At 41.9% G+C, this 72,089-nt stretch overlaps 1 protein-coding gene across 1 annotated transcript; it reads right to left on the reverse strand.

Moving 5' to 3' along the window:
• Window positions 1-2,523: 2,523 nt before the first annotated feature.
• On the reverse strand, window positions 2,524-35,396 carry LOC137280704 (uncharacterized). The gene is made up of 12 exons (XM_067811923.1): window positions 35,300-35,396; window positions 33,888-33,946; window positions 32,025-32,417; window positions 29,993-30,337; window positions 25,931-25,986; window positions 24,154-24,250; window positions 23,872-23,937; window positions 23,523-23,570; window positions 22,680-22,735; window positions 22,172-22,280; window positions 3,372-3,425; window positions 2,524-3,094 (listed from the first exon to the last, which is right to left on the reverse strand). The coding sequence occupies exons 2-12, from the start codon at window positions 33,943-33,945 to the stop codon at window positions 2,667-2,669; spliced, it is 1,710 nt and encodes a 569-aa protein (XP_067668024.1). The 5' UTR covers window position 33,946; window positions 35,300-35,396; the 3' UTR covers window positions 2,524-2,666.
• Window positions 35,397-72,089: the final 36,693 nt, after the last annotated feature.

The following is a 72,089-nucleotide window of genomic DNA, read 5'->3' on the forward strand; positions in this document are numbered from 1 at the left end:
GACGCCATCTTTGTACTAATAGTGTTTACGACCTCCTAAAGTATTTACGACAGGTCAATCGGGGTCCTAAAATTTGGGCTATTTACGACAATGTGTAAATTTATGAGGTCCTTGTGAAACGGGGTGAAAAAGTAAGAGGTGGTCCACGACCTGCTTTAACAGGTCGGACCGGTAAGAGGGCTTTGTGAAACGGGCCCCTGAAGACTATGGACGCGTCTTATTGTAAGTGCAATCCAGTGGAACGACAATGTCTTACGCAACGATCGCAGAAGCTGTGTGAGTGTATGGAACCGTTTCATACACTCGCAAAACCCCCTGCGACTGAGATCGAGCGAGTGCTAGTGAGGGAGATCGTGTCGGCGAGTATGCTGAGCTTCACAAGATCAAACGACGATATCAGTGCGAGTGTGTTTGAGTGAATGCGACCAAGAGCCATACACCTGTCGCAGTGAGGTCGCAAGCTCGATGTAACTTTGGTATCAATGTGGATAGGAACTCTCATCTGGAACTTAGGCTACGGAATTTCACCTGTTAAGAGTAAGTTGAGGAAATATGATTAGAGTTACCTGCCCTTTCTTGATGCTAGGTTCCGTGGTAAGACTATGGGATTTATTCCACAGTTTTCTGAAAGGTCGCAGTGTGATATAAATGATCTTATTGTGTGTGGAACTGTGTGATAGGTATATAAGCGATGGATGGTGTGGTGTACGGGGGACTGCTACGTTGGATTTACGCTCATGCGTCTACAGGTGAAGTCCAGGAATGCCAAGACTTTAGTGAGTTTACATTTTAGATGTGTGACCCAGTATGTTAGATTTGTATTCCAGTTGTGTTGTATTAGAAATCTGTACTGTCATTCATTGTGCATAAAGCTTTGGAAGTCCTTTACCTTCAAGTATGCTCTGTTGGCAGTACAACCGTACCCATGAATTTCACTTTACACCAAAATGCCAGTCGAAAAAAGTGCAATTAAGATTGCGGATCTACAGGGTCTACAAAAGACGTTTCTCGTAAATAAGTGTCTACAGGGGAACAGCTACCATTACAAAAAACACCTGGGCCCGATTGCTGCTAAAAAACGTTGGGTAAGGTCATAATACTATCTAAATATAAAGCTTTGCAACCTAGCGAGCTTACAAGAGTCAAATTGGCTTGCTATGCGCCTGGTCAACTCTCAACTGTTCAGGCTAACAACGTAAAAAAAAAGTAAAAAAAAAAAAACAAAAAAAAAAACAAAACAAAAAAAAACAACGGTCAGACGCTCTCAGACATGCAGCCAGAATGCAGAAAGACAACACGCATGCGCTTATCTCACGTAAATACTAATGACGACAGAGACGAAGTAGACTTTCAATGCATCTTTAGTCCATGTAAACATTTGGAAATAACACTTGTAGAAAACACAAAGAATACAATGTTGCAATTGGGAACCGATGACATGTGTCAACCAAGTCAGCGAGCCTGACCTCCCGATCCCGTTAGTCGCCTCTTACGACAAGCAGTCGCCTTTTATGGCAAGCATGGGTTGCTGAAGACCAATTCTACCCCGGACCTTCACGGGTATCAATTGCACAGAATGATGTTGATGATGTCAGTCACTACATTGTCTGGTCCAGACACGATTATTTACAGTCCACCAACGTATAGCTGAAATATTGCTGTGTGCGGTGTTAAACAACAAACAAGCAAGCCAGCACCACGCACACACAATTCTCACACAACGTTTCAGACCTTAAAAGAATGTTCGTCAGAGAAATTCCACAGGTAGTATATTTGTAAATATAACTTTTACCGTGAAACAAAACCCCGAAAATATATTTTTTAACTGATTTAAGTTGTTGGATAAATGCTGCCTTATCAGTTATTTCAGTATTTAGGTTCACGTTTTGCATGTGAGACTCATGATTCCTTCAGACCTTTGATGTCATGTTGTTTTCAGACTTTAGGAAACGCAAAGTGAGTTTAGTTTTGCGCGGGCCTTATTGATATCCCAACAGTACCACGGCCTTCAACATCGTTGATAGGCATCACACATCGTATCCATGGGAATCGAACCCAGGCCTTCGGCGTGATGTAACCACTAGGATACCCTACCGCCCCCCTTGACCATACAACAAGGAACTGCGGGTGACTGTGTTGCTCTGTACAGGTGCTACAGTAACCTGGCACTAAGCCAGCAGTGTGCAGCAATGTAACACTAGGCACAGACAGCAGCTGGCCACTTCGGTGCTTTGACCACAATACCGTGACGTCATCAGCAGTGTGACGTTTTGGTGTACATTTGGTGTCGAGCCAGCTGGCGAACCTCGGCTCTGTCTGAGGTCACAGAGTGCAGCGAGATGTAAACAAACATTTTGTTGTTTTCTGTTTCACGATTAATGAGGAAATTATGACACATAATTAAAACAGAACTACATTAGGAGATGCAGGGTTCATATACCAACGACATATCATCAATATTCACAGTCAACAATATCCTTACCTGATTCTGTAAAGTTCCATAAACAACAAAATGTCTGAAAATGTTCTCAAAACGTTTTATTTGTCCTCAAACACAACAAATATTCTCACCGAAATACTGAACTATAAACAACGCGACGACGTGAACGGCATACACCACGTCAGCGTCAGTAGCGACATGGCCCCCATCATTGTCTACATCAACACTACATAACACAACACTGTATACCACGTGACACTAGGAGATCGGACAGTTGACGATGTCCCCAGTCTCTTGCCACGTCGGTTGCTGTCTGCCCGTCGCTATTCCTGGCGTTGACGTCCACCCCGTCCAGAGACAGGACAAACACCACCGTCTCCCTGTCTCCTCCCACACAGGCCACGTGAAGGATGTTGTTACAGTACACGTCCACCAGTGACACATCAGCACCTCGACTCACAAGCAGCTCCACCACATCTCTGTGTCCCCCACGTGCTGCCCACATCACCGGCGTCATCCCGCCTCCAACTCTACTGTTGACGTCAGTCCGACCTGTGTCTAGGATCCGCTTCACCTCTACCAGTTTCCCCTCGAAGCAGGCATTACGGAGGTCGGTGACAGTCCGGGCGTCTCTACTTGCGGGAGTCGGTGTTGCTGTAACACAAAGTAAACTCTGCATACAGGTAGGACATCTTTATCTTACAGCTACATTGCTCACATCTTACACTGATGATACAAAGCTCTTGATATATAATCCATACATGTAGCATGGCTGACGACATACTGTGAGGGAATGACAAGAACTAGTTCATACTTTAACACGTTAGATACTTACATCATTACAATGTTAACTGACAGTTCTAACACAGTCGTGTGAGTATGTGGAGAGTTGTCACCCCACTACAACACACGTGACATTGTCTCCACCCACCTCGTGTATCAGGTCTTGAGGGAGTCAGTGACTTCCGTGCGTCCTTGCTCGTGGCTGTGGAGGCAAACATGAGGGTTAAAATAAACACCAGATTCATTACATTATATTACATTACATTGATTGCATTGTTTCTTAATTGCATTTATCATCGATGATGTTAGATTACAAATATATAACATATATATATCAATGAGGAGAGTGCATAAAATCAATTTCTATAAAGGGGTAACTTTAAAATCCCTGCAGTTCTCCAGTAGATGACACGGGTGTTGTGTTTAGGAAGGACAAAGGTCTCTGACAGATCTGAGAACCTGACACCATGAACACACAGTCCCAGTGAGTGAGTTAATATTTAACGTCACATCGGCAATATCTCAGCCATATCGTGACGAGAACATTCAACAATGAAAAAGGACAGATATGCATTATAAAAACCCGTAAACGAAGGACAGTAATACAACTAGAATATCACAATTTCAATTAAAACTAGCATGGAAAGTTAAAACTATTAGCACTATTTAGACAATGCAATATAAAAACAGACTATAGATCGACAACAACATAAGGTAGATCACCACACTAGGAACCGTGGGGACTTACAGTACCTTTGCTACCTACATGGACCCTAGTTGGATTTACACCATCCCTTCAGCTGCTGACGATTGTACGAAAAGTTAGCCGAAATTAAAATCACATGAATACTACGATTAAAATCCTGGTAGACTTAAATTTACCATGAATGTTTGTGGACTTACGTACCCACTCAGGAGGACAATAATTTTACAATACTTCAACCCCCTTTGACGGTACAGCCACCAACAATTCAAAATAACAATCATTAAAATACATCTATTTACACAACATAATATTCCAATTCCACCAAAAAATCAATTTCTTTTAAATAACCAATAATTAAATGACAACTAACAGTGGTAAAAAGGTCCTTGATACTTTTGACAGTGAAAAATGCATCCCTTGTGATGGAGAATTCAACACAGTCAAGCAGAATATGCTTGACCGTGACTCTCTCATCACAAGGGATACAAAACGGAGGATCCTCACCTTTGGAAAGGTGCGCATGAGTATATCTAGTATGGCCAATACGACATCTGCGTAAAATAACCTCTTCAGATCTGGACTGACAACCCAAGTAGGTGTAACCAATATACGATTTTATTTCATGTAATTTATTTATACCTACTTGGGTGTCCCACTTCTTCTGCATCAGATCACGGATGTAAGTTGTAATGCTAGCTTTATAATCAGAGTATGGAATAAGAAGTGGTGTCACAGATTTGTTGAGTGCTGCCTTGGCAGCAAGATCGGCCATTGCGTTACCGGAAATGCCTACGTGGCTGGGAAACCAACAAAAGACGATGTCGTATTGGCCAGTGGCAAGATTATTACACAGTCCAATAATTTCAATGAAAAGTGGATGTTTAGAAGAAATATATTTAATAGTCTGAAGGCAAGAAAGTCGGAATAAATTGTATATTGTGTACGTTTGGGGTGTCTGTGAATATATTTAAGAGCTGTTAATATGGCGTTAGCTTCTGCTGTAAAAATAGAACTGTTATCTGGTAATCGAGAAGATATTGTTCTGGATCGAATGACAGTGGCACAAGCCACTACACCACCGTCCTTGGACCCATCTGTAAATAAGGATTTATAATTGCTATATTTATGTTTCAATTGATTATATTCTTGTTTATACTGTAATTCATTCGTTTCTGATTTCTTAAATGTGGTCAATGTTAGGTCCACTTGGGGCCTAAATGTCGTTAATGTCAAATTGTGGCCTAATGGTCAACTTGTGGCCTAACTAACTGCCAAGGAGAAGAAAGAAGACGGGAAGGAGCTATTTTTTTCCAACTCAATGCTGGCAGCAGAAATAAGTGGTTTTATTCTTACACCAAGAGGCGGAACAAGAGAAGATTTCTTATTGTATAAATCCTCGTACAGAGGATTGAAAACACAGTTATATGCAGGGTTTGACTCATTTGAACATAGTTTTGTTACATACTGTAAAACTAATTTTATACGTCGCTGCTCAATAGACAGTTCATCAGCCTCGACATACAGGCTGTCAACGGGTGAAGTTCTGAAGGAGCCAAGACAAAGTCTTAGACCCTGATGATGGACTGAATCCAATAGCCTCAAGTTGCTTTTGCAGGCTCCACCATAGACGATGGAGCCATAATCAAGTTTAGAACGGACGAGAGATCGATATAGACGGAGAAGGGTACCTTGATCCCCTCCCCATTTAGAATTTCAAACCACTTTCAACAAGTCAAGTGCTTTCAGGCATTTAGTTTTAAGTGACTTAGTATGTGGTAAAAACGTTTAAGTGTGAGTCAAAAATGAGACCCAAGAACTTAGCTTCCTTTACAACTTTAATTGGCGTGCCATCTAGAGATAGTTCAGGGTTTTTATGTGGTTTATATTTACGACAAAAATGTATACAGTTAGTTTTTTATTTAGAAAATGTAAAGGCGTTTTCAAGACACCATTTATTAATCTTTTTTAAACACAACTGTAGTTGCCGTTCAATAGTATGCCTATTTTTACCACGACAAGAAATATTAAAATCATCCACAAATAACGATCCATCAATTGAATCGTTTAAAACTTTTGATGAACTGTCTATCTTTATACTAAAAAGTGTGATTGACAAAACACTGCCTTGTGGAACACTCTGATCCTGATTGTAATGATCAGACAGGGTAGAACCCACCCGGACTTGAAATTGTCTGTTATTTAAAAATTTGGCTATGAATTCAGGCAAACGACCTTGCAAACCGAAATAATGTATATCTCCCAGAATGCCATACTTCCAGGTTGTGTCATATGCCTTCTCAAGTTCCAAAAAAGATAGACACAGCATGTTGTTTATTAATCAGCGCGTTTTTCACAAATGATTCTAAACGCACTAAGTGGTCGACAGTTCTGTTTTTCCGGAAACCACATCGTATATCTGTGATAAGGTTATTTGTTTCCAAGTACCAAACAAGTCGATTATTTGTCATGCGTTCCATGGTTTTGCAAACACAGCTAGTTAATGAAATCGGACGATAATTGCATGGATCCGTATGATCACGTCCAGGTTTAGGTATTGGTACTACTATAGCATCCAGCCATGAAGAAGGAAATTTCCCGGAAGTCCAAATGTCATCAAAAATTGATAAGAGCGTCTCTAAACAGGATTCTGGTAAGTGTTTCAGTAGTTGATAATGTATGTTATCAGCTCCAGTAGCAGTGTCATGAGCTTGATCAAGAGCAGTATGGAGTTCATGAATAGAAAACGTTTCATTATAATCTTCCCCATTATCAGAATTGAAATTAATAGTTTTCTTTTCTTGTTGTTTTTGATATTGCTGAAATTTAGGTACATAGTTAGAAGAGGAAGAATGTTTATTAAGAGTTTCGCCCAGTTTATTCGCAATATCTGATTTATCAGTAAGTAATTGATCTCCATGTTTAAGATGATGGACACTAGATTTAGTACCTTTACCTTTAATTTTCTGGACCAAGTTCCATACCTTGGACATGGGTGAAGGAGAATTTATTTTGGATACATAATTTTGCCAAGATTGGCATTTGTTCTGTTTAAAAGTACGCCGTGCTTTAGCTTTGAAAATTTTAAATTTATTTAAATTATGCACCATAGGATGGCGACGGAAATAATGTTCTGCTTTTTTCCTAACCTTCCTAACTTGTTTGCACTCATCGTTGAACCATGGTTTTCTTATGTGTGGAACTGCAGAGGACTTTGGTATACACTCATCAGCTATGGAATTCAGTTCATCAGAAAAGCATTGAAGGGAACGTCAAGAAAACGTTCAGGTTTAAGTTATTCAGCACACAGTGTTTCATACAAAGCCCAGTTAGCCTTTTAAAATTTCGTCTTGATGATGGAGGAACATCAGATTGTGTTAGAGCTTTTAATATAGTAGGAAAATGGTCACTTCCACAGAGGTCATCGTGGACTGACCATTCGAATTCATTTAGTAGTTCTGAATTTGTCAATGACAAGTCAAGAGCAGAATAGGTCCCTGTACCAGGGTGTACATATGTGTTGGAACCATCATTATAAATACATAAATCATTGTTAGAACAAAAGTCCTCCAACAATTTGCCTTTCGTGGTTGTAGTTACACTACCCCAGAGTGGGTTGTGTCCATGTAAATCTCCCATTATAATACAGGGCTTCGAGAGTTGGTCATATAGAGCTTGAAGATCACTTTTGGCAAACGTCGAAGATATGCGAACGTGAAATATAGAGCGACCAAAGTGTAAACGCTACATGTAAAGTAATTCTCACAGCAGCAGCCTGCATATTAGTATTTAGTGAAACAGGGCTTTGAATAACGTTTTGTCTGACTAGAACGGATGACACACCAGTGGCTCTATCACCCGGAGGTGAAAAAGAATGATATGCATTAAAATGACGAAGGTCAAATGTATCTGTTTGTTTTAAATATGTCTCTTGGAGACACATCGCTGAAGGTGTAAAATCCTGGACTAATAGCTGTAATTCATGTAAATTAGTCCTCAGTCCTCTACAGTTCCACTGTACAATATTAGTGGAATAAACTATCTTTTGGGGGGATTTATTGGGGATCTACCCCGCACTCTTTTGGAGGGCGACAAGCTATGTGCCATAGAATGGGCGTTTTCAGAAACGTCCATGTCCTCAAGACACCCGTATTTATTGAACAATTGAATTTTGTTCTGTGACCCTTTAGGAGCTCTGCCACTTTGTTGTTTTGGAGCATCAGGCTTTGACTTCGGTTTACCTTTTCCAGCTTGCTGACTATCAGCTGTCGACTGAGACTTTGAGTGTGACTGAGATGATAATTTGTTATCAGAAGAAGACTTTGAAGTACTGGGAAGTGATTCTTCGGTCTGTGATGATATAGCAGGGTACAAAAGCTGTGGAGAATCGCAATTTACCCAAGTCAAAGTAGTTTGGCACCCTGTGGTTGATGTTGTTTTAGAACTAGATCCCGATGATGTTTTTGTTATTGTAGTATAACTTTCTGAAAGTTCAGATCTCTTTACCAGTTTTTTGGCCTCCGAAAAAGAGATATTTTGGGTAAATTTTATTTTATTGATCTCCATTTGCTCTTTCCAAATAGGACACTGTTTAGAAAATGAAGAATGGTTGCCTGAGCAATTGGTGCATTTTTTATAATCACTGTCACAATCTTCTGTTGTGTGTGTCTTCTCACCACAGTGAGCACACACAACAGACAAGTATTTACACAAGTGCAAGTATTTACACCGTGCCCATATTTCTGGCATTTAAAACACCTGAGCGGTTTGGGAATGTACGTATCAACTGGAATGTTACAGTAGCCTGCCTTCACTGATTTGGGTGCATTTGGAGATGAAAAAGTAAACAGGTACGTATTCGTTTTGATGGTTTCATTGTTTCTGCGCGTTGAAAAGCGTTTGACATAGAGCACACCTTGATCCTTCATTTCAGATCCTATATCAAGTTCCGACATATCATCCAACAATCGATCACCATCTCTCGCAATACCTTTACTTGTATTCAAGGTCTTGTGAGCAGAGACCGTGACCGGAATGCCCACGAAATATTTCATGTTCATCAGGTTCGTTGCTTGTTGTTTTTTCCCACATTCAACTAGCAGGGCACCCGAACGCAAGCGTCTAATGTTTTTCACCTCCCCTGCAATACCCTGAATACCCTTGGACACAGCAAAGGGGTTCAGTTTTAACGGTGTCTTGTCAGGTGTCTCAATCACAATGAAACGTGGCCAATATTCAATCGATGCAGATGGTCTCAGGTCAGTATCAACAGGGTCAATATCAAGTGGACGTTTTGTTTTTTTCAGTGGTATTTCGTAGGCCATGGTTAAGGTAATAGGGTTCATCATCCGAGCTCCCCACCCACCACGGAGTATCACAAGGACAATGCTAAAGTAAGCGGGCCTCCAGCTTGCAGCACCAAGGATACCCGGATGATATACTCCAGCAGAAGAATTAAAAGATTAATAATTGTACCAGATTGGCCCATGAGCCACCGCCTTCTGGCATAGGACTCTAGGCAAAATACAGAACAACATATTTCAAATTCAAAAATGTTTTAGATTATAAAGCCAAGTCCAAATTTACAACAATTCCAAATGGTATATGTGCATTGACAAATATAATAATACCCCATGCACAGGGCTTGGCATGACCAGCCGATTGGTCGAACCGGGCCCATTCCACCACCCGTCTAGGCGACGTCAGGGCCAAAGTGGTGTATTGAGCAACAGGAACACGGTTGCAATCTCCTATTGCCCTCAACCACCAGGATCCCTTCCTCCGCCGACACAGGGCCACAACCCACGGCAAACGGGTTGGTGGACCAAATATTCCCCTGGGTCCACTACGGGAGTGTCGGCGAGCTCTTGGCGTTACCCAGCACCCATGACGAGGAGGTTGCTCGCGACGGGTGCCGGTAGATTTAGAATTCTTTTGGAATTGAAAGTGAGGGTTGCAGAGTAAGGGCAAACATATCCCTGTGGCATCTAGGGGGTTAAGCGTGGGATAGCATGATGCTGTGTACCCCACCCCTCCTCAACCCAACCCCCTCAAAGAACAACTTTATAGGTAGATGATAGTTGTCTACCTCAACCCTCCTCAAAACACACACGCCACAGAGAACAGCTTTACAGGTACATATAAAGCTGTGTACCTCACGACTCCTCAACCCAGCACCACAAAGAACAGCCTTATAGGTAGATGATAGTTGTCTACCTCAACCCTCCTCAAAACACACACAACACAGAGAACAGTTCTATAGGTACGTATAAAGCTGTGTAACTCACCACTCCTCACCCCATCCCAGCCCCCACACAGAACAGCTTTGTGGGTAAATGATACTGTACATACCTCACACCAACCCCCACATAGAACAACACTACATATACGTTAAACAAGTTTTTCTCTGGATAATAAAGAATGATCTCGTTTTATGTTATCTTATCTTATAACTTTATTATGGTCTGTCACGAGTTACCTCCCCTTCTCGGTAAAAAGGTTATGATCACTGCTACACCATATACACGCATTTTTCCTGAATGTGTGTTTACACAAGGTACACATATAGTTTGTGTATACATGTAACTGTCGGGCATTGGTCAAACTATTGCACTAGTCTGGTGGTAGAGAAAACGTTAAGGTAGTTAATCTGAGAAGGTGTTATCTCTCTCACTGTTAACGCCCAGAGAAATACGCCTACTTCGACCGGAAAATAGTGGAATCTGGACCAGACAATCGAATGATCAAAAGCATGAGCTTTGATCTCCGCAAATAGGTTAATGATGATATGTATCAACTAAGTCAGCGGGCCTCACATTCCAATCACGTCAGTTGCCCCGAACGATATAGATGGGTTACTGAATATCATTTCTAATCCGGATCTTTAACTTACACCTGAAAGTTTTATTGACGTTTCCGATGCTGTTAAATGCTTTTCTGATGAACTGAATTCCATAGCTGATGAGTGTATACCAAAGTCCTCTGTAGTTCCACACATAAGAAAACCATGGTTCAACGATGAGTGCAAACAAGCTAGGAAGGCAAGGAAAAAAGCAGAACATTATTTCCGTCGCCATCCTATGGTGCATAATTTAAATAAATTTAAGATTTTAAATGCTAAAGCATGGCGTACTTTTAAACAGAACAAATGCCAATCTTGGCAAAATTATGTATCCAAAATTAATTCTCGGACACCTATGTCCAAGGTATGGACCATGGTCCAGAAAATCAAAGGTAAAGGTACTAAATCTAGTGTCCATCATCTTAAACATGGAGATCAATTGCTTACTGATAAATCAGATATTGCTAATAAACTGGGTGAAACCCTTGCTAAACATTCTTCCTCTACAAATTATGTACCAAAATTCCAGCAATACCTAAAACAACAAGAAAAGAAAACTATTAATTTCAATTCTGATAATGGGGAAGATTATAATGAAACGTTTTCTATTCATGAACTCCATACTGCACTTGATCAAGCTCATGATACTGCTACAGGAGCTGATAACATACATTATCAACTCCTGAAACATTTACCAGAATCCTGTCTGGAAACTCTCCTAAATATTTTTGATGGTATTTGGACATCGGGTAACTTTCCTCCTTCATGGCGTGACGCCATAGTAGTACCAATAGCTAAACCTGGACGTGATCATACGGATCCATCCAATTATCGTCCGATTTCATTAACTAGTTGTGTTTGCAAGACCATGGAACGCATGATAAATAATCGACTAGTTTGGTACTTGGAAACAAATAACCTTATAACTGATATACAGTGTGGTTTCCGCAAAAACAGAAGTACTGTTGATCACTTAGTGCGTTTAGAATCATTTGTTAAAAATGCACTAATTAATAAACAACATGCTGTGTCTATCTTTTTTGATCTAGAAAAAGCATATGACACAACCTGGACATATGGTATTTTAAGAGATTTACATGACTTCGGTTTGCGAGGCCGTTTACCTCAATTTATAGCCAACTTTTTAAATGATAGACAGTTTCAAGTCCGCGTGGGTTCTACCCTGTCTGATCATTACAATCAGGATCAGGGTGTTCCACACAGGCAGTATTTTGTCTGTTACACTTTTTAGCATAAAGATAAATAGTTTATCAAAACTTTTAAACGATTCAATTGATGGATCGTTATTTGTGGATGATTTTAATAATTCTTGTCGTGGTAAAAATATGCATACTATTGAACGGCAACTACAGTTGTGTTTAAACAAAATAAATAAATGGTGTCTTGAAAACGGCTTTAAATTTTCTAAATCCAAAACTAATTGTATACATTTCTGCAGAAAATATAAACCACATAAGGACCCTGAACTATCTCTAGATGACACTCCCATCAAAGTTGTAAAGGAAGCCAAGTTCTTTGGACTAATCTTTGACTCCCACTTAACATTTCTACCTCATATTAAGTCCCTTAAAACTAAATGCCTGAAGGCTCTTGACTTGTTGAAAGTTATTTCCAAATCAAAGTGGGGAGGGGATCAAGCAACCCTCTTACATCTATATCGATCACTCGTGCGTTCGAAACTCGATTATGGCTCCATCGTATATGGTGGAGCCTGCAAAAGCAACCTTAAACTTATTGATTCTGTCCACCATGAAGGCTTAAGACTTTGTCTTGGGTCTTTCAGAACTTCACCTATTGATAGTCTGTACGTTGAGGCCGATGAACCATCTCTTACTCAACGTCGTATAAAATTGTCTTTACAATACATTACTAAATTATATTCTAATGAATCTAACCCTGCCTTTAACTGTGTGTTCAATCCCCTTTATGAGGATTTGTATAACAAAAAAATCTTCTCTTGTTCCACCTCTTGGGCACAGAATTAAACCATTTATTTCTTCTGCTGGCATTGAGCTGGAAAGTATATCGCCTTTCCGTCTTCTTTCTTCTCCTCCTTGGCAATTGGTTAGGCCAAATGGCGAAATGGCAATTGGCCAAATGGCAATTGCTTGTGCCACTGTCATTGGATCCAGAACAATATCTTCTAGATTACCAGATAATAGTTCTATTTTTACAGCAGAAGCTAACGCCATATTAACAGCTCTTAAATATATTCAAAGACACCCTAAACGTAAACAATATATAATCTATTCCGATTCTCTTTCTTGCCTTCAGGCTATTAAAAACATTTCTTGCAAACATCCACTTTTAATTGAAATTATTGAATTGTATAATGATCTTGCAACTGGCCAATACGACATCGTCTTCTGTTGGTTACCCAGCCATGTAGGGATCTCTGGTAACACATTGGCTGACCTTGCTGCTAAGGCAGCACTCAACAAATCTGTGACAGCATTGCTTATTCCTTACAGTGATTACAAAGCGAGCATTAGATCTTATATCCGTGATCTGATGCAGAATAAGTGGGACACCCAAGTGGGTATAAATAAGTTACATGAGATGAAACTTTACATTGGTTATACCCACTTGGGTTGTCAGTCCAGATTTGAAGAGGCTATTTTACGACGATGTCGTATTGGCCATACTAAATATACTCAGTCATATCTTTTAAAAGGTGAGGATCCTCCATTTTGTATCCCTTGTGATGAGAGAGTCACGGTCAAGCATATTCTGCTTGACTGTGTTGAATTCTCCATCACAAGGGATAAATATTTCAATGTCAAAACTGTAAAGGATCTTTTTACAAACATTAATTCTCATTTAATTAAAGGTTTCTTAAAAGAAATTGATTTTTTGATTAAATTTTGAATAACATGTTCTGTAAATAGATGTATTTTAATTCTTGGTTGTTTACATTTGTAACTAGAATTGTTAGTGGCTGTACCCTCAAAGGGGGTTGAAGTATTGTAAAATTATTGTCCTCCTGAGAGGGTACGTAAGTCCACAAACAGTGAAAGTAAATTCTAAATTTCCAGGTTTTTAATCGTAGAATAAATGTCTTTTTATTGTATGGCTAGATTTCACAAATTGCTGACGGCTGAGGGAATGATGTAAATTCAGCTAGGGTCCATGCAGGTAGCAAAAGTACTGTAAGTCCCCATTGTCCCTAGTATGGTGATCTACCTTCAGTTGTTAGCAACCTATAGCCCATTTTTACATTGTATTGTCCTGTATAGATAAATTGTTTTAGGTATAGTTACTAGTTTTATATTATAATCTGTGATATCCTAGTTGTTTTACTGTCCTTCGCTGACAGATTTTATAATAGACATATATTTCATTTTAGTATTGAATGTTCTCGTCACGATATGGCTGAGATATTGCCGATGTGACGTTAAATATTAACTCACTCACTCACTCTAAATCTACCACGGATACAAATACACCTCACACTTTTGAATTTTGCGGAAAGTTCCTTGTTTCTTGATACCATCTACTAATATCTCAGACAAAGCTAAAGTGCTTAAAATTACATTTTCAAATAGGCTTCATCGTAAATGTAAAATTTTACACAACATGAAATCGAGATTCACAGCGTTGTTTGCTGCATTTTTTAAGATTTGAAAATCGGATAATTACTGAGTCAGCAGAACTTCAAATATAGCATATTAATGATCTCTGATATCGGCTATACATAATACCACTAATAATAATTCTGAAACGTTACCGACGAATCTACAATCATTTGGGATGTTTCGAAAATACGCCGAAGAGCGTTTTCCGCCATGTTAGAAAGGGTTTACAAAATTACATTTCGCGAAGGACGGTATTGAGACGCCTATTTCATCACGTATATTACATATTCAGCTGCGACAAATGCATCATTCAATTCCCAATATCCATAAATTTTAGAATACAAGTTACAACTTGTCTTTGTCACCAAAAACAACTGTCAAGATAAAACGAAATGATATACACTGGGTTTGAAAACGAAAGATTGCCCTTGTTTCAAATGTAAACCAAAAAATCCGATTTTACACTTTAACATTTTCAGACTTTTTTGACATCCAGCCGTCTATTCATTGCCTTGAATATCTCAGTACCTTTAAAATATGCCTGGGAAGAGTATCGTAGCAAGATATAGTAGATTAAATGTAGATATAACTACAATTCAACTAAATTGTCAAAGTTTCCGAGCAGCGTGACGTCATGACAGACACAAAACCACGCAGAATGATAACGGCAGATCTTTATAACATTACACAAATTGTCAGAATCATTCTGATTACTTGCATCTCATAGTTATCCACAAACGATCCTTGTATCAAAGGAAAAGTGCTCGCAAAATCCTGTTTACCCTTGCTAGCAAAGCCGCCATTTTGTCAGAAATCGGTCAGCGGTCGTGATGTCAACATTGTTGTACATACTGGGCAATTTCTTTGAGGTGAAGGTCGGTGGAACCATGATGTAAACAATATATTTTTGCGTATCATTCCAGTATTGCTTTTATGAAACTACTTTCAGTATCTACATTTACCCTTGTTCAGTATCATTGCACAGCTGTATATATATGTATTACATACGTTGTTATTATTTGAACGTTTTGGATTGTTTGAATAATATCTATATAGGAAATTCACAAATTTAGAGACGTAAACCGTATTTAGACTTTTCACACAGCTGTTAGAAAATCATAGGTAGCCATGAGTGCAACGTGTACTTCAGTTCTTATCATGTACAATGTTCAATAATACATTGAAACTAATGTTCATTATCATACGAATCGGACAATGAACAGCGATTTATTTCGACCTTATAAGTAAAAGTGATAACATTAATAGAAATTGTTTATACAGTTTTATGAAGTGTATCTATGCACATATTTTGATGAATTGTCTTGTTCATTGAAATAGTTTGTGTGTGTCGGTCAGAAACTTTTTTTTATGAGTCACTATCACGGTTTTAGATAATATAATTCATTAATATTCGATTAAAACAATTGTGATGGTAGTATATCAAACTCTAAAGATATTCATATATATTTTTTATATTTTTTAAAAAATACATACTCGATGTCCGATATTATTTTGGACAAATCATCTACATCCATATTCTAAGAGTTCCATACAAAAACCTATTATTTTCTGCACCTTTCAATGCTTAGTTATGAACAGATATAGCTACATAATCATAAACAAAGAATAGCCTGGTGTTGTGAATTATTATTTTATATTTACGTACAGTTGATGCCAAACAGGTGCGATGCCATCTAATTTTTGACATAGTAAGGATTTTGTTTAAATGGTAAAAGTCGCTTATTTCTTATATTTCTCAAAAGAGTGCTAAACTATGACATAGAATCCGAGATGTTTATGCAAGTAATCGAAATTAAGTGCGATTTATATTTATCAGCAAACCCCTTGTCGTCATTTTCCGACAAGCCATGACGTCATCTAAGATGCTGCATTATTTACAGTAACGTCATTACATTGAAAATGTAGGTAGTACTCTGGACCATCCAGATCGCTATTACCTGCCTTCTCATGTAGTACATTGTCATCTTTTCTTACAAACTCTGAAACTTCCATGACGTATCAGGTCATATTGGGGAACTTTGTATTGGAATAGTTTCGTTCACCGGGAACAAAACATAAGAAACATATAGGGTCCGTATCAACGACAAATCCTCTCCAAGCGAACTAAGTTACACTGACCTAGTGTTAAGCACAGTGGAGTTATGCCCCCTTATCTCTATACGTGCATGACCTCTCTGTTGACGTTTGACGTCACAGAAGAAAACCCACTTTTGACATTTATTGCAGGTCATTTTAATGTTGAGGGTATTACGCTATGCATTTGCTCATGAATCCATTTTAAATACACTTTTGTTGTTCGGGCATCAGGCTGTATTTTATTTGCTAATACTTTCCGTAAGAAGACAAAATAATGGTGAAATGTGGAGGAATTGACTTTTTTTTGGCGCGTAACAAAGTCTTGATAAACCTTTAACATAGTCTATTTATCAACCTGCTGAGGTAGTTGCCCAAACATTTATACCAACGGAACGGATTGCTCTCCCTCGATTTTGACAACCTGTTGCCTTCCACTGAGATACGACTGAAACAAACTGTTCAAAGCGGATCCTAAGAGCATGTGATTCTTTTGGGTGATTCTATAACGTTCCCAGTTTCACTGACACTGGGGGGTTCAAGTAAGGTTAGTGGATGACAGTCTGGAGGTGAATGACACCAGCACGAAAGAGGGCCATGGACTGTGGGGAGGTTGTCCGCTATTGCCTCAGTTTTGTTGATGACGTAAGAAGAAAATGAATCAACTAGGGTCTTCGTATTGTCATGTTTTGGCAGTGGTGAACTTTTCTGCTTGCCAAGAAGTGTCCTCATAAAGCTGTTGAATTTTCTTGGGTTCTGAGACATGCCACCTATCTTGGATCTTGGAGTAACTCACCCCTCCCTTACACAGTATCGTGTACTTAAAAACCTGTTATGTGTGCGGAGGGGAGAGGTACACAGCATCATGTACCTATAAAGCTGGTCTGTGTAACGGGTGGGGTGAGGTGGGGAAGGTACGTAGAATCTTGTACCCATGGAGCTGTGAGGGTGGGGAGGGGAGCGGTACACAGGATTATGTATCCACTACGCTGTGTACTGTGTGAGAAGGGTGAGGTACAGAGCCCATCCCCATCACCTCATCACCTAGGTTTGCTGTGTGGGGGATGGGGAGAAGAGGGGTAAGGTACACTGTATTATGTACCAAAGCTGTTCCAAGTGGGAGAGAAGGTTGAGTTACACAGTATTTATGTTACTGTAAAGCTGGCCTGTGTGGTGATTGCGTTATTAGGGGTAGGTACTCAGTATCATGTACGTATAAAACTGTTCCAAGTGGGAGAGAAGATTGAGGTACACAGTATTTATGTTCCTGTAAAGCTGTTCTATGTGGGGATTGGGGTCGGGAGGGGTGACGTACACAGCATCATGTACTCAGAAAGCTGTTCTGTGTGTGGGGATAGGGTGAGAAGGGTGAGGTACACAGTACCATGTAGTTATAATGCTGTTCTGTGTGGGGATAGGGTTAGAAGGGTGAGGTACACATTATCATGCAGTTATAATGCTGTTCTGTGTGGGGATAGGGTTAGAAGGGTGAGGTACACAGTATCATGTAGTTATAATGCTGTTCTATGTGGGGGGCTAGGGTGAGAAGGGTGAGGTTTCACAGTATCTTGTACCTATTCAGCTGGTCTGTTGGGGGTGTGGGATGAGGAGATAAGGTACACAGTATGTTGTACCTGTAAAGCTGGTTTGTGTGTTCACATTATGATTCCATGACGTAAAACGCATATACATGGTAGCTGATAACTCTAGTCCTGACTTGAGTCGGTCTGTGAGGAGTCAAATATTCCTGGGATTGACAGGTCCTCTCAATCATTTATATAAAGTCTTTGTATACACGTGTACGTGAGTTGTGTGTGGGGGTGGGGGGGGGGAACATTGTAATCTGAACGGCTCAAGGGAAGTAACTCTTGGAAGGGTACTCTACCGCCAAACTAAAACAAGTTGGGATTACCCACGAACCTCCACCAGTTTACCTCTCAGAAAAACTGTAGGGTGACCTAAACCGTTTTATTGGTCCGACCTCGCCCCTTTTGTATCCACAAAGATTTGCCCCACGCTCTGTAATAATGATATGCCAAAATAGGACAAATCAGGAGGAATGAGCATTCGGATTGATATACTTTATGAGAACAATCCTGAGTACAACGAACACTCAACGACTCGGTGGAAGGGATAATGTTTCTCGCCAACGGTCTAATTACGAAACCAAGCTGCAAATTGTCAGCACCTGCTCCTTCGACCGTGACGAACACGGGGACTGCATGGGCTTCTGTCCACATTAGCAGAATTTCTTCACCCAAAACTGTGAGGATGACCATCATATGCCATTATTTTAAAATATCTTGTTATTACTTGTCTGTTCGTATTAAAACATCCAAGCAGTGTAGGTTATCTCTGATCCTGGATGACATAGTGACTGATCCAATTTGATCCTGCTTTTGTGTTTTTTACCTCGTAATTTAATCATGTCATGTCATGTAAAAACACGTCTACAGACACTTATCTAGCATGCCATTTGCTTCATGTACGTCCGATAGACCGCAATGCTTTTTATATAGATAGTTTTGAAGGTTGGCCCGGTTGTCATAGCAAAAATCATATGTAAATTTTGGTAGCTACGCCCCTATGATAATAAAAACCCACAATTGATTTTTATTTTTAAAAAAAGACTGATTACACCTATTTACTCAAGTACACAGCAAATGCCTATATGTATTTCTTATGTAACAACGAAGTTCTGTGGGTATCCTCAAAACAGTTTCGCCTCAAAAGAGTTTTCAGACTGCATGCGACACAGGGCTTACATATTCCTTACTGTAAGCCGCGTTTGATGGTATAAACCTACAGTTGTTATTTGTCATCATTCACTTGATGGTGAGTTAATGAATTTATAACTGGCATGATTAGTGGTAACACCACTAAGATTACAGGACAAAGGTTCCCATTTGGCATTCTTCCAGTCCGGAGTAAATACGCAACATTATGAAATGAGGTCTGATGAGGCAAATGTATTGTATGTTATGTCACATGTGCGTAAGTGACGCAAGAGGGTTTATCAACTGAGTTACGAAAACATCGATCAAAGGACTAACCGATAACACAGTGGTTGGTTAATTACTTCCATAGCGGATTTGTCAAAAGGCAGTGTTTTACTTGAGTGGATTTACTAATCTATACTGACTACACCCTGTCGTAAAGTGCGAGTGTAAAAACAACATCCTTCCTTCAAAGAATGAACAACCACTACCTTGATTGAGTGATTCCTCATTATTGGCTATAATGGCCGACATCATACAATTCATAGGATGAGGCTATAGTTTGAAACATTCCGAAATGATGTGCACTTTTTCGCATATTAGACTGTTGAAAGTCACAAGACATACAACATGATTATTTACCAGTTGCGGATGAATGGAATATCGTTCTTTTATGTGGATGTTGATGGATACATTCCTGAAAGAGGTAACACCCTGACATCGGTGCAATAACTTTAGTCTGTTTTAAATTGAATATTTGCATTTCGTTTTTATTTATTTGTTGTAGCATTCAGCAGAATCTGTATTACAGGAAAAATGCACTAGGTTGCGAACAGGATGTGTGTATATACATACAAATTTCTATATACATACAAATGTGTAAAGTTGTTATAGGGTTAAAAGACAAACATAAATACATGCACTGACTTCTATATTTTTCAAGCCTAACATTTTTTGGGTGTTTATTTTCTTATCACTGGCAGATGATAAAACTTCAAAGTGTTTCCTTTGTTATCATAATAACGACTTCATGTTTGTTGATCAATCTATACCTAAACTATCAATTGCGCATATGAGTGGCGCTGTAGTGATCGCGAACCAGTCATGAACTCTGGGATATCATCCGGGTACTTTTGGCAGAAAAACAATAACACAAGAAACAACCAGTCGAAGGAAACTGCTCCGCATCAGTGCCCCATTAACACTGGCGTCGTCGGCCCGATTGTAGATGTTCAGGAGTGACAGTGGTGCACCCAGGGACAAGGGACAAGGATGGACAATAACTCTTCATAGATGGAACGGACAAAGGTCTGGGCATCGTTGAACCATACTAATCAAGTGTAACCCTACCAGACATTTTTGTTACACACAAGTTTCGGCCTTGAGCTTACTACACATTTAAGACTACATTACTATAGTTGAGACACTTGTATTGTGCAAGTGATACTGAACCTGACTGAATCCGAATGAAATGCTTGTCACATTCTGTATTACAATGTGCGTTTTGTCAGTGATAAATACGAAGAGATGAAAATAACTGTGCTGTGAGCAAGCTAACCCAAATGTGTCTTGGGTTACTTTCTTGCACGTAATAATCTAACCTTGCCTGCCATGCATTTGCTTTCTGTCTAGTACAGTTTGTTTACAATGTTGATCACACCCGCCGGTCATTAGACAGATGTCGACACTAACTACTTCACAGTCAGTGTTTACCTCTCCCCAACATTTCCGTCACTGTTTGTCAAACTAACAGGCATGTCGGAAGAAGAAGTTGCTCACCTTGTTGCAACATTCAAGCAGCTTAAAGTAAAACTCAATACTGCTTCCCAAGAAATGGTGCTGATGTGTTTCAGCACCCGTGACTTTAACTGTTTCTGGCAATGTTTCATTTCACTCAAACTCAGCAAATACAGACTAAGCTTCAATGCATACTCCAACAAGTCGTTCAAAGTGTCCATTTAATATAAATGACCCCACAACGTATAAGTTTGGATATGGCTATCAATGTTTAGGGTGTTTCCATAATTTCTTTTTGTTTTTAGTGTATGCATTGCTGCAAGTTGTTAAACTGTTTATTTCTACAAACCTAATCAATTTTATTCATACACATTTGACTTAACGTCTTCTGACGGTTTGGGGACAATTCATTTTGTTTCAGAGTAGATGTTAAGCGCCACCAGAGTATATATGACATCAAGGTTACATGTAAGTTCAGACAAATAGTTGACATTGAATACATATATTATCATGGCAGAACTCTCCAAGAAATCGTCTTTTGATTTCTCTATTTTCAGACTTCTTTTAGCGGACATGAAGCAAAATTTCAAATGTCTATTCGCGGAAATAATCTCTTTTGCGCTCCGTACAGGTTATACAGGAATGTACATCTGTAAATATAAGTGGAACTGCTGGTGACAACCATGTCATGATCATCAACAAGTCATCATGAAAATCTTTGTTTGAAACAGGTCAAACATTTAAAAGCCGAGTTTGACTAATGCTTAATGCTCATAACTTAATCACAAATAAAGATGTCGTTCGTTTTTGAAGAACTTCTGAAGTTCGGTTTGGTGCTGGTCCTGGAATAACACGAGTTGGTCACAAAAGGTAGAGGTCCTTTCGTATTCTAGCTGCAGATGCAGTACATATGTTCATGATAGGGTTGACTTGCATCTTCCATTGTAGGTATCAATGCTAGGGAATGCTCTCGGTCCTGTGTGATGCTGCTGTGTATGTTTGTGGATTGTGAGTCAGACATACCTTCACAGTGAGAGTGACTCTCTCAGCTGTTTGTTCGGAGCGGTGCCAGTGGTAGTGATGCAACAGAGAAGGAATGTGCTGCTTTCTGTTCATGTTAAATTTCTGTTAAAGTTGGCACTTATTTTCGAGGGTCTCCTGGCCGCTGTTCTTAGGTACAGGGGAATTGACTCCCATCTGTTCTACATTTCTGATTAGGAAACTAATATTTATGGTACTGATTTTGAATACAAGGGTTACCTTTCTGGTGTGGGATCTCAAGTCTGTGCATCCTCTCTGTGGTGGCCTTTAATTCCTGCCTCACGTCAGCAAATTGTCTTTCGAGATCAGTGACGGTTCCAGACGTGTGCTGCAAGACATGGTTAGATGTGAATGAATGAGTAAGAATGCTTAATCAGCAGTAACTGCCTTGTATTTGTTCGCGATGATGGGTAAATGAGTAGCATTAATTAATTTACCAACTGCTTATTGGATCCAGCTGCAACTAATATCTTCTGACATCGTCTGTTGATTTAAAGCTTATGTGCATTTGAGAGGCATATATGTCAGCCACATTGTCAGGTCAAGATCTCGTATTGTCAAGGGCCCGCCTGTTTTCCACGTATACATTTCCAATACCTCTCAGTAAGAACGATGAACTCTATCAACACCAGATTTTATTTGTGGGTGGTGCCACTTGCAGATCTTGAACATCGGCAACATGGGAGTCTGACTGTAAAGATTTTCAAACACACCAAACTGACAATACCTGTTGTTTACTGGCGTCTCCTGTTTGTTTGTGGCCGCCTCCAGGTTCTGATAGCTCTGTAATTTTAAGAAATATATTTAGAACAACTCACGTTCTCACAGAAACCAGCATTGTTTTGTCTTTGTGAAAATACATGAACACACTGCATTATTATACGCTAACGCTTTCACACAGGAATTAGGAGATTAAATGTGATCAGATTAAGTGTGGCCAGATTAAGTTTATTATCAAACATCAATAGTAGCACCCTGTTCAAATAACCAAACTGAGTTTTGATGTAAGGAACAGAAGTTAACAAGACTGACTGCTCGACATGTGGTTTGTGCAGGATTAATATCGTTTCATGACAGTGCTAGTACCCGAACTAATCGGAGTTGTTATGAAGCTACTGCCATCCTACAAAGAGTATAACGTCATTTCGGCAAGCTTTGGATTCAGCTAATTTATAAATAAGCCTGACTAATGACTAAATACCTGAAGAAAAACTTATTGAACATATCACTCAGTGGCACTATAAGACTGTGGCGATTACGGTTCAGAAGTTATTTTCTACAGAGATCAACGTTAGTACAACTGTAGCTCCCTACATCCGTACCTTTAACAGATCAAGGCAAGTCAAGATTTAACGGCTCCTACCCTTTGTTCATCTAGCTTTATAGTATCTGTTATCACAATAACTATAATTAGTTATGTCATTAATTGGTTAATTGTAAACATTCAAATAGCATTCATGTGTATATTCCCCTTGTCCTTGTTACGTATCACTTGCTTGTTAACGATGTTAGCATCTATTGCACGACAGGACTGGAGACAAATACCGATCCTGTTCCTGTTCCAGCTCACCTGTGTCATCCTCATCACCAACGTCTGTCATTGTATCCGTTGCTAAAACTGAAACAACAGTTTTACAAGTAACATTTAAGTAAGATGATAACATTAACAAGACACAAATCCTGATGATTTAAGTGAAGCGTAGCTAACGTGTTCCAATTGTTCAAGATCTATTTTTTTTTTTGTGAATGTATAATTGGAGTGTCTTTGTCATCTCATGTACCCCTTATACCTCCACAATAAATAGAACGTCTGGGACAGCAGGACTCAGCTACAAGACGGAACTTGTCTTGTAATGTGTTTCAGTTACTGCAGATTTGTTTTTTTTTTAAATAATTGTTTGTAGTCAGTTTGTACTCACAGATTCCACTGCTTTCTGAGGGCTGTGGAGAACCTGGCCTCTTCTCCCACATTGACATCCGTATGCCTGAGGCAATCCGAATACCACGTGAGAATCAAAATATAACACTCCAACAGAATGTATGTGTTCACCTCTTTAACTTTACTGTATTTCATAGCATACATATATCTGGACAACCTTTAAGTTCAGAACACGTCATTACACGGATGTAATCACTTTGACCAATTTGAACATTTACAGGTGGTTGTATACTCATGCAAATATAAAGTGTACAACATGTACCTCTCAGTTGTGTTTGTTCCTTCTCCTTCATCTCCTGTAATTGCTGCGTCAAAGTTGCCACTTGTCGTGAGAGTTCCTGTATCGCTTTGTCGTGTTCCTATATTAAATAGATATACTCTAGTCTCCCAAAATGAAACGCATCATAGAAATTGCAGTTTCACACAGCAATGAATTAAAAGGTGATTCATTTTACAAAACAGATTTGCTCTGTTTAGGAGTCCCATCGTGTTTATTTCTTGGTCATAGCAAAACGTATCGTCCGTAAAGTACCCCTATTTAACAGAATGATTTTTAGTTTCGGCGTGTCAGTGTCATAGAATACACAATTCTCATGTAATGCATGTGAAAGTTGGATTTCAGATAGTTTCATTGATGGGTATGAAAGGTTGGCCGCTGTCTGTCGACTATTCACTGTATTTGGAATACGGTTGACTAATGCAAAATGATACGTCTAAGTGAAGAGAACCGTCATATCGCCATTGGTCTTCTTGAAGTTAGCCAGTCTGAACCTGCAGTTTCCCGACGCATGAATGTTCACTAAATCACCATTTCAGGGCTCTGGGAGAGGTATCGCCGGCAGAATAGAATAGCAGATGTCCCCCTTAGGGAACGACCTTGCACGACCACTGCGGCGCAGGATCGCTACATCGAGGTACATCACCTGCGTCATTGAACAGCTACGGCGACCTGTACCGCTCGACAAATACCCGGCTTGAGGAGGCTTTCTGCACAGACCGTCAGGACCAGGTTGAAAGAGGCTGGTTTACGTGCCACAAGACCTTACTACGGCCCTGTGCTGAGACAACAACATCGTCGACTACGAGTTTAATGGTGCACCAACGTTCGACGGTATGATGTGGTGGGAGGATCACCTGCTGTAGGAGAAGTGATTTGCTGATGATCCAGGGCAAACTGACAGCTCAACGGTACTGCGACGAAAACCTACGACCACACCTTCTTTGATCATTGATCGCCTGATTGAGTTTATTCAACAGGACAATGCCAGGCCCCACACAACACGTCACACTAGAGACTTCTTCCAGAAACACAACATTATTGTGCTATCCTGATCGTCAAGCTGACAGGGCTTATACCCGATCGAACATCTGTGGGATACCCTGGACAGGCGAGTGCGAGACAATAACCCTCAGTCTCAGACACTTCAGCACCTCGCACAGGCATTACATGAGGAGTGAGCTGCGATTGGGCAACACAAGATTTTGAGGCTTATTCGTTCGATGCCGAGACGATGCCGTGCAGTTCTGGATGTCCACGGTGGTCGCACTAGATATTGATTTCAGCGCCACCACACGTATCCATGTGCCACTCAAACTGACTTTCCTCGAGTTGGTACCTAAGACCGATAGGCTTGCATTTCCAGTGTGCAATTCCGCTATGTTTCATTGACTTTTAACGCCTACAAGATGTTTTAAAATAAACATAAAAATACAGTTGAAATTCCTATATATGCGTTTCCTTTTTGGGAGAAATGTTTCGTATTTGTTAACGCAATATATAATTAATATATATTAGTACAAATGCAGGCCTCTAAAAATAATTAAGTACTTACTGATGTTAGTCTTACGACTCTGTGGTTGAATCTCACTATCAATGCAACACCAAAATAAGCATAGAATACTTCAATCGTTTACACGCGTGAAAGACGGACCAGTCCGTTACGTGCGGTGTTTGCATTAGAAAGGTTCGCGGATATCTATTACTTTGCTGGCATGATGCCATAAACTAGATGAGTGACAGGTGTGTTGATTACAGATACCTGTTTGTCCACATATCTTTTGTCTAGGTCACCATGTCCAGGCAGTGGACGTGAATCTGAAATAGAGTTCTGCGTCAGCAGTTTGTTTTGGACATTTTAGTAATTTGTATAACACTTTGTTAATATTACACTGAACCGTAACTTGGGTCCGTTTGTAACATCACCTACACAGATCACACAATAGTCTTGCAAACACTCAGAGAGGCAGGTACACTGTTTTCAAAAGCTAAAAAATTTTTAACAAAAGCATTAATAGGGAGTGAAAATGGAATGTGCATCGTAAAACCTTACAATCTTCTTGGAAGATATGGAGAATCCTGTATTTCCAGGACTGCCAGGATCATAGCGTTGATCAATTAAAACGAGACATGCCTTTATGTTACTTTGTAGTCTATAGTTATGACTATAGCAGTACCATGTTTGGTAAATCACACTGAATTATTACTACTGTTATAAACGATGCGCGAGATATAATTGACCTTGGACTGGAAAATGAAATGACATGGGTATCGATCTCCCCATCTTGTCTACGTCTTGCATGTGTCAAGTCTACCAGCACCCGATCTAGTTTCTCCTGTGTCAAGCAGCTAACAGTCCAAATGTACTGCTTGACAAGTATTAGAGGAGCCACGACCTAACAAATGGTCTTAGTTTGTATATAAGGGAATGTCCTCCAGAACATTCCATTTGAAACAAGAGGGAAACAGGTTGTCGTCTAAATATAGAAAAGTACAATTTTCACGTGCGAATCGAGTTATGTTATTATACTACTGCTTGAGAAGTATCAGATGAACCGGCGCAGTGAAAGCGTTTATGACAAGCAGGCACGTCCTGTTCATCAAAGAGATCGCAGCGCTACGACTGTTGTAAATCTTTGTAAGAGTATCCGAGTTACGTTCATCATATCGCTACGACTGTCGTAAGTCTGTGTAAAAGTATCGGAGTTACGTTCATCGTAGCGCTACGACTGTAGTAAGAATGTGTAAAAGTATCCGAGTTACGTTCATCATAGCGCTCGACTGTCGTAAATCTATGTAAAAGTATCGGAGTTACGTTCATCATAGCGCTACGACTGTCGTAAGTCTGTGTAAAAGTATCGGAGTTACGTTCATCATAGCACTCGACTGTCGTAAATCTATGTAAAAGTATCGGAGTTACGTTCATCATAGCACTCGACTGTCGTAAATCTATGTAAAAGTATCGGAGTTACGTTCATCATATCGCTACGACTGTCGTAAGTCTGTGTAAAAGTATCGGAGTTACGTTCATCATAGCACTCGACTGTCGTAAATCTATGTAAAAGTATCGGAGTTACGTTCATCATAGCGCTACGACTGTCGTAAGTCTGTGTAAAAGTATCGGAGTTACGTTCATCATAGCACTCGACTGTCGTAAGTCTGTGTAAAAGTATCAGAGTTACGATCAAGTCTATGTTAAAGTATCGGAGTTACGATCAAGTCTATGTTAAAGTATCGGAGTTACGATCATCATAGCGCTAAGATCGCTTAGAGGAATCAGGCCCTGGACGAATACACTAGGTTGCTACAGGTAGATTGGAGATTAAGCAATACATCCTGACCGTGGCGTTAAATTAATACAGTTTATCCCTTGTCTCTTAGTGCGATTTACTGGTTAGTATGTAAGAGCAACGATCTTAAGAAACTGAACCAAGACATATATAACTTTATATACAAAACACCTGACATAAGTGCTAGAAATAGAAATAAAATTGTTACGTTTACAAAACGGATATATAACCGACAGGTAGTCTGGTGCATCCTCTCCACACAGGGGTCAAATACTGATCAGATCCATTATAGAGTTTACTGAGTTAGACAGGCTGAGTTCGGGCCTTAGTCGTCACTGTCTGAATTGGTCTCCGTGTCTGAATTACCCGTCAGTCCTAAATTGATCGCGATTCTGTCAATTTCCTATTCTACTGCAAATTGCCGTTGCCAGCAGTCATCTTCAATAGTTCTGACGTGTTTACAACATTCAGACCATTCCTTAGCACCGATTGCAGACATCGTTTCATCTATGACAACCTTTTAACGGAGTTCTTTTGAGCTGTCAGTTTTGTGTAGTGACATGAGTTTTGACATTGGCCCAAATCAACTGAATTGGGTTCAGTTCTGCGTGGTAAGGAGAAAGACGTAGTTCGTCATGGCCATGTTGCTTCAACATAATGATGTCTACTCTACAGAGAGGGCCTTTTTGTTGGATTGTGCCAGAAACAACAGTTCGGATTTTAGCATTCTATCATCAAATGCAGTATTGTGGCTTTGTAACCAAGCTTTTGTATCATCGTTTCTGTTAGCCGTTGTTGGGCATTGTCCGCTTGCTTACTGTGATATGGCGCATTATCCATAACAATGACGGAGTATGGTGGAATGTTTGGAATCTGTTTTTCCTGGAGCCATTTGGAAAAAAATATCAACATTCATTTTGTCATGATAATCTGATGATTTGACCTTTGATTCAAATACATGTAAAGTATTTGGTACAAAGCCATTATCATTATGCATGAACCACAATAAGCCGAGGTCCGGGGCCGGACGGAGGCTGAACCTCATTTATTACAACCTCACCATCAAGTTTCCAACATTTTGGGACTATGCGGTGTACATGCAACCATGTTTCATCGACGATAGTACGATTTTCATTTCGGTATTTCTTTATTCTGCGCAAGTGTCATATGTTGCAAACACATTGCATCGGTGTCTTTTCGTTCCATTAAGACCTTACTATTTGACTGCGTGTTTCAGATTTTTTTTCCAAAACTTTCCCTTGAACCCTGGTTGTGCAATTGGCATCTTGCCATATCATATATAGAGAAGGCAATTCCTATTGTACTCCATGTAAACTTTGTACAAATTGACGGATTGCACATCACTCAAAGTCATCAAGTTTGGGTTTGAAAGTTTGGGTTTGCGCAACTTGGTCGGACGCGTATCCCTATCACATTCCACATTAATGCACTTCAAAGATGCCTTGGAAAGACCAGTAGCAAAGCTACTTTTTAAATAGCGTCTGTTTTGGTTGTATATGTCTTTTCCATATAAATAATAAAGTTGTAAGCTAACTCCCTTGCCTGAGAATGAACCATTTGCCCATGTTTTCCTAACTTGGATATGTTAATCTAGCTGAAATGTTCAAACATTAAAAAAAATGACTCGTGTCGTGATGGCGATTTGTTAGACTTGTGTTAAAAAGTGGCGGTATTGATGTTCATTTCACGCCACGGTCAGCACGTATTGCACGTACTAAATGTAGCAACCAAGTATATTCTTACAGATTACCGCCTGCTTGTCACAAACACGTTTACTGCAATGGCTCATCTCATGCTTATCAAGAAGTAGTTCTGATGCGTGACCGGAAGAAACAGGCTTTCACAAGTATGTATTTATCTCAGCTGCATTATAGATGCACGAAGGTGTAAACAAACAAATCGATTCTGGACCAGACATTCCCAGAATCAAGCAAAAGCCCTTCGAGTTTGGAAAACAACAGTCTAAGCATTACTAAACAGTGTTTTGCTACAATATACGAATGAACAGCAAGTGCTTGTGCTCTAGAACCATAAAACGTTCTGGTTCAATGTGATTCCTACAACAGGACGTGAAATTGACACTATGTAAAACTGTATAGAAGCATCTCTCAGATCACATCATTGCTAACTGCATAACTCTACATTAAGACACGATAATAGAATAACAAGCATGTTTGATTAATGCCTAGTACGCAGTTTTGAATACACTTATAGATATAATTTCTCTCCTAGTATTTGTACTGAAATAGATCTCTAATCTCTCCATTTGCTAATATTGGAAACATTTAACTGTACCTACCATTGATAGTTTTAATATGTTAAACGACACAAACGTAAATGAAAAGCGTCACTAAAAGACTCATTACACAAAAGTAGCGAGCATAGTTTACTGAAATCGACTTTCACTTGGTTTGTGAAGCTATTTCCCATTTACAGGTTCATCAAACTGGTTAAAGATAGAACAAAACCAGACAGATCCTGTTCCGTGTCAACCACGTTAATGTGTCCCTTACCTATGAAGTCTTGCAGCTGGACCTCCATCTGGATGTCCTTCACTGTAGACTCTATCTCCCGGAGAGATTCCAGGATCATTGCTCTCACTTCTTCATGTTTACTGATCATCTCCAGAGCGTCTTCTGTGCTTCCATGATAAAAGGTAAATATGACAGAACCAGTTGAAACTCTACTCAAACAAGCCCCAGCAAAACGTCTCATATCTTTCTTAAGTTGAGAAAACCGACTGTTGCTAGTTTCATTGTCGACCACGAGGTTGGGGGTGTTAGGCATGCAGAACCACTTTGTTTCTGACTTTTCTCCTTCAGTATAATCTGGTTTCGGATCCAATAAACACCTGTCTTCTGTAACAAAAGGAAACGTGTGTAGAGTATTCCCACCGCACAATAAGTGCGAACACCTGTGAAGTGTGTTTATTAGATGAATTTACAATTTGAAATATTGTCCTGAAAAATATATTATATTTCCTAGTAGCAGGCCTCAGATATCATTGCAAAAAATACCTATTTTATCCCGAGACATATATTTCGTTTGGGGTAAATGGCACAATAAGTGTGAAAATTGTTTTTAAGTGTATCATGTGCAATTCCTTGATTTATAAATTCTACACATCACTGTTTATGTTCTTGCTTCATGTAACGCAACAATGAATGAACTACTGTACACAATGTCAAAGTAGTTTGCCAAACTAATGGAAAATGCTAAGCAGTCATTTCCTGTCTTGATTTTAGCTCATGTACTGTCACTCGTATATAGACTATTCATGAACAAAGGCCACACCCACTGACGCGAGACTACGCGACAACACAACGTGAAGAAGGGTGGTAGAAAGGCATCAACAATGTCTTTTGGTAGCCTTGATATAAAAGACTTTTCCGTACTGCATCCATAAACAAGCCTTGTGTGAAATTCACATCAAATCACGTGTATTAGATCATGCCCCGAACAAACAGGCAAACGTCCAGTGTAGACAATCATGAACGTGCAAAAGTTAGAAGTTTTAGTGAAATGTGCTGTGATCTCATGGCAAGTTGTTCAGTAATAAATACGTGTCACAGTTGTAGCCGACCGACAGATCGATATTTGGTGCAAATATCGACATTCGATATATGTGCTGCATTCCAGAATAGATATGTACGCCATTGCTCTTAATGACCTCCAATGCATTTTCCAACACTCATTTAACTAAACTGCTTCATCCAAAACTCAATCGTGCAACAAAATCGAGTGCAGATGTCGCTACTTTTTTCTTTAGATTGCCACAGGGATGTGCTTCATGCTTCACATATGTTAGAATGTTTTGGTGGACATTACTTAGACAGTTCCAATCAAAGACATTTGTCGCATTTGGCACAGATGTTACTGAAGTGGAAGGAATGTGTAGTTTAGTAGAAGCCGGGATACTCTTACAACACTATATAGGCTCCCTGGTAGAAGCAGAGACACTCTACAACACTATATAGGCTCCCCGGTAGAAGCCGGGATACTCTACAACACTATATAGGCTCCCCGGTAGAAGCAGGGATACTCTACAACACTATATAGGCTCCCTGGTAGAAGCAGGGATACTCTACAACACTATATAGGCTCCCTGGTAGAAGCAGGGATACTCTACAACACTATATAGGCTCCCTGGTAGAAGCAGGGATACTCTACAACACTATATAGGCTCCCTGGTAGAAGCAGGGATACTCTACAACACTATATAGGCTCCCCGGTAGAAGCAGGGATACTCTACAACACTATATAGGCTCCCCGGTAGAAGCAGGGATACTCTACAACACTATATGGGCTCCCTGGTAGAAGCCGGGATATTCTACAACACTATATAGGCTCCCCGGTAGAAGCCGGGATACTCTACAACACTATGTAGGCTCCCTGGTAGAAGCCGGGATACCCTACAACACTATATAGGCTCCCTGGTAGAAGCAGGGATACTCTACAACACTATATAGGCTCCCCGGTAGAGAAAGAATGTGTAGTTTAGTAGAAGCCAGTAGAGACACGCTCAAAATAAAGACGTTGTTTTACCTTGGTCTTGCTGTCTTCTTGAATGATTCGTTCCTGTGAGTCGTACTCTCACTTTCATATCTTCAACGTGTATTTTTACTTCATGCAGAAATGATAAGACAGTGTTTCTCACCTCAGTGAATTTGTTAAACATGTTGAAAGCGTTAGCCTCTGTGTCATGTCCGAAGACAAGTATGACCTTTTGTTCAGGATTCCGTAACCTCACCAGCTTCACACCAGGAGGTCTGTCAAAGTGACACATCATGTTACATAAGTGTTCGTTAATTCCTCGTGTGAATGTTATTTCATAGTCCCTTGAAGGTAGCACACATGTCCATTCTGTGAAATGTATCCAGGAGCATTCTTCCTTGCCAGTGAAATCAACAGTGAAGACTCCATCGTCATCAACAAACACTGAAATTAAGACATACAAAAGACATTGATACAATTGTAGGAAAATCAAAGTTAGTGCATTGATAATGCCAAGAAAGTGTCCTCTCTTGAGTTTGTCACGTTAAAACTTTTAATTTAATGAGTCAGGTGTTTAACGTTCCACACGATCTTACTAACTATGAGAAATCAATATGCATGAAAGTTGGTAGTAATGGTAGTTGTGGGGTTAAACGGTCTTATACATTGTAGTTTCATCTGCAGTGACAAAGGTTCAAAACCAGCCTGAAACAGTAGCATTTATCAGCGGCGATGACCAGTAACTGGTGGTTGCAATGGTCTTCTCGGTTAAGCTTTGATAATGGTAAATTGTACTGCAGTAAATCGTATTGCCACGTGGTAGGAATGTGTCCTTGAAGCTGCAGTTTGCTCCATTCGCGGCTGTCATAGTGCTGCTGAAATCTGATTTCAACAAATTCACATACCCGTTGTACTGGCATCAACTTGCTTTTATATCTCTGTTGTTACTACAAGATTTCAATCAACACTCTTATGTTTAACCAGTCGCTCTAAACTTTAACATTACTACCTGGCAGGCTATGTTTCGCTATTGTTTACTTCCAAAATGAAGACTTTTTGGTCCATATTTCATAACCAACGAACTGGTGATATGTTGGCCTTTTATTATCCCGTACATATACAGAACGTCATGCTGGTGCATTGATGTTTTGTATTGCATGAGAAGAATGAATTGTTTCTCTGCTCCCATGACATCTTAGAGTTCCAGTAAACGTTTTATGTTTATTATATACCATCTTTCTTATCATAGCGTAGTGATACATATTTTCACTCCTCTCGACACTACCACATCTTAGTTTGACATTAAGTATCACTCCGCGCATGTACGAATAGCGCAACTGACCTGGATAATACACTCCTCCGCATAACGTCATCGATCAAATCCCACAACTTACCTTACGCAAAATAGTCACACCATTCTTATGAAATTCATTATTATTTTCATACATACAACCTTGTCTGAAAGAAAAAACAAACTATTCGTCTTATACATCCGAGTCGAACTCAGCGAAAGTCGAACTGGCAGGGGTGCAAAAGTGAAGTTGAACACACCATCTGTATCTCTGTATTTCTAATCTTTACACTGGTATATGACAAATTGATTTCTGTCAGTTCACATCACAGGGTATCCATTCCATATTTCCCACAATGAAATCATCAAAACATGTGTGCCTATTGTCCAAGCATTTTGGTTGGTTGAGGATTATGGTAAAAGTAAAAGTCATTTCACAACGGTAGAAGGCACTGCAATGCATATTATAGAGAAGATAATGTTCCAGTGGTAATTCAAATGTACCCGGCTCATACATATACATGTATATTACACAGACAGTTTTCAATCATTTAGCCTTGCGTGCTCTTTAATGACAGGGAAAATATCTTCTACTTTGCTTCAGAGAGAACATTAAAATTTACCGTTAGGTTTTATGTTGGTAGATGATTCAGATCGTTGCGTTTCCTTCCTGCTTGCCATCCTTCATAACAGAAATTATATGTTAGAAATGCACATAACAGTAGACTCATTTTGAATGGGCACACCGTCACGTTATCTGAAATATTGAAAATATGATGAACCAATCGGTTCAAGTTTAAAGAGTTGAAACAGAAACAATAAGTTCATATTGATTCCTATTGAGTAGATTCCGGGAACGGTTCGTGGAACGTGGACAAAAGCAGTATGTTTTACAAAAAAAAACTGGTAAAAATCGAAGACAAGCGCCAAGGCTAGCACTACGTGTTAACACAGTGATGGAATACAAACTGATTCAGGTACACAAGGTGGGGCTTGAGAAGTCAACGTCTACAACTAGGAAACAAATAGCTGTGCTCGTGCGACAACGACAGAGAAAACACTAACACTTGGACACTTAACAATGGTAGTTTATGGATAATGGGCGCTGATTGCTAATGGCGAAATAGAAGCCAAAAGTTATTCCAGATGCACATAGTGTTGGTAATGATACTGGCACAAGCAAAAGGTAAACACCCCCAAATGTCCTCTTTCTGTTATTGCAAAAGAGATATCCGTTTATTAGTAAGGTGCCATGTGCATCGTCGTCCTTGGTTCGCTAAATAAAGTCATGTATTGCTGACATTTGTATGTTCTTATTCTCATGTGACCGTCTGATAGTGTTTGTAGTCATAACAGCCTATTAGCCAGAGTTACTTACTAGACAAATATCCTTAAAAGGAAGTTTCGTAAAATCAACACTTTCAGGACCAGGCTTTGTAAAGTGTTACAGTTAAAAATCTGCCGTGACAAAAGGTGTAAGAAAATCCCCTGTGAACCAACAAAACAGATCAAAACAAGTCTAAAACAAATATTGTATTATTAAGCAAATAGAGCAAGTTGTATGTTGTTTATCATTTCCTATCAATACCTTTCTAAGGCTTAGAAATTATGCTTCACAAGTCGGGACTAAACTTTGCCTTTCTTGGTCGTGTGTGATAGAAACCTTACTAAACTGACTGAACACAGGTAAGTATTTTGTTCAAAATACATGACCTCAGTATTCAGACTAATGGCCGCCTGTCAATACAAACTGAATATGTATATATCTAGCATGTTGATGTGTGCGTGTCTAGATATACGAGACGTATCAATGTACACTTCTAACGCAATGGCAAAGGTGAAGTACACTGTTACCTCTGTATATAGAGGAAATGCCTAACGATGCTCCTATAGTTACACTAAGTTTCTGTAAACTTATTGAAGTGAACGTCCGACATTCCTGTCTCAGACCCGGCTATTTGACAAAATGGACATCAGAACAACTTACATTGGTTGTACATGCAATGTTAAATCTGAGGAAATATGACCGGTTTACCTTTGCGACACAAGCAATGCTGCTACCACCCTCCAGCCCGGCTTCACATTAACGGTAGCACAAGGTACGCTGAGTGTCGGGGAACGCCTTCATCCGGGTCTTGGCGCGAGTGTAATCAACAAAGAGGGTTGCGTGCGTGTCAGCGGAATTGGATATCTTTTTGTCAATGCAGGTTGCATGTCTCACAATACGTCTACCGAAGGACAAGTGCGCTCTATGTATTACGGACTCTGCTGTTATTATGTGACTGACAATCTTATCTGTGTGGCCGTTATATATCGAAATACACAAGATGACCAATTTATCATACAATGGATGGTGTTTTCGACAGGATAAAGCCAACGGATACATTCGGTATCGCACATCACAGAGGTCATATGCAAATTTTAGGAACTAGTCTCACACTGTCAACAAACATGGCGTCACTGGTCGGCGATCGCGTCTGAAATGACAGTGGTTACGGTACCTTGATCCCAGAAAATGCATCCCTGGTCATGATAGATAGAATAAATTGCAAAACAAAGGTAGAAATTCACATGTTTACGAAAATATTAACATCCGTTCCAGGAGCTTAGCCAGAAAAACACAAAGTGTAAGTACAAATGACATATTTTGAAAACACAACCTCTAAAAATCAAATATTCTTCGGAACACACGATGAAGTTAAGGCAAACATAAAGTAATGGTAAGAAAAGCAAATCATTTAATGTAACCTCAACACTGACCAAGAAAATAATGCAAATATTTAATTACAAAAGAAAACTTAAAGAAAATTCGACACGTCAATGAAAAACTAAAGACAACAGCAAGGAATCAACAAACTATTTTATTTTGCAACATTAGGTCATTACAGATATTAGTCAAAGAGAAGAGCCAGTCTTCGAGTGACCTTGTAAAATTTGCCAATGACGTTGTCAGTGTCTACCAAGATTTCAAGATGTAAGTGAATAAGAGCACGTGTAGGCAATATAGCAGTTAACATACCACAACAAGACATGACAGAGTATAAGTAACATAAATTTGGTGTTTCGACCGTTAACTTGCGAATTTCCCGATTTTCTAAATGGAAACAAATATCCCATTTTCCAGGTAGGTAAATGTTTACTAACGCTTTGATGCTCAGTTTTGTATAAATAGGGGTGCATTTTTGCAAGGCATTCTCATTTATGTGTTAGATATTGTTTATGTTAGAGGCTGTGTATTGTAATTGAATGGGGTTTTTTTTAATAATAGAGGGTAATATGATAGTGAAATTCCCATAAAATTGTGGGCACCCGTGAACGGCCACCTCCTCGTGGTGGGTGCTGGGTAACGCTGAGAACCGTTCACCCCCGTTGTGGACCCGGGGGGATATTTGGTCCACCAACCCGTTTGCCGTGGGTTGCGGCCCTGTGCCGGCGAAGGAAAGGATGCTGGTGGTTGAGGGCAATAGGGGCCAGTAACCGTGTTCCTATTGCTCAATACACCACTTTGGCCCTGACTTCGCCTAGACGGGTGGTAGAACTGGCCCGGTTCTATCAAACGGCTGGTCACGCAATGCCCTGTGCATAGTGAATATTTTCGTCGTATTTGTGTGTTTGCCTCTTTAATTTCCATTGTTCAAATTATTAATATGTTTAACTGCCTAGAGTCCTATGCCAGAAGGCTGTGGCTCATGGGCCAATCTGGTGAGGTTGACCTCCAAATTCGGTATGTTTCCAATTTCTAGTCACTGGGCTGAACCTCCCTGGCATGTACTTTGGTATACAAATACTGCTATTTGTGTCATACTCACTGGAGTATAACATCCCTGTATCCCTGGTGTTTGTATTCTGGAGACCAAATGCAATTAGACACCGTCCTGGTTGACACTCCGTGGTGGGTGGGGAGCAGGGTTGTTGAACCACACTTTTTTCATTATGTCTCAAATACACTCCGGTTCAAAAAGACGGCTTTTGGATGCAAGTTCGTCTGATGATGATCATGACATTAATGTAGATTCCTTGGCTCGATTTATCGTTATTGAAACTTTAGATCACAATCCAATTAAACTGAACCCTTTTGCAATTTCAAAAGCTGTCAATGGATATTGTGGCGAAGTGAAAAATGTTACTCGCCTGCGTTCCGGCTCTTTGCTAGTGGAATGTTTACGTAAACAGCAATCTTTGAACCTTTTGTCTATTAAACAGTTTGCCAACGTTGAGGTTTCCGTTTCAGAACACAAAACATTAAATTCCTGTAAAGGATATGTACGCGATCGTGCTCGATGTCTATCTAACATGAGTGAGAAGGATATTGTTGCTGAAATGAAGAGTCAAGGAGTCACTGATGTGAAACGTTTCACTAAAAAGCAAAATGACAATGTTATACTGACCAACACCTATCTCTTCACGTTTTCCCTTCCAAAATTGCCAACAAGTGTTAAAGCGGGTTATTTCAATATCGGTGTTGAGGTTTATGTTCCAAACTCTCTCAGATGTTACAGGTGTCAAAAGTTTGGCCACGGAGCAAAGAACTGCAATCGCAACACTGTGTGCTCTCGCTGCAGTGATGCTCATGACAGTTCCACATGCGCTACAGAAACTTTAAAGTGCGCAAACTGTAACGGAAAACATCTGGCCTCTTCCAAATCATGTCCAGTTTTCGAACATGAATGAAAAATTCTTCAACCTAAGTGCAAAAACAACATTTCATATCATGAGACTAAAAAGTTATTGATGTCACAATCATCTGCATCTTCTTCGTCAACTAAAACTTTTTCAGCAGTTGTATCAACTCAACAATCTAGACCAGCTCCGGTGACAGTATCTGTAGCTTAAGAATGAAGATTTTATGGATATCAACTTCTTTATATGAGAACACAACGTTTCGGAGTTAATGCTTACTCCTTCATCAGGTGATTGAGAATGGGGTACAGAGCTATATTTATATGTACAGGTAAAACAATAACAAAGTAACAAGTGGAGTGAATTAACGAAAGCTGGAAGCCAGTATAAACAAGCGCTGATTGGAACCCGATAGTTATGATAACAATGATAGAAGCCAATGGTAATACATCACAGATGATGGGATATGTTTACATAACACACGTAGGGGGTAAGGACGATGTACATGATTGGGGATAAGGATGGAAGCCAATGGTGGATGATGTTTACATAACACATGATTGGGGATTAAGGATGATGTACATGACTACATGAGGGTTGATGGGCATGTTTACATGGGGGTTGATGATGTACAAACACAAGTAGATAAGGATGTACACGGGTAGATTGGCTATACATGAATTACATAGATAGAATGTACACAGATAGATGAGATTAATTTATCAATAAGTCCCAGGCATGTACATCATGTACATCGTCCTTACCCCCTTACTTCTTCTAGATTACCAGGTAATAGTTCTATTTTTACAGCAGAAGCTAAGGCCACATGAACAGCTCTTAAATATATTCAGAGACACCCTAAACGCAAACAATATATAATCTATTCAGACTCTCTTTCTTGTCTTCAGGCTATTAAAAATTTATCATGTAAACATCCACTTTTAATTGACATTATTGAATTGTATAATGATCTTGCAACTGGCCAATACGACATCGTCTTTTTTTGGTTACCCAGCCACGTAGGAATTTCAGGGAATACACTGGCTGACATTGCTGCTAAGGCAGCACTCAACAAATCTGTGACTCCACTTCTTATTCCATACAGTGATTATAAAAAAAACTGCAATTAGATCTTATATCCGTGATCTGTTGCAGAAGAAGTGGGACACCCATGTGGGTATCAATAAATTGCATGAAATAAAACCTTACATTGGTTATACCCACTTGGGTTGTCAGTCCAGATTTGAGGAGGTTATGCTACGACGATGTCGTATTGGTCATACAAGGTATACCCATGCTTACCTGTTGAAAGGTGAAGATAGTCCATTTTGCATCCCTTGTGATGAGAGAACCACGGTCAAGCATATCCTGCTTGACTGTGTTGAATTCTCCATCATAAGGGATAAATCTTTCAATGTAAAAACACTTTCGGATCTTTATAACACAGTCAATACTCATTTAATTATTGGATTTTTAAGGAAAATTGATTTCCTTGTTGAATTATAATTGATATGTCCTGTAGATAGTTGTATTTTAATGGTTGGTAGTATAGATTAGGAACATTGATCATTAGTGGCTGTACCCTCAACGGGGGTTGAAGTATTGTAAAATAATTGTCCTCCTGAGAGGGTACGTAAGTCCCAAAATTTGCAAAGTAAATTTATACTTTCCAGGACTTTTAAGTGTAGTATTTGTGTTATTTTAATTTTGGCTACAATTTCTTACAATCGCCAGCGGCTGAGGGGATGGTGTAAATCCAACTAGGGACCATGCAGGTAGCAAAGGTACTGTAAGTCCCCATGGTCCCTAGTGTGGTGATCTACCTTCTGTTGTTGGCGATCTATAGCCTGTTTTTATACTGTATTGTCCATATAATGATATCAGTTTTACTTTTCCACACTAGTTTTAATGCTAATTGTGATATCCTAGTTGTTTTACTGTCCTTCGTTGACAGGTTTTATAATGGACACAATAGTCGTTTTTATTGCTGAATGTTCTCGTCACGATATGGCTGAAATAGTGCCGATGTGACGTTAAATATTAACTCAGTCACCCATATAATTGTGGAGGAAATATCATACAATTGTACGTTTTGAGTCTGAATGAATATTTTTATCAGCATTTCCATCACGTCTGTTGTGTTGATATCAGTCATTTTGGTGGTCAAGCTGAAGAAGCGCGACAATGTTATGCACAGTAAAGCACCGAAACAGATGTTCAATCCAAAAATGTCGAACTGCATATGTGACAAATTCCCGAGTCAGCGTCAAAATCCATGGAGTTGATGTTGCTATGACCCGGCATCATTGCAGTCAAATGGAAGTAGTTATCACAATAAGACTTGTTAATGCTCAGTGAAACGGCCTGAAATCAGAAAGTATCAATCCAGAATTGACGCCGTCTGATTTTTCTGAACAACCAGTCAGAATCCAGTATTTTCTTGAGTCATGGTAGAATCCTGTTTGGAAAACTGCATAGTTGGACAAAACGTAGGGCAAAATTATCTCTGACATAATGGCTGTAAGGATGAGTGGCCTCCTAGAATTCACATTATTCACACCTTATACAGCTGGAGTTACGTAACCTGCTACTCAGGCCGGAGTTAGATACCGCTTTGATCATGATTATGTAGTGGTTTAAAGGGAAAACTGATGTGCGTTTATCCATTTCAATTAAGGCTATTAACACTGATTGTATTTGATTTGGAAATGTGAACAGATCTCATAAATCTATACCATTCGGTCAGTATGTCCGAAAACGTTTAAAATTTCAGAATCCACAAACAATTTATATTCTGATATAGACACCGTGTCATCCAAGTACTCTCATGAGAAATTACCCCGTCCAACTTACGTAAGAACATACATACTAGTTAGTTCAACGATCGTCCAAGTAATATATACTGCAGATTTGCAATTTGTGTAGAACATTGTACTCGGTTAGCAGAGTTATTCTGAACAGTGAGTGACTTTAGTTCTACGCCGCACTCAGCAATATTCCAGCTATATGGCGGCGGTCTGTAAATAATCGAGCCTGGACCAGACAATCCGGTGGTCAACATCATGAGCATCGATCTGCGCTATTGGGAACCGATGGAATGTGTCAACCAAGTCAGCGAGCCTGACCACCCGATCCCGTTAGCCGCTTCTTACGTCAAGCATAGTCGCCTTTCATAGTAAGCATGGGTTGCTGAAGGCCTATTCTACTCCCGGACCTTCAAGGGGTTATCCTGAAGAGACTGGAAGTGGCCAGTCAAATAACAGTTGTAGCTGATGTTACCAAGGCTTAAATGAAGCATACTGGATTTTGTTACATCTGTGTTAGAATTTCAGTACACAGACGCCAATTCGTTTTTTTACAAATGCAAGTGATCAAGAGACTCCTCTTTCCTCGTTCCCATTACTGATTTTTTCATAATATGCATAACCCAGGAGGTAGAAGCAACATGTCTTCACCAACCTTGGCACTGATATAGATCTGGTGGAGCACTAGTGACGTGTGATAGTTTTGAATTTCCCGAAAAAATGGCGTTTCCGTGGCATAAAGTTTGACTTCGACTCCAGTTGGTGGTAGTGTTCTTTTCCGGAACTTTAAAACCGTTCTTTTTTTCTTTCCCCAGCATAGTAGATCTTTATGTATGGTGATGTACAGGTGCCTCTCCGTAGTTTTGGAATTCTGAAGTAAATATGTTTGGCGTCTCCATAGCAACAAGTCTGACTTCAATTAAACTTGTTTGTAGTGTTCTTTTCTGGAGCATGTGAACTTTCACGTCATCAAAGTTTCATTATTGTTTCTACCTGCTGGATTATGCATATTATGGAAGAATGAGAAATTATTATCTTAAAGAACATTGATAGAGAACAGTGCTTAAGTAGTCATTCTCGAGTACTCACATATGTGTGAATTGACGGATTGTTGTTTTCTGCAAGATGTATGCATCAGACATAGAAAGTGTTCCTTATATGGATGTAAGTATGAAATAAATGTTATATACTGCATTTCTACAACATCAATGCATATACCATTATTCTATAATTAAATGTTCCATTATTATAATACTGATGATATCAACGCACGTGTATACTGAAAGATCTAAAAGAATTGCCTTCTGATGCAATCTTGATATCTATTTAATCTGTGACGGAATTACCTCCAAAGTCTGAGAAATACGTACAACCTTAATGACAGCAAAATGTAACACACATTAGTTTGATTAACGGTAATGCTGTTAGTATATGTTTGTTAGTAGATGTTTGTTAGTAGATGTTTGCAAGCTGTATTTTCTCACCCTTCTTTTTACGTCTGAAAATAAACATGGAGGCAATATATGAGAAACATTCTCTCAACAAAAATAATATAATATTCACATAAATTAAGTAAAGATCTAATGCTATTAATGCTCTTACTGAACTGCTGGATTAATGTACCGATATTTGATCTTTACTTCAAGAAAACGTAAAAGGTCCCAGGGTATTGTATCACTACCAGGATTATACCTTGACCTTTGCTCTGTGAAACAGCGACATGATTTTGTTTTTCTGAACTATTTCACATTTTTCTATTGCTAAACCTTACTTACCTTAGGTAGATAATTATTGCTATCACAATGACGACGCACCCTGTGACAGCTATTGACAAGGAAATAGCATGGACTGATTTATCTGATGTAGGTTCTGTGATGGTAGTCTGCGTCTGCTCATTGCTGGGAGTACATGCTGTGGACACAAAGTACCGTGACTTATCATGACACTGATTACACCCAAACTGCTAACCATAGAGAAAGACACAGAGAGTGATTACACCCAAAACCCAAAACTGAAAGCCTGAGATATTATAAATAGAGAACCCCTGCTATCCATAAGAGTTGCCTAAACTTGGAGAAACCTAGCAGTGATATTCTTGTCAACCTGTACTAGTCGTATGAGATAATATGATGTGTTTACCGGTTCGACTAGTCCCACTGCGCGACTTCCTCCTTGGAATTTATGTGTTGCCTCTTGCCTTAAAGAATAATTATGGAGTTCCCGGCAGAGCTCCTTGGATCCGAGGAAGCAGTCAAAAAGCAACTCTTTGGTATATCAGGTGAATATTGGAACACCAGGAATTAGATCACGTCGCTTCAATATTGTAAATAAATATACGAATGTGTTCTGGCAATGTGTTAGTTGAGATTGTGTGCACGAATATGGTAAGTCTATCTCCCTAGTATTTGATGTTATATATCTTGCGACAAAACATGACCTTTTCATGGTTGATAATACAGTATTGCCCAGACTGTGACAGCTCTAATCCTAGTTGTTTCACAGCAAGCTCTGAGTGATGAAAAACAACACCCTGCTTGGCGTGTATTAAGGGTTATTCTTTGCAGTGAGGGTCCTGGTACATGCGTCTCACACTCCAGTATACACTGGTGGAAAGGTTTCTGTAATAGTCAGGTGGTCATAGATCGAGGACTCGGAACTTGCATCACTTTCTCGAGATATTGTTCATATTTATTAACTACTTGAGACAAGATTATATCTCATCACATTTAAGTCTAGAATGTAAAAACATTGTTTGTTGTAGTTCAAGTTCGATTAATATATTGTTTCGTAAGATTTAACAGTTATGAGTCGCTGGAATTCTCCCGCGATCTCCAGGCGATTATCGTAAGAGGCGACTAACGGGATCGCGTGGTCAGGCTAGCTGACTTGGTTGACACATGTCATCGGTTCCCAATTGCGTAGACCAATGCTCATGTTGTTTGTCACTGGATTGTCTGGTCCAGACCGATAATTTACGTCATCAAAATATGTGCTGTTGATTCAGAGATTGTATACGAAATCACAAAGTAATATGAAAAACTACTCACGCAGACAGGTTTCCGGAAGTGATATTAAGTACACTAAATCCATTCTAAATAATATCACGTCTTATTTGAATGTTAGATTGCATTCTTCTCGCTCTAACGTTCGGCGACTTCTGCGTCTTGGTCATCCGAAGTAGAATGATGTCACATATAACATATTCTCGTTCTAAAGCAATTGGAGACAAGGCAGGCCAACTTAAGTTGTAGATGTTTTCGGGCAGAGATACTTTCTACGAAATTTTCCAGATGCAAAGGTTCTACGTTAGAATTTGTGTTAATTACGGTGCTTCAATGTGGGCAATGCCTCCGTGCACAATAATTATTCTTGGGAATTAAAAATATAGAAAATGCAGAAATAACATATTTGTTATAACCAGCTTACTTCAGGACCAAATCCGCCATATTGGATTCATGACGTCATCAACACCTGGACACCTGGTGTGTGTATTTTTAGACCATGAGTCACTCCTCTCTATTGTATATGGAAATCTATTGTGTGAACACCTGGTGTGTCTATCTTTAGACCATGAGTCACTCCTCTCTATTGTATATGGAGATCTATTATATCAACACCCGGTGTGTCTATATTTAGATCTTCAGTCATTGTCTCAGCCTGCATTGTGATCTTTAGTGCCATCGCTTGGTGTGCCTGTATTTAGAACATGATATACCTCCACACATCGGTGCAAACAACATCTAAGGAAGAACAACTTACCTCATGACATCTATAAGAAATTCCTCAACACAGATATGTCCATGAACAGATCCACACATATATTCATTGTATCCAGCAGCACAGTTTCACTTAGAATAGTTCCATGAAATATCCAGGTATGTCCATGAATGGATAGATCCAATATTGAGAATATATCCAGCATGTCTAGATGTTTAGAGGGGTTGGGACAAGTAACCCATTCATGTGAAGAAACAGATTAGGTATGACTGTATTCCAACAATGAATGACTCATTTACCCACCCGTAAGTCCGATCAACATCCATGTAAAGTTATGTTTACGATCCACTGACGGGAATCCCCTCTCCCACCCAAGCATGAAGATTGAGAAAACATGAAAACATTAACTTCACATACATGTACCCGAGTGCCCGTGTTAATCCTGATATCTTTCTTTTAATGTGCGACAGCCTCCGCGTGAGGTGCATTCGCCCATAACATTGCCTTTCAAGTACCTATGCTCAATGAACCGTGAAGCATGTTCTAAATACCAAGCGATGGCACTAAAGATCACAATGCAGGCCTGAGACAATGACTGAAGATCTAAATATAGACACACCGGGTATTGATATAATAGATCTCCATATACAATAGAGAGGAGTGACTCATGGTCTAAAGATAGACACACCAGGTGTTCACACAATAGATTTCCATATACAATAGAGAGGCCTATATCAGGGAGCAAGAGACGTAGGGTGCCGTCACTTAACGGCCGCCTGGGCGCTGACCATGCACGGCCCATTCCTATGTTGCACATCGACGTAAAGCTGGTTTCCAGGGCTATCTGGCGGTGTCATCAGAAATGACCTGCCGTCGACAGGTTCGACGTCGGGACGCTTTAAAGTCCGATGTAACTCGATTTTTGGCAGCTTTTCACGCTGCGGGTACTTGTCATGTTTCGTACATCGACCCCAGGGTTTTGATTTGACTCTGGATCGGAAGCCCTGTGTCTTGGCTTTCACGTCATGTGCGACACATGCGGGTGCAGTCATGTTTTCCCACCCTTAAAGCCACCCAAAGCTAAGCCCCGTGCGCGTAACGGAGGCCAAAACAGCTCAGATTTGATATCACCAGGGTTTGATCTATGCATCCTGCGTTCACTAATTGTCCCATCCCGGGAGAAAGAGACATACTGCACACATATCATACATGAAAATTCGGCCACGTGCATGAAGCACCTGGGGTTATCACGGGGTCGACATGGGGTGCCTGGTTGGGCGTCCACGCCCATTTTCCCATCTGTTATAGACCTGTAATTTTACCAAGACAAAAGCCTTACTCGGAGAGCATCTTTTAAACGTCACTCGAACGTTGAATATTCACATCCTATTGACAGGTTTCACATCGACGTGAAGCTGGTCCCCAGGGCTATCTTTACCGGGTTCGACGCCGGGGCGCTTTTAAGCCCGATTTATCCCGATTTATGGCAATTTTTTCACGCTGTAGGTACTTGTCATGTTTCGTACATCGACCCCAGGGTTTTGTCTTCGACATGGGTCGGAAGCCCTGTGTCTTGACTTTCGCGTCATGTGCGACACGTGTGGCTGCCGTTATGTTTTCCCACCCTTAAAGCCACCCAAAGCCAAAGCCTGTGCGTGCGGCGGGATGCAAAACAGCTTATTTGATATCACGCGAGTGAGTGAGTGAGAGTGATTAAACATACCTACACATACACTTACGAATTGAAAGCCAGAACTGCCCATTAGCTTTTGGTGTCAGGTGTACGCCGTCCTTGGCTAGCAGCGCAGGTCCCATCCTCATGTGCTGGCTGTGTTCCCAAAGGGTGGCATCCAGACGGCGTCGCAACATCTTCTTCAAGCGCCGGTTCGCCTCCTCCACCTTCCGCTTGTAGGCAGAGACCGTCATGTTCCTTGGTTTTACCCTCGGAAACAGACTCCCTATCACCGCCCTGGAGCCTGGCCGTTTCCACCGAAGGTAGTCCAGAAGATCCAGCAGGTCTTCGACCAGGTCCCGAGGATCAGTAGAGGCCGACACGTCGTTCTCTCCCACTTGAAAGAACACAATGCCCTGAAAAGCTGCATCAAGGGCATCCACCTCAGCTTTCATCCGAGCGACGGTCGCCCCTCCGATCCCACGCACGGTAGTGAGGATGCCATGTGGAGGGGGACAGACTTGAACAAGTCGCCGCACGAAACTATGCCCCAGGATGGCAAAGTGCAGTGGCTTTGAAACAGGAGCTTCAAAAAGTGCGCAGGCCATGACTTGAATGAAGTTAGTCTTCAAAAACGATTTCTGACAATGAGTTGTGTCAAATAATATCAGCACAAGTGCCGTGATGCTCGTATCTGACTGCTAAGTATATATAGCCTGGGTCATTGATACGTGTTTGTACTGAGCTCTGCATTGAACTCACGGGATCAATCGTTCATGGATTAAGACCTGTTGTTAGCTTAAGCCTGACACGACTCACTCATCTCGTTCAGTTATGGGATAAAACAACGAGTCAATGATTGGTGTTTTCAGTCGTAATTGCCGCCACTTTGATTGGCTTCTCACTCAGAAACTCACGGATTAGGCATTACCATCAAAGCATCAGAGCCAAGCTTGTGTGTCCCACCCCGACAAGTGCTTCTGCAAACATGACACCAGTCACGGCACAATTCCAGACAATGTAGTGATGTGATGTGATTGTGTTTGTCTTGTGTGAGGGTGACCTGTAGTAACGCTAAGAATCACAAAGGCAGTGTCTTCGCTTTCTCTCCAGCTGGAATTAAAGACAATACCAAGGCTACATTTCCATACAGCATCAAACAACTTCCATACAACATCAAACTATCGGGAGTACGGATCACACCAGCTGGAACTAAAGACAATACCAAGGCTACATTTCCATGCAACATCAAACTATCGGCAAACATGGAAACCCGGTACTAAGCATCACACCAGCTGGAATTAAAGACAATGCCAAGGCTACATTTCCATACAACATCAAACAACTTCCATGCAACATCAAACTATCGGGAGTACGGATCACACCAGCTGGAACTAAAGACAATACCAAGGCTACATTTCCATGCAACATCAAACTATCGGCAAACATGGAAACCCGGCATTAAGCATCACACCAGCTGGAATTAAAGACAATGCCAAGGCTACATTTCCATACAACATCAAACAACTTCCATGCAGCATCAAACTATCGGGAGTACGGATCACACCAGCTGGAACTAAAGACAATACCAAGGCTACATTTCCATGCAACATCAAACTATCGGCAAACATGGAAACCCGGTACTAAGCATCACACCAGCTGGAATTAAAGACAATGCCAAGGCTACATTTCCATGCAACATCAAACTATCGGCAAACATGGAAACCCGGCATTAAGCATCACACCAGCTGGAATTAAAGACAATGCCAAGGCTACATTTCCATACAACATCAAACAACTTCCATGCAACATCAAACTATCGGGAGTACGGATCACACCAGCTGGAACTAAAGACAATACCAAGGCTACATTTCCATGCAACATCAAACTATCGGCAAACATGGAAACCCGGCATTAAGCATCACACCAGCTGGAATTAAAGACAATGCCAAGGCTACATTTCCATACAACATCAAACAACTTCCATGCAGCATCAAACTATCGGGAGTACGGATCACACCAGCTGGAACTAAAGACAATACCAAGGCTACATTTCCATGCAACATCAAACTATCGGCAAACATGGAAACCCGGTACTAAGCATCACACCAGCTGGAATTAAAGACAATTTTTCCGGGCCAGTTTGTAGGCATTGAAAATATGGCACCTTCACCCGGTAACATATTATCAATGCCTCGGCCGAACGACTGACTTTGTAGACCTTGATGCAAGTATACCATTTCACTTGGGTCAAGGGTTACATCGTCTACCCTTTTCCACCTACTTTGTTTATTTCGCGCTTTTAGTTTTTTATTAGTGGTGTTAGGTGTTTTTGGTTTGAGTTGGTAATGTTTGAGTTTCGTAGTCACCTTCTCTCTCTCTTGGTAATTTTTTCACGTTAATTTAATGTTTTTGGTTTGGGGTTAAGTGGTTTAGGCGGTGTTACTTTTGTCCTTTTAGTTTGGCGTTTATCTCCAGTTTTACGTTCTGTCATTGTCAGTGTTTATTATTCAGTTATACGCACCGCGGTATTCATGGTTTTAGCTTTAAATTTATGTCATTTAGGTTTGGGTTAGCGGATTAGTTTTAACATTGTCGGTATTGATGATTTTAGCTTTAAGGTTATGTCATTTAGGTTAATTCGGAATGGGTTAGTGATTTGGTGTAGAGAGAAGGACGTGGACTTTCCGTTTTAATTTTATGTTACTTTGATTGGAGGTTAATGGTTTGGATTAGAAGGGAACAGCGTTAGGTTGTTCTTTTAATTTAGCATGCACCATGATAACCATAGCTCACGAATTATTGAATACCCATACAATTGCCGTACATAATGGACAGATACCTCAAATATGTTAACACAAATGTATCATACAAATCATGAAACCTGGAAGGATACAACTTTCATTCCAAAGTCTGATTGCTGTGAAGGCACACTTGAGTCGACGTAGGAAGGAGGTCGTGGTTCTTCAAGTACTGTTGGCAGTTGAGCTGCTACACGTGAACAACACACACTACGCTTTACATCAACATGCATAACAAAACGTCAATGTCCGTCTGGCATGTCATGCCGTCGCATCTACCCATCAAGTAGATGTCTCACGTAGCTGTAGACACTACAGCAATAAACCGCTCATTTCCCATATGCCACACCTTAGGGAATCGCAAAGATTTGACACGGCAAATCATGAACAATTACCACCAAATCGACCTAGAGTCTCCTGTCAAGACTCGAACTGGTCTGCCTGCGCCAGCTACCGTTTTACCATCATCGGCACTCCTCTCGGGATCGACCCTCGCCTGCTATGCAACACCAGCATGTCGATCTGCTTCCGACACTATCACCCATCTCTAGGCAAAAGTCAGCAGAGTCTACACTTGCTCACGGGCAAATCAAGACTCGAACGGGTTTGCCTGCGCCAGCTACCGTTTCACCATCATCGACTCTCCTCTCGGGATCGTCCCCTCGCCTGCTATGCAACACCAGCATGTCGATCTGCTTCCGACACTATCACCCATCTCTAGGCAAAAGTCAGCAGAGTCTACACTTGCTCACGGACAAATCAAGACTCGAACGGGTTTGCCTGCGCCAGCTACCGTTTCACCATCATCGACTCTCCTCTCGAGATCGTCCCCTCGCCTGCTATGCAACACCAGCCTTTCGATCTGCTTCCGACACTATCACCCATCTCTAGGCAAAAGTCAGCAGAGTCTACACTTGCTCACGGGCAAATCAAGACTCGAACGGGTTTGCCTGCGCCAGCTACCGTTTCACCATCATCGACTCTCCTCTCGGGATCGTCCCCTCGCCTGCTATGCAACACCAGCCTGTCGATCTGCTTCCGACACTATCACCCATCTCTAGGGAAAAGTCAGCAGAGTCTACACTTGCTCACGGGCAAATCAAGACTCGAACGGGTTTGCCTGCGCCAGCTACCGTTTTACCATCATCGCCTCTCGTCTCGAGGTCGCCCCCTCAACCTCTGTGCAACACCAGTGTTTTGCCTGCTTCGTGGCTGAGACATCGCCTGCTTCTAGGTAAAATCACCGGCGTATGCACTTGCTTGCGGGCGAATCAAGACTCGAACCGGTTCGCTGCGCCAGCTACCCTGTCACCATCATCGCCTATCCTCTCGGGATCGTCCCCTCGCCTGCTATGCAACACCAACCTGTCGCTCTGCTTCCGACACTATCACCCATCTCTAGGCAAAAGTCAGCAGAGTCTACACTTGCTCACGGGCAAATCAAGACTCGAACGGGTTTGCCTGCGCCAGCTACCGTTTCACCATCATCGACTCTCCTCTCGGGATCGTCCCCTCGCCTGCTATGCAACACCAGCCTTTCGATCTGCTTCCGACACTATCACCCATCTCTAGGCAAAAGTCAGCAGAGTCTACACTTGCTCACGGGCAAATCAAGACTCGAACGGGTTTGCCTGCGCCAGCTACCGTTTCACCATCATCGACTCTCCTCTCGGGATCGTCCCCTCGCCTGCTATGCAACACCAGCCTGTCGATCTGCTTCCGACACTATCACCCATCTCTAGGGAAAAGTCAGCAGAGTCTACACTTGCTCACGGGCAAATCAAGACTCGAACGGGTTTGCCTGCGCCAGCTACCGTTTTACCATCATCGCCTCTCGTCTCGAGGTCGCCCCCTCAACCTCTGTGCAACACCAGTGTTTTGCCTGCTTCGTGGCTGAGACATCGCCTGCTTCTAGGTAAAATCACCGGCGTATGCACTTGCTTGCGGGCGAATCAAGACTCGAACCGGTTCGCTGCGCCAGCTACCCTGTCACCATCATCGCCTATCCTCTCGGGATCGTCCCCTCGCCTGCTATGCAACACCAACCTGTCGCTCTGCTTCCGACACTATCACCCATCTCTAGGCAAAAGTCAGCAGAGTCTACACTTGCTCACGGGCAAATCAAGACTCGAACGGGTTTGCCTGCGCCAGCTACCGTTTCACCATCATCGACTCTCCTCTCGGGATCGTCCCCTCGCCTGCTATGCAACACCAGCCTTTCGATCTGCTTCCGACACTATCACCCATCTCTAGGCAAAAGTCAGCAGAGTCTACACTTGCTCACGGGCAAATCAAGACTCGAACGGGTTTGCCTGCGCCAGCTACCGTTTCACCATCATCGACTCTCCTCTCGGGATCGTCCCCTCGCCTGCTATGCAACACCAGCCTGTCGATCTGCTTCCGACACTATTACCCATCTCTAGGTAAAAGTCAGCAGAGTCAACACTTGCTCACGGGCAAATCAAGACTCGAACGGGTTTGCCTGCGCCAGCTACCGTTTTACCATCATCGCCTCTCGTCTCGAGGTCGCCCCCTCAACCTCTGTGCAACACCAGTGTTTTGCCTGCTTCGTGGCTGAGACATCGCCTGCTTCTAGGTAAAATCACCGGCGTATGCACTTGCTCACGGGCGAATCAAGACTCGAACCGGTTCGCTGCGCCAGCTACCCTGTCACCATCATCGCCTATCCTCTCGGGATCGTCCCCTCGCCTGCTATGCAACACCAACCTGTCGCTCTGCTTCCGACACTATCACCCATCTCTAGGCAAAAGTCAGCAGAGTCTACACTTGCTCACGGGCAAATCAAGACTCGAACGGGTTTGCCTGCGCCAGCTACCGTTTCACCATCATCGACTCTCCTCTCGGGATCGTCCCCTCGCCTGCTATGCAACACCAGCCTTTCGATCTGCTTCCGACACTATCACCCATCTCTAGGCAAAAGTCAGCAGAGTCTACACTTGCTCACGGGCAAATCAAGACTCGAACGGGTTTGCCTGCGCCAGCTACCGTTTCACCATCATCGACTCTCCTCTCGGGATCGTCCCCTCGCCTGCTATGCAACACCAGCCTGTCGATCTGCTTCCGACACTATCACCCATCTCTAGGTAAAAGTCAGCAGAGTCTACACTTGCTCACGGGCAAATCAAGACTCGAACGGGTTTGCCTGCGCCAGCTACCGTTTTACCATCATCGCCTCTCGTCTCGAGGTCGCCCCCTCAACCTCTGTGCAACACCAGTGTTTTGCCTGCTTCGTGGCTGAGACATCGCCTGCTTCTAGGTAAAATCACCGGCGTATGCACTTGCTCGCGGGCGAATCAAGACTCGAACCGGTTCGCTGCGCCAGCTACCCTGTCACCATCATCGCCTATCCTCTCGGGATCGTCCCCTCGCCTGCTATGCAACACCAACCTGTCGCTCTGCTTCCGACACTATCACCCATCTCTAGGCAAAAGTCAGCAGAGTCTACACTTGCTCACGGGCAAATCAAGACTCGAACGGGTTTGCCTGCGCCAGCTACCGTTTCACCATCATCGACTCTCCTCTCGGGATCGTCCCCTCGCCTGCTATGCAACACCAGCATATCGTTCTGCTTCTCGCAAACTCGCCATTGAGCCCCCTGTCAAGACTCGATAGTTTTCCGTTTTGCTACACCATGGCCGCTTATGGATCGAGCGTCTTCGGCAGAACGAATGATGAATAGTATGAACAACGTCGCGCGCCGTTGCTCACGCTAACCACCACGTCAACCAAGTGCTTGATCATGGTGGAGGTCGGAATTATCCCCCTATGCACAACCTTGATACTTTCCAACCTCCGTGGGCAGACGTAGAGGGCAGCGTCGCAATTTCCGCATCGCCGTTCCGTTCCCGTCCCGTCTACGTTCGTGCCCGGGGAACGTAGGCATTTTCCGAGCAGTGGCCAAGCTGGCTCGGGTTCCCCTTGTGTAGAAAAGTACGTAAATACGTTGGATAGTTAAACTTTCACCTGACGATAGTACACATTTTAAAAAGTTTAGATTTACTTTATTTGAAAAGATAGAGCAACGAAATTTTGCATGTACCTCCGCCATTAAATGGGCTTTCTGGCAATACCATCCAATTTGACATCTGACTTTTAGAAAAGAAGTTACATAGTATTTTTTTAAAAAGTACAGTAAAAAACGACTATTTTTTCGAACAAATTGTGCAATATACTTTACAATTTTCAGAATAGATGAAATCTGCTTACACCATTGTTGCCGTCACCAGAAGAGCTTTCTAATGATACCAAAAAATGTATGCTACAGACTAGAGTGCTGCAGTTAGAAGCAAAAAAGACGCAATAAGGCAACACGAGAGCAAATGCGCCATTGAAAGGCCGTAGACGCGAAAAGCGGCGGTATATACGGACGTGTGTAGCCTCTCCAAAAACCATTGTATATGTACATGTGATACGTCGTTAGAAGCAGATTTGAAAGGGCATTCATACGCATTATGGACATTTAGGAACGAGAAAACGATATAAAAATTATCAACGAAATTAACTTCCGATTACCGATCCGTTGACACGGAAATAGCATGCGGCAGTACATGCGGACAGCTATACACAACATTGCAGACGTGCATGTTATACATCGCTAGAAACCCCATGGAAAGACCTTTCAAATGAATCATAGACATAAGAAATCCAATGAGGGATAACGAAATTAGAACGAAAGTCTACTTCCGCTAACGGCGCCGTTGCGACGGAACTAACATGCGGCATCAAATCTGGACAGCTATACACAACATTGCAGACGTGCATGTTATACATCGCTAGAAACCCCATGGAAAGGCCTTTCAAATGAATCATAGATATAAGAAATCCAATGAGGGATAACGAAATTAGGACGAAAGCCTACTTCCGCTAGCGGCGCCGTTGGGACGGAACTAACATGCGGCATTACATACGGACAGCTATACACAACATTGCAGACGTACATGTTATACATCGCTAGAAACCCCATGGAAAGACCTTTCAAATGAATCATAGACATAAGAAATCCAATGAGGGATAACGAAATTAGAACGAAAGTCTACTTCCGCTAACGGCGCCGTTGCGACGGAACTAACATGCGGCATCAAATCTGGACAGCTATACACAACATTGCAGACGTGCATGTTATACATCGCTAGAAACCCCATGGAAAGGCCTTTCAAATGAATCATAGATATAAGAAATCCAATGAGGGATAACGAAATTAGGACGAAAGCCTACTTCCGCTAACGGCGCCGTTGGGACGGAACTAACATGCGGCATTACCTACGGACAGCTATACACAACATTGCAGACGTACATGTTATACATCGCTAGAAACCCCATGGAAAGACCTTTCAAATGAATCATAGATATAAGAAATCCAATGAGGGATAACGAAATTAGAACGAAAGTCTACTTCCGCTACCGGCGCCTTTGCGACGGAACTAACATGCGGCATCAAATCTGGACAGCTATACACAACATTGCAGACGTGCAGGTCATACATCGCCAGAAACCCCATGAAGAGACCTTTCAAATGAATCATAGATATTAGAAATCCAATGAGGGATAACGAAATTAGAACGAAAGTCTACTTCCGCTACCGGCGCCGCTGCGACGGAACGGACAAGCGGCATTACCTACGGACATGCCTAGCATCTTTGCTCAACGTCGCACATGCACATGCCATACACCACCAGAAGCGAATTGAAATGCTCTTTCTAATGAATATAAGATACTGAAAGTCGCATCAGACATGTACACATGATTAACCAAGAAATAACGCACTGATGGTGTTGGCGACGCACGGGACACGCGGCATGACACGCAGACGTATGTAGCTTGCCATGCCAGTGCACATGGGCTTGTCTTACATCGTCTTGAAGCCCATTTGCATGGGCTTTCACATGCACTGTAGATGATAGCGATCTTCGAAAGGAGAGAGATATTATAAGGGGTTATTGGTGGGGTCGACATGAGTCGGCGGCGGAAGTCAAGCCGGATAGAAAAGCGGCACTATATGCAGACGGTTGCAGCTGTGCACAGCATTGCAGACTTGCATGTTATGCATCGCCAGAAACCCCATGAAGAGACCTTTCAAATGAATCATAGATATTAGAAATCCAATGAGGGATAACGAAATTAGAACGAAAGTCTACTTCCGCTACCGGCGCCGTTGCGACGGAACGGACAAGCGGCATTACCTACGGACATGCCTAGCATCTTTGCTCAACGTCGCACATGCACATGCCATACACCACCAGAAGCGAATTGAAATGCTCTTTCTAATGAATATAAGATACTGAAAGTCGCATCAGACATGTACACATGATTAACCAAGAAATAACGCACTGATGGTGTTGGCGACGCACGGGACACGCGGCATGACACGCAGACGTATGTAGCTTGCCATGCCAGTGCACATGGGCTTGTCTTACATCGTCTTGAAGCCCATTTGCATGGGCTTTCACATGCACTGTAGATGATAGCGATCTTCGAAAGGAGAGAGATATTATAAGGGGTTATTGGTGGGGTCGACATGAGTCGGCGGCGGAAGTCAAGCCGGATAGAAAAGCGGCACTATATGCAGACGGTTGCAGCTGTGCACAGCATTGCAGACTTGCATGTTATGCATCGCCAGAAACCCCATGAAGAGACCTTTCAAATGAATCATAGATATTAGAAATCCAATGAGGGATAACGAAATTAGAACGAAAGTCTACTTCCGCTACCGGCGCCGTTGCGACGGAACGGACAAGCGGCATTACCTACGGACATGCCTAGCATCTTTGCTCAACGTCGCACATGCACATGCCATACACCACCAGAAGCGAATTGAAATGCTCTTTCTAATGAATATAAGATACTGAAAGTCGCATCAGACATGTACACATGATTAACCAAGAAATAACGCACTGATGGTGTTGGCGACGCACGGGACACGCGGCATGACACGCAGACGTATGTAGCTTGCCATGCCAGTGCACATGGGCTTGTCTTACATCGTCTTGAAGCCCATTTGCATGGGCTTTCACATGCACTGTAGATGATAGCGATCTTCGAAAGGAGAGAGATATTATAAGGGGTTATTGGTGGGGTCGACATGAGTCGGCGGCGGAAGTCAAGCCGGATAGAAAAGCGGCACTATATGCAGACGGTTGCAGCTGTGCACAGCATTGCAGACTTGCATGTTATGCATCGCCAGAAACCCCATGAAGAGACCTTTCAAATGAATCATAGATATTAGAAATCCAATGAGGGATAACGAAATTAGAACGAAAGTCTACTTCCGCTACCGGCGCCGTTGCGACGGAACGGACAAGCGGCATTACCTACGGACATGCCTAGCATCTTTGCTCAACGTCGCACATGCACATGCCATACACCACCAGAAGCGAATTGAAATGCTCTTTCTAATGAATATAAGATACTGAAAGTCGCATCAGACATGTACACATGATTAACCAAGAAATAACGCACTGATGGTGTTGGCGACGCACGGGACACGCGGCATGACACGCAGACGTATGTAGCTTGCCATGCCAGTGCACATGGGCTTGTCTTACATCGTCTTGAAGCCCATTTGCATGGGCTTTCACATGCACTGTAGATGATAGCGATCTTCGAAAGGAGAGAGATATTATAAGGGGTTATTGGTGGGGTCGACATGAGTCGGCGGCGGAAGTCAAGCCGGATAGAAAAGCGGCACTATATGCAGACGGTTGCAGCTGTGCACAGCATTGCAGACTTGCATGTTATGCATCGCCAGAAACCCCATGAAGAGACCTTTCAAATGAATCATAGATATTAGAAATCCAATGAGGGATAACGAAATTAGAACGAAAGTCTACTTCCGCTACCGGCGCCGTTGCGACGGAACGGACAAGCGGCATTACCTACGGACATGCCTAGCATCTTTGCTCAACGTCGCACATGCACATGCCATACACCACCAGAAGCGAATTGAAATGCTCTTTCTAATGAATATAAGATACTGAAAGTCGCATCAGACATGTACACATGATTAACCAAGAAATAACGCACTGATGGTGTTGGCGACGCACGGGACACGCGGCATGACACGCAGACGTATGTAGCTTGCCATGCCAGTGCACATGGGCTTGTCTTACATCGTCTTGAAGCCCATTTGCATGGGCTTTCACATGCACTGTAGATGATAGCGATCTTCGAAAGGAGAGAGATATTATAAGGGGTTATTGGTGGGGTCGACATGAGTCGGCGGCGGAAGTCAAGCCGGATAGAAAAGCGGCACTATATGCAGACGGTTGCAGCTGTGCACAGCATTGCAGACTTGCATGTTATGCATCGCCAGAAACCCCATGAAGAGACCTTTCAAATGAATCATAGATATTAGAAATCCAATGAGGGATAACGAAATTAGAACGAAAGTCTACTTCCGCTACCGGCGCCGTTGCGACGGAACGGACAAGCGGCATTACCTACGGACATGCCTAGCATCTTTGCTCAACGTCGCACATGCACATGCCATACACCACCAGAAGCGAATTGAAATGCTCTTTCTAATGAATATAAGATACTGAAAGTCGCATCAGACATGTACACATGATTAACCAAGAAATAACGCACTGATGGTGTTGGCGACGCACGGGACACGCGGCATGACACGCAGACGTATGTAGCTTGCCATGCCAGTGCACATGGGCTTGTCTTACATCGTCTTGAAGCCCATTTGCATGGGCTTTCACATGCACTGTAGATGATAGCGATCTTCGAAAGGAGAGAGATATTATAAGGGGTTATTGGTGGGGTCGACATGAGTCGGCGGCGGAAGTCAAGCCGGATAGAAAAGCGGCACTATATGCAGACGGTTGCAGCTGTGCACAGCATTGCAGACTTGCATGTTATGCATCGCCAGAAACCCCATGAAGAGACCTTTCAAATGAATCATAGATATTAGAAATCCAATGAGGGATAACGAAATTAGAACGAAAGTCTACTTCCGCTACCGGCGCCGTTGCGACGGAACGGACAAGCGGCATTACCTACGGACATGCCTAGCATCTTTGCTCAACGTCGCACATGCACATGCCATACACCACCAGAAGCGAATTGAAATGCTCTTTCTAATGAATATAAGATACTGAAAGTCGCATCAGACATGTACACATGATTAACCAAGAAATAACGCACTGATGGTGTTGGCGACGCACGGGACACGCGGCATGACACGCAGACGTATGTAGCTTGCCATGCCAGTGCACATGGGCTTGTCTTACATCGTCTTGAAGCCCATTTGCATGGGCTTTCACATGCACTGTAGATGATAGCGATCTTCGAAAGGAGAGAGATATTATAAGGGGTTATTGGTGGGGTCGACATGAGTCGGCGGCGGAAGTCAAGCCGGATAGAAAAGCGGCACTATATGCAGACGGTTGCAGCTGTGCACAGCATTGCAGACTTGCATGTTATGCATCGCCAGAAACCCCATGAAGAGACCTTTCAAATGAATCATAGATATTAGAAATCCAATGAGGGATAACGAAATTAGAACGAAAGTCTACTTCCGCTACCGGCGCCGTTGCGACGGAACGGACAAGCGGCATTACCTACGGACATGCCTAGCATCTTTGCTCAACGTCGCACATGCACATGCCATACACCACCAGAAGCGAATTGAAATGCTCTTTCTAATGAATATAAGATACTGAAAGTCGCATCAGACATGTACACATGATTAACCAAGAAATAACGCACTGATGGTGTTGGCGACGCACGGGACACGCGGCATGACACGCAGACGTATGTAGCTTGCCATGCCAGTGCACATGGGCTTGTCTTACATCGTCTTGAAGCCCATTTGCATGGGCTTTCACATGCACTGTAGATGATAGCGATCTTCGAAAGGAGAGAGATATTATAAGGGGTTATTGGTGGGGTCGACATGAGTCGGCGGCGGAAGTCAAGCCGGATAGAAAAGCGGCACTATATGCAGACGGTTGCAGCTGTGCACAGCATTGCAGACTTGCATGTTATGCATCGCCAGAAACCCCATGAAGAGACCTTTCAAATGAATCATAGATATTAGAAATCCAATGAGGGATAACGAAATTAGAACGAAAGTCTACTTCCGCTACCGGCGCCGTTGCGACGGAACGGACAAGCGGCATTACCTACGGACATGCCTAGCATCTTTGCTCAACGTCGCACATGCACATGCCATACACCACCAGAAGCGAATTGAAATGCTCTTTCTAATGAATATAAGATACTGAAAGTCGCATCAGACATGTACACATGATTAACCAAGAAATAACGCACTGATGGTGTTGGCGACGCACGGGACACGCGGCATGACACGCAGACGTATGTAGCTTGCCATGCCAGTGCACATGGGCTTGTCTTACATCGTCTTGAAGCCCATTTGCATGGGCTTTCACATGCACTGTAGATGATAGCGATCTTCGAAAGGAGAGAGATATTATAAGGGGTTATTGGTGGGGTCGACATGAGTCGGCGGCGGAAGTCAAGCCGGATAGAAAAGCGGCACTATATGCAGACGGTTGCAGCTGTGCACAGCATTGCAGACTTGCATGTTATGCATCGCCAGAAACCCCATGAAGAGACCTTTCAAATGAATCATAGATATTAGAAATCCAATGAGGGATAACGAAATTAGAACGAAAGTCTACTTCCGCTACCGGCGCCGTTGCGACGGAACGGACAAGCGGCATTACCTACGGACATGCCTAGCATCTTTGCTCAACGTCGCACATGCACATGCCATACACCACCAGAAGCGAATTGAAATGCTCTTTCTAATGAATATAAGATACTGAAAGTCGCATCAGACATGTACACATGATTAACCAAGAAATAACGCACTGATGGTGTTGGCGACGCACGGGACACGCGGCATGACACGCAGACGTATGTAGCTTGCCATGCCAGTGCACATGGGCTTGTCTTACATCGTCTTGAAGCCCATTTGCATGGGCTTTCACATGCACTGTAGATGATAGCGATCTTCGAAAGGAGAGAGATATTATAAGGGGTTATTGGTGGGGTCGACATGAGTCGGCGGCGGAAGTCAAGCCGGATAGAAAAGCGGCACTATATGCAGACGGTTGCAGCTGTGCACAGCATTGCAGACTTGCATGTTATGCATCGCCAGAAACCCCATGAAGAGACCTTTCAAATGAATCATAGATATTAGAAATCCAATGAGGGATAACGAAATTAGAACGAAAGTCTACTTCCGCTACCGGCGCCGTTGCGACGGAACGGACAAGCGGCATTACCTACGGACATGCCTAGCATCTTTGCTCAACGTCGCACATGCACATGCCATACACCACCAGAAGCGAATTGAAATGCTCTTTCTAATGAATATAAGATACTGAAAGTCGCATCAGACATGTACACATGATTAACCAAGAAATAACGCACTGATGGTGTTGGCGACGCACGGGACACGCGGCATGACACGCAGACGTATGTAGCTTGCCATGCCAGTGCACATGGGCTTGTCTTACATCGTCTTGAAGCCCATTTGCATGGGCTTTCACATGCACTGTAGATGATAGCGATCTTCGAAAGGAGAGAGATATTATAAGGGGTTATTGGTGGGGTCGACATGAGTCGGCGGCGGAAGTCAAGCCGGATAGAAAAGCGGCACTATATGCAGACGGTTGCAGCTGTGCACAGCATTGCAGACTTGCATGTTATGCATCGCCAGAAACCCCATGAAGAGACCTTTCAAATGAATCATAGATATTAGAAATCCAATGAGGGATAACGAAATTAGAACGAAAGTCTACTTCCGCTACCGGCGCCGTTGCGACGGAACGGACAAGCGGCATTACCTACGGACATGCCTAGCATCTTTGCTCAACGTCGCACATGCACATGCCATACACCACCAGAAGCGAATTGAAATGCTCTTTCTAATGAATATAAGATACTGAAAGTCGCATCAGACATGTACACATGATTAACCAAGAAATAACGCACTGATGGTGTTGGCGACGCACGGGACACGCGGCATGACACGCAGACGTATGTAGCTTGCCATGCCAGTGCACATGGGCTTGTCTTACATCGTCTTGAAGCCCATTTGCATGGGCTTTCACATGCACTGTAGATGATAGCGATCTTCGAAAGGAGAGAGATATTATAAGGGGTTATTGGTGGGGTCGACATGAGTCGGCGGCGGAAGTCAAGCCGGATAGAAAAGCGGCACTATATGCAGACGGTTGCAGCTGTGCACAGCATTGCAGACTTGCATGTTATGCATCGCCAGAAACCCCATGAAGAGACCTTTCAAATGAATCATAGATATTAGAAATCCAATGAGGGATAACGAAATTAGAACGAAAGTCTACTTCCGCTACCGGCGACGTTGCGACGGAACGGACAAGCTGCATTACCTACGGACATGCCTAGCATCTTTGCTCAACGTCGCACATGCACATGCCATACACCACCAGAAGCGAATTGAAATGCTCTTTCTAATGAATATAAGATACTGAAAGTCGCATCAGACATGTACACATGATTAACCAAGAAATAACGCACTGATGGTGTTGGCGACGCACGGGACACGCGGCATGACACGCAGACGTATGTAGCTTGCCATGCCAGTGCACATGGGCTTGTCTTACATCGTCTTGAAGCCCATTTGCATGGGCTTTCACATGCACTGTAGATGATAGCGATCTTCGAAAGGAGAGAGATATTATAAGGGGTTATTGGTGGGGTCGACATGAGTCGGCGGCGGAAGTCAAGCCGGATAGAAAAGCGGCACTATATGCAGACGGTTGCAGCTGTGCACAGCATTGCAGACGTGCATGTTATGCATCGCCAGAAACCCCATGAAGAGACCTTTCAAATGAATCATAGATATTAGAAATCCAATGAGGGATAACGAAATTAGAACGAAAGTCTACTTCCGCTACCGGCGCCGTTGCGACGGAACGGACAAGCGGCATCACCTACGGACATGCCTAGCATCTTTGGTAGAAAGAAAATATAGCTGAAAAAGATATAGTATGTTAGATATATAAAGAATTGTATGTTTGAACCAAATATATCATGAAATAGACTTTTGCGAAACCACATGAACGAAACATTGCATTGCATTTGAAATTTGACTTATGTAGCGCAGAATGGATATAGAAAAATATATCTGAAAAAGACATAACACATTAGATACATAAAGAATTGTATAACTGAACCAAATACATTATGAGCTATTTGTGTTAACCAGCACTCACCACGTGGAGGTTGCTCATTTAAGAGTGCCATTTTTCTTCTCCTGCACCATTCCCACAACAGCAAGTTCGAACAGCGAACCCCTTTACTACTGCTGTATAAACCTAATGGGTCGAAACTGACATTAGGTTATGGAATTACAGGCTATAACCTACTACTTCTATCCTACGGTTTTGGTTTGATCTACTCTCTGGTCTAGTGTCATGTAGCTTTTCCTGCACCATTCCCACAACAGCAAGTTCGAACAGCGAACCCCTTTACTACTGCTGTATAAACCTAATGGGTCGAAACTGACATAAGGTTATGGAATTACAGGCTATAACCTACTACTTCTATCCTACGGGTTTGGCTTTATCAACTTTCCGGTCTACTTTCACTTTCATCTACTTGTTTCTCACCTTTTGGGCTTTATGAGCTTGCCTTTTCCTTTGCTTTTCCCTTTTCCCTTCCCCCTACCTTCAAGGGGGTGGGTCTGGGGCTGGAGCTGGCTGGAGGAATCTGTTGGAACTGACGCCGATGCAGATTCCTCAGCGTTTGATGTACCCGCTGCTTGTTGGATAACATCTTGCACAAAAGCACACTCACTAGCAGCCTGTAAGGGAGTCTTCTTAGCGTAGTACCTACTGACAGTCTTTTGGCCATGTGCAAGATAGTCACTGGCCATCTTACGTTTTGCAGCATCATCGGGATGCTGCCTTGCCACTTCAGTCTCCAAAGCTTTCCGAACATCCGTGGCCGTAAATGTCCTCCGTTCGTTTTCGAAGTTGGGTTTAAGGAAACCTCTTGTCCTCTGATAGCGGGCCAACTCGAGACACATATTCCCCACTTCAGTGCCGTCCACTCTCCTGAAGAAAGGCGATTTGTCCGGTAGAGCATCTTCAGGCATGTCACCACGTACATATTGACGGTAATCCCTGAACATGTCGTAATCCTCTTTGGACAAGCTTAGGGTGACCAGGAAGCTCATGGACGTCTTGTGGTCCATGAAAGAAAGTTGGTACCTCCCGGCAACACACCGTGCCTTATTGAAATCTGCCAACTTCATACACGACGGCACTGAAGGTCTTTGGGCATGTCCAAGTTGAATTATCCCACAAGACAAGTACCGCATCACCAGGCGCTGATCGTCCTCAGATGGAAGTTGATCTGCCTTGGCCCGGTCCAGGATGTCCCTCACCTCTTGTCTGGTTGCAGGATCGGTGTACCCCTTTTGAACAACGGAAATGGGCGGCGGTTGTTTGGTTTCATCTCTGAATTCTGTAACAGATTTACGGACCTCTTCGCGTTTATACTGGCTAGAGACACCTGTATATGAACAATGCGTAGCACTTGTAAACCTACGCAAATTATCGAAAACCCTTGGGGACATTTGAACGTACGTTTGGCAGTAGCTGAGAAAGGATTTGACAGCTGACATGTAATTTTTAATGCCACCTGCAGATACCCCATTTTGTGAAAGGACCGTGTTAAAATAATGAATTTCATCTACATGCTCAAATATATCAAAGTTGATACAAGCCATATTACTATTTGGGAAAACATGTTTTTGGATACAATAGAAAAACTTAGAAACGCGGCGACACGTGTCACCAGCATTACGCCCTGCTTTTTTAAGAATATTGGTTAAATATTGATAAAACCCTGAAAGTGTCGGCTCACTTTCAGGGAACCTATCGTATAAGCCAGTGTTTGTAAGATTAGCCCTGACTGTGTTTTGTTTGTAATTATACCGAGTACCACTTCTGGTAGACCCAGTTAAACCAGCACTGGTACTCGGCATTGGATTACTAGTTGAAGGAGAGGCTGCAGATGCGTCCTCTCCTTGAATTGTGTGACCAAAGTGTTTAAGTACCCTGATGTAATCAGGGATTTGATTTTTGTTGACACTGTATGTGCCACAAAATGCCAGTAGAGCCGACATTGACACCAGCTGTGTAGCAGTATAGGACTCGCTACGGCGGCGATTTTGGGCGTGTATGGCGTGTAGACCAGGAGTAGAGCTACCAGGATAACATTGCTTTAAATGCGCGATGCCTTTGTAATATGTTTTACACTTTTGACAAACGACCGAAATGTTTGTGGAAGGCATACTTGATGATAGTGCTGGGACACTTACTTTCTGGGAATGATTGGTCTGGATGTCACAGTCTTGAACAAATTAAGAAATAAACTGCTTATACGATATGTCTATTTAGGGAATAAACCTAGTAATGTTGAGTATCAGTTTGATAAAGTGAGCAACGTAAATGACTGAAAAATGCAGAAATTAAGAACAAACGAGAAGAAATAAAAGTAAAGTTCACTTGCCAATGGTGATTGCCAGCGCTGACTGGTAGTGATCCACTAAGACACTTGGTCTGTGATGATGAAATTGCAGTGACATGCATTCCCTTATATTACCATGTCGCGGTCAGACAACCAATGGGATGGTTTAGATGAAGTTCACGTGGCCAAGCCGGATGTTTCTACGGGGGAGGAGGAAACTGGAAATTGTCCATCTCCATTCCATGCGTGATGTCCATTTGGAGGGGCAAGAGCATGCCAAAAGGTGTGAATTGCACATGCCAAAGGAATTTTATACGCAAAGTTGAAGTCAGTGGGGCGACGAGGTTTAAAATCACAAAGTAGCGGCATGTCAAAAGGAAGTGACCCAAGCTGAGTGATTATAACCATAAGAGAGCAAGGCAGGTGACGAAATTACAATTGCTGATAAATAGCATCTCCAGGGTACGAAGATGTGAACACAGACGAGTGATATGCAGCTAATCACGTAGTAATTAAGTTTACAGGAAGGTAGAGAAGAACGTGTACTCGTAGTATATACAATCAGTCCATGCGGACAGATCTGAAAGAAGTTATGAAAATAATGATGATAAGGAGTTGCGAACGCAACTCAGTAACTAAGTGGCCAGACAGAGGCGGCCTTTGTGATAAGTTACAGTTGTCAGAGCATGGCGCCATCTTGTCTGTTTGATGCGCGTCGTTACATAAGGGAACGTTTATTCGAATGCACAGTATACCTTGGCACATCCACATTGTCAAGGTATTACCGACCCCTTTTACACCATTGGTTTCTGATGCTGAAGTAACAGCTGAGGAAAGATGCGCGCCAGATCCCCAATTCTACCAGCCACACGCACAAGTACAGTTACATAATGCCGCGCATTCCTTGATTAAAAGACGTTCCTTGAATGCATATTATAACCTGGCATAGACGCACTTTCAAGGGCTTTCAGGTGCGTTTGAAACATTAAATGTTGGATGATTGATCGTGAAATTATAGGTGCCGTAACACTGACGGGAGACGTGCGCCAGACCCCCGACTTTAACCGCCATCAGCAGTTGCATAATGACGCGCATGGCTTGACTGTCTGAGGTGACACGAATATACGTCACACCTTGGCACAACCGCACTTTCAAGGGCTTTCCGATGCATTTTAAATCTTTCATTTTGGATGAAGGATAATGAAATAATAGCTGGCGGAAGGTACGCGCCAGATCTCCGTTTTTACCTACCAGTCGCACAAGAACAGTTACGTAATGACGCGCATTGCCTGATTATCTCATGTTGCTCGAACGCCCGTTATAATTTGGCAGAGCCGCACTTTCAAGGGCTTTCAGATGCATGTTAAACATTAAATTTTGGATGGTGGATCGTGAAATTATAGCTGCCGTAACACTGACGGGAGACGAGCGCCGGATCCCCGACTACTTTACCCGCCATTGGCGCAAATGCATTTACATAATGGCGCGCATTGCTTGACTCTCAGACGCGACTCGAATGCACATTACACCTTGGCAGAACCGCACTTTCAAGGGCTTTCCACCACCGTAAAAGTTTATATATTAAGACCACAGGCGTTGCTTCTATGGCTTTATTCCAGTTCGTTGCAACTTTAGCTCTGTCACGTATATTGATTCCTGTGTAGAGCGAATGTCTAATGTTGCACACCAGCATGTTGCACATTTCCAGAATCCCACATGAATCCCCTTGCAAATGCTTTGTAGTTGTAAATATTAACGACGCCGGTATAGCCGGTGAACAGATTTATGTAAATTCCGCCAATCTATATCACCTGCGGTATTTGTTGCATTTCGCACATGAAAACCCATGTAGCTCCACCACTAAATGCGCAACGTGTGCGTTTTATACACTGTCTGACACACGCTTTAACTGGCTTTCAAACGCAGTATAGAAATGCATTTTCTAAGGTGAATCGTAAGAGTGGTTGCCATTAGATCATGACCGGACTATGGTGGCATGATGACTACTGTGATATAGAAGAATTGAAGTTCAACAAAATTACACAAACCATCATGTCGGAGATTCAATCTGGACTGGTTACCAGGGGCACCATTAGAATCACGTTTGCATTTTTGGAGAGAGCGTTGGATCGGGTTTCCAACCATGTATAACATGCATAGATATCACAAAGTAAAAGGCTTCCAAAATACAATGGCGCGAGCGACTTCCACCGGAGGCTGGGTGGAAGAAAAGTCTTCCACCGAGACTCCTGTGGAAGAAATTCAGAAGGCCTAAAATCACGGAAACCTTAATTGCTGGGCTATAAATTTGCCAAAAAAGAAACGGAAAAATTCTACGTGACGCGCAAGGGTCCCGCTATCCAATGACGTGCAGGATGCGCGTGTAAGGCGGCGAATGCAGCTCCCAAGGGAGCCGTGCTGCAATAGGTGATACAATCTGGGTGGAGTGACTCATGGTCTAAAGATAGACACACCAGGTGTTCACACAATAGATTTCCATATACAATAGAGAGGAGTGACTCATGGTCTAAAAATACACACACCAGGTGTCCAGGTGTTGATGACGTCATGAATCCAATATGGCGGATTTGGTCCTGAAGTAACCTGGTTACAACACATATTTTTCTGGAACGTCGTAATGGACAAGCCATTAGACTAGCAAACTTTAATTTTTTCATTGTAGTTGCCTATTTCTAATTGAACTGGAACATATGTAGAGAGAACAAACAACCGAGAGTAAAGATTTTCATTGACTTTATTTATTTGTTAGAATTTTCGTTTAATCCGTTTTGCATATATCTTGTAAACTGACGGTTGAGCATCCTGACACACAGGAGGATCCCTGGTAGCAGTATTCCCCTTCACATCGGCCTTGACATCTTCTACAGGTACTTCCGGGTTCTGCACAGGGACGATTACAGTTATCACCGCGACAGCCCGGTATACAACCCTTCGTGCATCTCCCGATCCCAGTACTTGTTGATTTACACGTGTGATTTTGCTGCTCCTGCAACAGCATTGATCAAAGTATCTCCATATGTGAGGCATATGACGAGGTCTGTACAGACTGAACAGTGCTGGTTCCTCATACACGGTGAAGCTGAAAAGAGTAAAGGTCATTCCGTTATTCACTATGATGTACCCTTATAATTCTTTGTACCCTGAACATCTGTATATCTATCTGAAGAAACATTTGAGGCAATAAATATGGCTGAAAAATACGGTATGGTGTGAAATGTGGACATTTAGACGGTTCTATTTTTTTGTGAATTATGTGAGACTGGATTATTTCTATTATAACACCTATATGGAAAGAAAATGATTTAGCTCTACCTTGTGTGGATGTTACTATATGTGCCACATACATAATCTTCGGAATGATCTTGATGTACCTGAAAAGATACAGATGTTACATATGAGTGACTGCGCTTATACAATGATCGCATTTAAATCTGCACACCTACATGTACACAGATGGCTGAAAACATGCCATGGAGTCACTCAAAGAATCCTAACTAACCGAATGAACATCATTGATTTCAGTCCTTACGTTAAATGACAGTTAAATGAAAGAAAAACTGTTTTGATCTGCTTTAAGAAAAAATAAGCATGTGCACGCAAACGAAAATAATGCGATTCGTAGAAATTATGAAAAAGTGAATGTGAATATGCAAGAGTGACAACCGTCCAAGCAAACCTTGTTACGAGCTGAGATCTGTAAAACACGATGTTTTCATTGGCTGATACACGGGCTCGATGCCAGCGTTTGTCCAATATATCATGTATTTCAAGATGTTTAACAGCTACTAGGTTAACTCAAAAAGCGGTTACACCAATCAGAGTCGTATTAGAAGGAAACCTTTGAACGTATGGTAAGTGTGTGAAGTAGAAATGATTTGTATCTTGGCCAAACAATCAATGTTGGTGTTTAGAGTATGTGAATGACGTCCTGTTTGAGTAAGTAAAACTGTAACACTAAGAAAATACCAGACATGGATAATTCTCCCAGAAAGATAACTGATCGCATCTTCTATAGGTTAGTGTAGTCTTTGCATCAGTTGCCGTGGTGGCAAGCAAACAGACAAGCCTCATAATGCATGCTGTTTATAAATGTCGAGGCGAATATTAACATGCATTAACGTCATTCACAGGAAATGTGTTTAACCACTGAAACATGATTAAAAATACACTTACATTTGTAGGGCTGGATCTAAACTGATGCGTGTGGGGGCACATCATAGCATTGCATCTGGTACAAAAGTGTGACTGTTATTTAGTGACCACTGAATTAGTTTATGTTTCCTTGTGTTGAAAAGGGACAGGGAAGAACACAGACACGTGTGTTTAGAAAATTTCTTTGTACAGAAATACAATTACAAACTATTCCAGATTCAATTTCATTTTCCTGAAATGCAGCGCAATGTCTAACATTTAAGATTAGATTTACATTTGACGATACATTGCCATTTTGCTTTAAATGAAATCAGTTTTACAACTAGAATTGGTGAATTCATTTTTCGTTGAGATATCTAAACGCCTGGTAATTGCACAGCTGAGACTCATGTCATATGATGTTATATAACCATTACAACTCTTGTCTGGCATGTAGTCCGTACGTTCTGTTGGACAAACGTCGATACTTTGAAGCAGTTGTAATGACAATATAATGAGCCAGGTCGTGTTGACCTACATAAGGCTGTTGGAGTGATCTTCCTTGATCGAAGGCTGTGTCATATGCTCATTTACGGCTCCGACTGCCGTGCTATGACGTCTCACTTCAGTCTTCAAGTCGCCACTGTTCTTGCTGCTAGCAGAGTATTCAATATCCTTCAATCATAAACGTCATCATCGCAGTGATTAGGTTATTTCAATCATTACTTCATATTCGCCATGAACAGCGCGGTCAACGGTTAATACCTGTCGTGATCGCTGCAGTCGATTACGAAGATGTTGTTGGGTCGAGGCCATGCCACGGAAGGGCTGGTATGCCCGAATTCCTGCTGACACGCAATCTGCTCGACACTGTACGTCAACTGATCCCATGACCCACTGCTGTTTCCGCTGTTGTGGTTGCTCTCACAAAACGATTGCCCAGATGAATCGTCCGGCTGTAACGGTCTTCTTGCGATGTTGTGATTCTGCCATGAGTATGACCACTCTGCCTGTACCGTTGTAAAAGCCTGGACACTGTTTCGGTAGCTCCCAGTTCGGCCATTCCATTGGCTCTCTCTTTCTTCATGGGTTAGTCGTGGCATTCCTAGTGTGTGTTTCACTTGCTGTGATGCTTCATTATTCGCTACTCCCATTTCAACCACATTTCTGCACGTGCATTTCGTGAAATTGAACTTAACCACGATTCACATATTTTCCGCGTTTTCGATCTTCAGCACCAAAAAGATTCGTTTCTGTGATATGTACAATACTTTTGGAACGTTTGCCGTCATGTCTGTTATCACTCATATTTCGTTTTCTCAAAGACGCTCATTTCACAACAATTTAAAAAAAACCCCAAAAATTAGTACACTTTCTTTTGCCCGTTAGTTTAGTTATTACATGTATGATGACAAGTTGATCATACTTCACTTGTCCTATATTAGAGTAAATCTCTGGCGGGATTCTTAAGATGTCTAAAAATGTCTTTTCCTTTCATAATGACACCTTCACACGGCATGGATACCTGATACGTCTTGCCATATGTCATAATGACACCTTCACACAGCATGGATACCTAATTCGTCTTGCCATATATCATAATGACACCTTCACACGGCATGGATACCTGATTCGTCTTGCCATATTTCATAATGACACCTTCACACAGCATGGATACCTGATTCGTCTTGCCATATTTCATAATGACGTCTTCACACAGCATGGATACCTGATTCGTCTTGCCATATGTCATACTGATGCCTTCACACGCCATGGATACCTGATTCGTCTTGCCATATTTCATAATGACACCTTCACACAGCATGGATACCTGATTCGTCTTGCCATATTTCATAATGACGTCTTCACACAGCATGGATACCTGATTCGTCTTGCCATATGTCATACTGATGCCTTCACACGCCATGGATACCTGATTCGTCTTGCCATATTTCATAATGACACCTTCACACAGCATGGATACCTGATTCGTCTTGTCACATTTCATACTAATGCCTTCACACGGCATGGATACCTGATTCGTGTTTCCATATTTCATACTGACACCTCCACACGACATGGATACCTAATTCGTCTTGCCATATTTCATACTAATGCCTTCACACGCCATGGGTACCTGATTCGACTTGTCAAATTTCATATTAATGGCTTCACACGGCATGGATACCTGATTCGTCTTGCCATATTTCATACTGCTCCCTTCACACGCCATGGATACTTGATTCGTGTTGCCATATTTCATAATGACACCTTCACACGGCATGGATACCTGATTCGTGTTGCCATATTTCATACTGATACCTTCACACGGCATGGATACCTGATTCCTGGCTGTGACTGTTGTAAGACGGTCTGAGATATAAAGAGACATCGAATCAATTCGATTATAGACAATCTTCATCAGGTTGATGAAATCATGGGTAATGTGACTGCTCAGCTGCGTCAAGGCACTGACAGGTTAGAATGGGCAACTTCTACGTATCTCAAGATAGAATTGTTCATCGAAGATCTACGACAGGCAATACATCGGACATATCCAGAATCAGTTAAGCATCCTTTCACTAGGACATTTATCACCAAATACCGTCACGCCGAGCGAACTACTGGTCCTCCTAAAGGATAATCCAAAATAACTTACCCGCTAGGTTTATTTTGGCAACCGACCCGGAAGATAGTTTATAGAACTTGTAGCAGTCTTGTATGCTAATAAAATTCTAGTTGTCACGTCTTTTCCACTTCTAGATCTCACTGATCGCTTTGAGGTCTATAAGATCCATAACTTGCCAATGCCACTGGTATTAAGTACCAACCCGCATAACACGGACAACAGCTTAGTTGAGGGGTTCAAACTTGAATGATTGGCATTGAGTTAGAACGCACCAAGTACGTATTGCTTGAAGGTTTAGAACAGCGTACCTGCACCAACCCTATGACAGCACCTCCATGAGAAAGTGAAAACTACCCACATGACCCAGTCCTTAGCAGAGAAGACCAAGCAGCACCTCCATGAGAAAGTGAAAACTACCCACATGACCCAGTCCTTAGCAGAGAAGACCAAGCAGCACCTCTATGAGAAAGTAAAAACTACCCACATCACCTGATGAAGGAGTAAGCATTAACTCGGAAACGTTGTGTTCTCATATAAAGAAGTTGATATCCATAAAATCTTCATCCTTATGCATTTCACTTCTAAATGCCCTTCAAAGACTCCTATGACAGGATATTGTCATACTGTCAGCCCTTTGTATCCCGTAAATTTTAGTCAACCGGTATAAAATAAAAAGTAGACGTGAGTCCAAAGGTGATATTACCAAAGAATCACTATATAAATAATGGTCAGTGGACTGTCACTTCTGTGGATGTGTTGGACTTTACTATAGCATGCAGGCAACATATCGAACATTCAGGGACTGTCAGAATAACACCCCCTTATGTCCTCGTACAGTTGAATGTCACATGCTCGTGATCCAATGACCATCTTATACTGATGCCTTACTATCATAATGAGACTAGAATTAAAACTCA

The sequence above is a fragment of the Haliotis asinina genome, chromosome 4, assembly GCF_037392515.1.
Source record: "Haliotis asinina isolate JCU_RB_2024 chromosome 4, JCU_Hal_asi_v2, whole genome shotgun sequence".
In the NCBI taxonomy this organism is placed as follows: domain Eukaryota; kingdom Metazoa; phylum Mollusca; class Gastropoda; order Lepetellida; family Haliotidae; genus Haliotis; species Haliotis asinina.

What these genes read in the sequence shown, in the direction of transcription:
- LOC137280704 (XM_067811923.1), bottom strand. Translation starts at nt 33,945, where the DNA reads ATGGCAAGCAGGAAGGAAACGCAACGATCTGAATCATCTACCAACATA. An exon ending in CTCAGAAAGCAGTGGAATCT is followed by an intron (nt 23,571 to 23,871) that starts GTGAGTACAAAC and finishes CTGTTGTTTCAG; the next exon opens with TTTTAGCAACGGATACAATG. An exon ending in GAGACGCCAGTAAACAACAG is followed by an intron (nt 22,281 to 22,679) that starts GTATTGTCAGTT and finishes CATGTCTTGCAG; the next exon opens with CACACGTCTGGAACCGTCAC.